We start from the raw sequence: 72,089 nt of genomic DNA, 5'->3' as shown, positions 1-72,089 counted from the left end.
CATATGAAGAACTTTGCACAATGCCTGGCACATCAACAACCTTGATGAATATTAGCTGATGTAGAAAGGAATGACTGGTCCATACGGGCCACCAGCCTGCAAGTCCTATTGCTGATGTGCAGAAGAGAGTCGATTGCAGGTTGGATCTCCGCTGGGCCTTCTCCCTTCAGCCTATCTCAGCACAGTTTATATAACCAGACCAGCAAATTCAGGTTTCTCATCAGCACCTAGCACGAGTTTGTTTCTACATGGATTCCCGACATAGAACACTGTCTGACTGAATAAAGGAAGGAAAACTCATCTGGCTGATTCGTTTGTTGACTGTTTTTATACAAGTAACTCTTGCAAACAAGGGAAAGCAGGAATCTCTATTTGAACTGACTTCTGTATACTACGGCCAGCAGGGATGCTGGCCAAATTTTCTAGGCTGGAAATAAAAAGGAAATATTTTTTTTTATTGTCTGTAGGAACCAATCTACCTTCAGGCCTGTGTATTTCATAAGGGTCACTGCTAGAGTCCATATTTTGTTGATTTGGGGGAGTCTGGGGCACCATTCCAAACCTTTTTCTAAATGTTGTTAGCATTATTGTCCATGTAAATGAAGGTTTATTTTATGGTTTCTGCTAAGACGACCATTTCAGATGGCAACCGTCCCTCGTCATGGGCTGGTCCCCCTTTCATCACTAAAAGACTGATAAGCCACAGGAAGGCAGATGGTCCTGGGTACTAGTGGGCTTACAATTCCCAGCCAAAAAAAAAAAAAACGCGGAATGTTTGCAGTCAGTCTCCCCTGGTGGTCTTGGTCACACTAAGACTAAGAAAGAGTTTTGTGGCTGGGCACGGTGGCTCACGCCTATAATCCCAGCACTTTGGGAGTCCGAGGCGAGCAGATCACAAGGTCAGGAGATCGAGACCATCCTGGCTAACACAGTGAAACCCCGTCTCTACTAAAAATACAAAATATTAGCCGGGTGTGGTGGCAGGCCCCTGTCGTCCCAGTTACTTGGGAGGCTGAGGCAGGAGAATGGCGTGAACCCAGGAGGCGGAGCTTGCAGTGAGCTGAGATCACACCACTGCACTCCAGCCCGGGCAACAGAGTGAGACTCTGTCTCAAAAAAAAAAAAAAAAAGAGAAAGAGTTTTGAAAATTGAAGACAGAGGAGTGAAAAGCAACTATTGTTAACCCTCCCATTAACGGGGCCATGTTACAATGGAGGAGGAAGGGATCGCTTTGCATATAAGACACCTCTGCCCTTTCTTTGGTCAGCTGCTCACCTGGCCACTTTGGGGCTGGGACTAGAAACATCTTGTGGCCAAGGCATGGCAGCAGGAAAAGCCCACCTGCTCAGAGGAAGTAGTATCAGGTCATCCAGGAAACAATGGCACACTCATTTCTATATATGCTGTGCCATGTTTTTGTCTCTTAAAAGGCCACATACCTCCCCACTTTGTAGAGAATTTAGCAGGCAAGATCCTCCTCAAATTCATAGTCGCCGATGACATTTAGCCTGACTCCTGGGCTCGGAGTTCAGCTTGAGTGTTGGGTTTAAGAACATAGAAACAGTTTGTTCTCTTAAGCAGATCAACTATCATTCCCCCACCTTTGGTGCATGTCGTTGGTGCATAAATGATGCTAATTTAATCCCACATACATTGCTTAAGACTTAGCCTCCAACTGCTACGCTGGGTGGGCAGTGTGTGTGTGTGTGTGTGTGTGTGTGTGTGTGTGTGTGTGTGTTGGGAGGTACAGGGATAATAAACAAAACACAGTGACTGTCTGCCTGCCCTTAAAAACTCATCCCTGGAGACCATCCAGCAGATGCTTTTAAGATGCTCAAGCCTGAGACAGCCAACAAATTGACCCCATATTCTCCCTGTCACCCCCAGAGATTCACACTGCTGGGTTCCCTAGAGTGCTTACTGCCATCTTGTGGGAGCACAGGAAGCATGGAGGAAAAAGGACACACAGTTTGGGGGTCAGTTGGAGATGTCGTCCACAGCCTCTGCCTCCCCCTACCACTTTCCTGTGACACCAGGGTAACCGACACATCACCCACAATCCCCACAGGTACAGGAAGCCAGGCAGCCGGAAGGTCAATGCTAATGAAAGATGCTATCTGTAAAACAAGTGCCAAACCAAGCTGGCATAATTAGCTGTATTTATGGTCCTTGAGGTTTGGCAAGTAAGGATGGGGTGGGAGGAGAATTGGGGATGGGGGTGTCTTCTTCCAAAGCCTCTGAATAAAGAGAGCAATTTGGATGGCTTCCAGTTAGCGATAGCAACTTTCCGAGTGGCTATCTAATTAGTGCCTGCCCCAGCTTCTGAAGACGGCTGCACACAGCAAATAAAACAGGGATGCTTGGCTTCCTCTTAGCTCCAGCCCATGGACTTTCAGGATGTTGACAGCTTCAGATTCAGCATTCATTACCACTATTCCAATGCGTGGGGGCGTTTTTCCAAAAAAAAAAGTGTCATTCGCGTCATTGGTGTTTGGAGTGCAGCTTGATAATGTTTGTTGACTTCCCAAATACCCCAGAGTCATGTCAGAGGAGACGTTAGTTCTCTGAGGTTGATAGGGAAAAGAGAAACATGGATGCAACAACAAACATCCTTTTTATCTGGTTTTAAATTTTCCAGCGAGCCAAAGTTTCTTCTGTATGATCTTGAGCAAGTGGATGATCCAAGACTATTCTCAGTTTCCTCACCTGTAAAAGAGGGTTGATAATCAGCACAACCTGAAAGATTGCTGTGCAAGTCTATGACAAGGGTATAGTTTGGTAGATGTTCAGGAAATGGTCTGTGACGATGATGACAATAACAACAATAACAGTGATGATGACAATTATCATGATGGGATGGTGACGATGATGGGGTAGGTGAAAACAACAGTGACAATACTTGCTTCCCCTCAGTGATCTTGTTTCCCAGAACAAGAGGTTATAAAAGAGGGATCATTGGTGGATGAGCTCATGCACTGCTCCTCATTGTATGATGAGGCAAAATAAGGGCAATTGCCATATGGAGAGAGTACTTGACCGTTTTCGAAGTGCCTTCACACATGCTCTCATTTGCAGCATTCCACTCTTCCGTGAGGAAGTTAATATGACCACCCTTAGTTTACAGATGAAAAAAAAAAAGTGAGACTCAGAAAATTAAGGCCCTTGCCCAAGGTTCCATCAGTGGTAAGTAAAATAGCTAGGTCTTAAACTTGAGCCTTGAGACTTCAAATCTGATGTTCTTCCTGTGGCACAAATAGTGCCTCCCGTTAGATGCGTCACAGCTTCAGTAGCCATGGCAGCTCCAGCCCCGCCTGAGCGATGCTAGCATCTCCCCCAGCAGACTGTTGCAGTTGGCCAGCCCACTTCTCCCCGGTAACCATGTGCCGCCAAAAGGCCATGGTCAAAAATACGGACATGTTGGAAGAGATGCAACAGGACTCGGTGGAGTGAGCTACTCAGGAGCTGGAGGAATATAACATAGAGAAGGACATTGCGGCTCACATTAAGAAGGAATTTGACAAAAAGTACAATCCCACCTGGCATTGCATCGTGGGGAGGAACTTCGGTAGTTACCTGACATACGAAATCAAAAACTTCATCTACTTCTACCTGGGCCAAGTGGCCATTCTTCTGTTCAAATCTGGTTAAAAGCATGGCCGGCCGTAGTGGTTCACGCCTATAACTCCAGCAGGCGGGTGGATCACCTGAGGTCAGGAGTTCGAGACCAGCCTGACCAACGTGGTGAAACCCTGTCTGTACTAAAAAATACAAAAATTAGCTGGGCGTGGTGGCACCTGCCTGTAATCCCAGCTACTCGGGAGGCTGAGGCAGGAGAATTGCTTGAACCCAGGAGATGGAGGGTGCAGTGAGCCGAGATGGCACCATTGTACTCCAGCCTGGGCGACAAAGCAAGACTCCGTCCCAAAAATATAAAAATAAATAAATAAATAAGTAAATCTGTTGCAGATGTGGGGGAAAAAAAAAGCAAATAGTGCCTCCCAAGTATTTCAGGGAGAGAAGTTTAGGACATTGGTTAAGGTGGCTCCAGCATATGGACTCTGCAATAAAGAAATTCAAGAGACAGATATTTGAGACAGAAAGAAAGTGGACCTCAATGGCCAATGACCCATAACACTCACTGCTTCTGCTGATGGGAGAGATGGGAAGTTGATAGGAACCCAGTAAAAAGCCAAAATTCCAAAACACACTAAAAGAAGTTATTTTTGTTATCTATGCATAACAAATCCTCCCAAAATTTAGTGGCTCAAAACAACCACCATTTAATCTTCTCTCACATTTCTGGAAATTGGAAAATCACAGGTGGGCTGCTGTCCTCTGGGGCCTATTCTGAGCGGAATCATATGAGCTGGCTCACTTATAGGCGATGCTGCTGATCAGCTGAGATCTCTGCTGGTGCACCTTGGCTCCCCTCCACGTGGCCCTCCATGTGGCTCGGGCTTCTCACAGCTGGACAGCTGCATTCTAAAAGGGAGTGTCTCAAGAGTAAACTTTACAAAAGGAAGTATCTTCATCCATTTTGTGTTACTATAAAGGAATATCTGAGGCTGGGTAGTTTACAAAGAAAAGAGGTTTATTTGGCTTATGGTTCTGCTGGCTGGAAGGTTCAAGACTGGACATCTGGTGAGGGCCTCAGGCTGCTTCCACTCATGGCAAGAGGGGAAGGGAACCAGCATGTGCAGAGTTCACCTGGTGAAAGAGGAAGCAAGAGGAGGGTAAGTGCCAGGCTCTTTATAAGAACCAGTTCTTGTGGGAACTAATAGAGTGAAAATCACCCCAGCTCCACCATGGACTATCAAATTTCAACATGAAACAAACTGTATCCAAACTATAGCAGGGAGGAAAGAGAAGCTGGCAGTTCTCTTAAGACCGAGCCTCAGAAGTCCCAGAACATCACATCTACTAGGTTCTGGTGACTCAAAGCAGTCGCAGACCAACCCACATTCAAAGAAAAGGCATAAACTCCACTTCTCGATGTGAGAAGAGGCATGTTCACACAGGGAGGGGAGAAATTGATGGTGGCTGTCTTTGAAGATGAGGTACTCAGAAGCTGAGTTCTATCACTTTCAAGCAGGAATTATACTGAACTTGGGTTTATGTAGTATTATCTAGAGTAATGAAATAATAATCACTACAACTTTTTTTTTATTTTCTTGAGATGGAGTCTTGCTCTGTCACCCAGCCTGGAGTGCAGTGGCGCAATCTTGGCTCACTGCAAGCTCCTTCTCCCGGGTTCACGCCATTCTCCTGCCTCAGGCTCCCGAGTAGCTGGGACTACAGGTGCCCACCACCACGCCTGGCTAATTTTTTGTATTTTTAGTAGAGGCAAGGTTTCACCATGTTAGCCAGGATGGTCTCGATCTCCTGACCTGGTGATCTGCCCACCTCAGCCTCCCAAAGTGCTGGTAGAGGCAAGGTTTCACCATGTTAGCCAGGATGGTCTCGATCTCCTGACCTGGTGATCTGCCCACCTCAGCCTCCCAAAGTGCTGGGATTACAGGCATGAGCCACCACACCCGGCCTAATCACTACAACTTTTTGAGTCAATGCTACACACCAAGTGCCATCTCAACTCTCACCACAGGTAGGAATTATGGATATTAAGTGACTCATGCAAGCATCACACCCAGACACACATTCAAAAGAAGAAAAGGAGTCATCTCTTGCCTGGATGTCCTTTCTAGAAGATAGACAATGTTTCCTGGCTATGCCCTGCTCTCTCCCCACCACAGATTTCCCCTTAATCCTTCCTCACTAAAGATTGAATTGCATGTCCATTCCTAAGCTAGTTGCCAGCAAGGTTATCATGCATGGTATAAGCAGGTGCTTCCCCACACAATAAATAATATTTTTGCACTTCTCTGAAAGTGACCATCCTAGGGGTTCTGACCATCCCTCTGCACATTCAGCTATTTTGAGGGCCTAAGGGGATGATCCCTCAGCTTAGATAATCACTTGAGTGGCAGTGAAGAAATGGGTGCTGGGGAATCAACCACAAAGATCATTCTGGCTGGAAAGCAGCAAAACCAGAACCAAATGCCCACCTCTTTCCATTCCAAAGACCAAGTTCTTTCCATTACTCTCTAAAAATCCAAGAACAGAAATGTGATGAAAAAGGAAGTTCTAGTTTCCTCCTTTTGCTCTCTATGCTGATGACTTGGATATCCACACCAGGCTGGAATAGGGGGTGTTCCCTGTGCTTTTGCCTCCAAAGCTCTCCTTCACCATGATGAGTAATTGAGAGCAGCAGTCACAGAACATCAGCCCAGGAGGTAGAAGAAATTGCTCTCCTGGCCAGGCGCAATAGCTCACGCCTGTAATCCTAACACTTTTTGAGCTCGAGGCGGATGGATCATGAGGTCAGGAGATCAAGACCATCCTGGCAAACATGGTGAAACCCCATCTCTACTAAAAATACAAAAAGCTGGGTGTGGTGGCACGTACCTATAATCCCAGCTACTAGAGAGGCTGAGGCACGAGAATCATTTGAATCCGGGAGGCGGAGATTGCAGTAAGCCGAGATCGTGCCACTGCACTCCAGCCTGGCAACAGAGTGAGACTCTAGTCTCAAAAAATAATACTAATACTACTACTACTAATAATAATAATTGCTCTCCTGCAGGCCAGGGCTTTGAGCATGCCCAGACTGCACCAAGGCAGGTGATGTCTGATGGACACATGGAACTCTGAATCCCCCTGCCCAGCCACTGGAATCTGGTCCATCCACAGATTTTCATGGAAGTATCTGGGCAATGGTATGTATGTTATATAAGAACCTACCTTCATCAGAACAAACCCAGATCTCCCAATTTGAGCTCTTGTAAGGGAAACCTCAGATTTGAGCAAAGGCAGTGGATAACAAAACAGGCCAACTCTGTGGGCTGTAACATCCAAGCTGACCTCTTCACTAACATATCTGGTACCCTGTACCTCTCCACATGATCTCCCTCTCCAGGAGGATAGTTGGACTTCTTACATGGGCTGCTCAGGGCTCGCAAGAGCACAAAAGCAGAAGCCTCCTGGACTTCACTTCTTCTGCATTCCACTAGCTAAAGCAAGTCGGTAGGCCAGCCCTGATCCAACATGGATGAAATTACACAAGGAAATAAATACAGGGAGGTGTGGTTCATGGCAGCCACCCAAGCAAATAGTAAGAACTCCCAGCTGCTCAAGCTAGCACATTGAATCCAGATTCTCTGGAAAATCCCCCCAAAGAATCAATCAAGGATTAATTCAGAAATGTTACATAAAATTATGTTTTTCCATTCCTGGTCTAACACCTTCTGAGTCTATGCCCACCTATCTCCTCATTTTCTGCTAACAAGAATTTCCAAAAAAAAAAAAAAAAAATCACTAGGTGCGTACAATGCTTGAGTCTAACGTTAAGCATAGCTCTAGAGATAGATTAGATGCAGTGGAGGTGGTCAGGAGGAAACATGGCTTCTTCTTGCAAAGTGGTCATCCCAGAATTTTCAAACAAGGCAAGATTCGTTGACATGGGAGGCTCTGTGAACTGGGGATTGCTTCAGGCATTAAAAGTCTCTCCAAAAATCTAAATTTTAGAACTGAGTCCCACTCTTTTAATGCATGTGCTAGCTGTCACTCAAGAGACCTATAAGGCTATGAATTCAACTTATATTGTAGTTCAGCAAACTGTAGTTTCAAGCAATGCAACTAATTTTCAACTATGCTAGATCTATGTCTAACAGAGATGAGAAATTACATTTAGAGCAGCCATAGAAGTTTACTGGTTCCCTTAAGTGGCCTAGAGTCATGAATACAGAATGCTGAGTTTATTGTTTTCTTCCTTTAAACTCTACAGTATAGTTAGAAGTAGTTAACATATCCCACTGTGCTTATATTAGGAGCACTTCAAAAAGTCCCATCCCCAGGGAAGTGTCACAATTTTACCTAACTGGCAGCTCCCTGAAAAAGCCATATTTTCAAATCTTCTCATTATTTAACCTGAGACAGATTTAGATAACTGGAAAAAGCCATATCCCAGGGAATTTGTCAAAAAAAATTGGTGGAAATTATTTAACATCACAGACCAGTTGGAAGAAATAAGAAGCTGATCAAAAACTTAACGTTTGGGAAATGAGATGTTCATACGGAACTTTGAAAACCTCCAACATATTCCTGGGAATCTGGACTGCCACAAACATGTGTATGGCTGTACACATGCCCAGAAAACACCAAGTAAGGTCTTAATCTCTCACCTCTGGATGACCTGTGACCCTACACAAGCAGGAAGTGAGAGTAAAGCAGAGTTGTAAGCTGACAGAACATTGAAGGTGCACACAGAGCCCCTTGACAAAGGGCAGAAGTCCTATTGGTTCAAGACATTTAAGGGACTCTGTCCAATCATTAGCTTGACACTAGGCTAAACAGGAAGATATTTTAGCAGCCACACATGACAAGGAATATAGACTGTGTACAGTTAGTCCAGAAATGTCACTAAACAAACATACAGGGGAAAAGAAACATCAATAGCCACAAACCCTGGGGAAGTAATCCAATTTCTAGAGTAGCCACATTATATTATTAAAAATGTCCAGTTTTCAACAACAAAAAAATTAAGACACACAAAGAAACAGCAAAGTATGGCTCATACACAGAGAAATAGGCAACCAAACTGTCTTTAAAGAAACCTAAACATTGAACTTACTAGGAATAGCCTTTAAATCTACCTTATAAATTAAATATATTCAAAGAATTAAATAAAATTATGTATGAAGAATTTAAGGAAAGTGTGAGAACAATGTCTTATGAATAGAAAATACCAAAAAAGAGATAGAAATTATAAGATGAACAAAATAGAAATTTTGAAGTTGAAAATTAAAAGAGAAAGGAAGAAATTACTAGAAGAGCCCAGTAACAGATTTGGATTATGCTTTCTGTGGAACAGAAAGTAAAATGAATAACAATAAATAAACAGAGTCTCAGAGACCTATGAGACATAATCAACCATACCAACATATGAATAGTGACTCTCAGCAAGAGAGGAGACAATAAACAGCAGAAACAACTTTGAAGAAATAATGGCAGAAAATGTCCCAAATATAATTTTTTTAACCATGGTAATCTGTGCATTTGGAAGCTCAGTGAACCCAAGGAGGATAAATCCAAAGAGATCCACACCTAGACAAATACAGTCAAAAGAGATAGACAAGGCCAGGTGCAGAGGCTCACACCTATAATCCCAGCACTTTGGGAGGCTAAGGCAGATGGATCACAAGGTCAGGAGATCAAGACCATCCTGGCCGACATGGTGAAACCCCGTCTCTACTAAAAACACAAAAATTAGCCAGATGTGGTGGCATGCACCTATAGTCCCAGCTACTCAGGAAGCTAAGGCAGGAGAATTACTCAAACCTGGGAGGCGGGGGTTGCAGTGAGCCAAGATCATGCCGGTGGACTCCAGCCTGGGCAACAAAGTGAGACTCCATCAAAAAAAAAAAAAAAAAGAGAGAGAGACAAAGAGAGAATCTTGAAAGTAGCAAGAAAGAAGCAACTTATCACATACAAGGGATTAAGGGATTAAAGGATTATCAATAAGATTAACAGCTGATTTCTCATCAGAAATCATGGATGCCAGAAGGTAGTGGGATGGCATATTGAAAATAATGACAAAAAGAACTGTCAACCAATAATTCTATATCCAGCAAAAGTATCCTTTTAAAATGAAGAAGAAATTAAGCCATTTACAGATAAATTAAAACAGAATTTGCTGCTAGAAGACCAAAAAATGTTAAATGAGGTCCTTCAGGCTGAAGTGAGAGGACACTGGACAGGTAATTCAAATCCACAGAAAGAAACAAGTAGAACTGGTAAAAGTAACCATGTAAGTAAATATACAAGATACTATAAATGTGTTTCTTACAAATCTCTGCTCTTACCTGATTTAAAAGTTAACTATATGTAGCAATGTTTTTAAAAACTATGTTAAAGATGTTATAATATATAAGGATGTAATTTATATGACAACAATAACATGAAAGAGAAGGAAGCTAGTATTGGTTGGTGCAAAAGTAATTGCCATTTTTGCCATTACCTTTAATGGGAAAAAAACTCCATTATTTTTATATCAACCTACATAGAACTATATCAGGGCAATGTTTTGTATTCAGTTATGCATTGATTAACAATGGGGAACTTTTTGAGAAATACGTCTTTAGGTGATTTAATCATTGTGCAAACATCGTAGAGTATACTTACACAAACCTACAGAGTGTAGCCTACTACAGCTTAGGCTGTATGATGTAGCCTATTACTCCTAGGCTACAAACCTGTATAGCATGTTACTACACTGAATACTGGACAGTTGTAACACAATGATAAGTATTTGTGTATCCAAATATAGAAAAGTTTCAATAAAAATATAATCCAAAAGATTTTTTTAAAGGTACACCTGTAGAGGGCACTTATAATGAATGGGAGTTTGCAAGACTGAAAGTTTCTCTGGGTGACTTAATGAATGAGTAGTGAGTGAATGTGAAGGCCAAGAACATAACCATATACTACTGTAGACTTTATAAACACTATACATTTAGGCTACACTAAATTTATTTTTTAAATTTCTTTCTTCAATGATAAACTAACCTTAGCTTACTGTAACTTTTTTATTTTATAAATTGTAAATTATTTTAGCTTTTTGACTCTTGTAAACCAAATGCAAACACATTGTACAGATGCATAAAAATTTTTTTATATCCTTATTCTATAAGCTTATTTCTGTTTTTTACATTTTTTTTTTACGTTTTAAACTTTTTTTGCAAAAAATGAAGACAAACACACTCTTAGCCTAAGCCTACAATGGGTCAGGATCATCAATATCACTGTCTTCCACCTCTACATCTTGTCTCACTGGAAGGTCTTCAATAACATACATGGAACTGTCATCTCTTATGATAACAGTGTCTTCTTCAGGAATATCTCCTGAATGATCTGCCTGGGGCTGTTTAGCAGTTAACTTTTTTTAGTAAATAGAAAGAGTACACTCTAAAATAATCATAAAATATATAGTATAGTAATATATAAACTAGTAACATAGTCATTTATTATCATTATGAAACATTACATGCTACACATAATTGTATGTGATATACTTGCATCAATGACTGGCAGCACAGTCATATACCAGCATCACCACAAATATGTAAGTAATGCATTGTGATATGACCTTACAATGGCTATGACCTCACTAGGCAATAGAAATTTTTCAGCCCTATTATAATCTTATGGGACCACATCATATATGAGGTCCATCATCAACCAAAATGTTATGCAGTTCATGACTATATTGTCTAAGTTGGTATTAACCCAAACTAGATTGTTTTAATTTAAGATGGTAATTGTAACATCCAGAGGAACTAATGAGAAAATAACTAAAAAATAAAAGGAATGAAAATGGTGTGCTAGAAAATATTTGCTTGATACAAAAGAAGGCATTAATGGAGAAATAGAGAAACAAAAAAATATAAGACATATAGAAAACAAATAGTAAGATGGGAGATGTAAATCCTAATCATTAGTTACATTAGGCACAGATAGATTAAACACTCCAATCAAAAGGCAGATATTGGCCAAATGACTTTTTAAAAATGATTCAACTCTATGCTGTCTGCAAGAGACGCATTTTAGATTCAAAGACACAAATAAAATTACAAAAACAATTCCACTTGCAATAACACCAGAAAGAATAAAATGCTTAGAAATAAATTAAACAAAAGAACTGCAAGACTTGTACATTGAAAGCTATGAACCATAGTTGAAATGAATTAAAGACCTAAATCAATGGAAAAGCATCTCATGTTCATGGATTGAAATACTTAATATTGTTAAATTGGCAATACTCTCCAAACTCATCGACAGAATCAAAACAATTCCTATTCCAATCCCAGCTGCCTTTTTTGCAGAAATTGACAAGCTGGTCCTACAATTCATATGAAAATACAAGAGATCCCAAATAGCCAAAACAACCTTGATAAAGAAGAATAAAGTTGAGGGACTCAGCTTTCCCAATTTCAATGCTTACTACAAAGCTACAGTAATCAAGACAGACATATAAAAACAGACACATCAATCAATGGAATAGAATTCAGAGTTCAGAAATAAGCATTTATAGTCAATTGAGTTTTGAAAAGGAAGACAAGATAATTCAATTGGGAATATTAGCATTTTCAACATATGGTGCTTAATATTCACATGTAAAAAAATGAATTTGGATTCCACCATACAAAAAAATTAACTCAAAAGTGGTCAAAGGCTTAAATGTAAAATCTAAAACTATGAAACACTTAGAAAAAAATAAGTGTAAAACTTTTATGACCTTGGATTAGGCAATGGTTTACTTATATGCATATCATATCTAAAGCACAGAAAAAAATACGTAAACTCGACTTCATCAAAATTAAAACTTTTGTGCATCAAAGGGCAGCATCAAAAAAATGCAAAGAAAATTTGCAGAATAGGAGAATATATTTCCAAATCATACAGCTGATAAGGAACTTATGTACAGACATATAAAGAACTCTTACTACTCAACAGTGAAAAGACAAATGACCAGATTTCTTAATGAAAAAAGATTTGCATAGATGTTTCTCTAAAGGAGATATACAATTGGCCAATAAGCACATAAAAAGATGCTCAACATCGTAGTCATAAGGGAAATGCAAATCAAAATAAAAAAATACCATGTCACACCCCCAACAGGATGGATATAATTTTTTAAAAGACGATAACAAGGATTGGCACAAATGTGGAGAAGTTAGAAAGCTTATACACTGCTGGTGGGAATGTGAAATGGTGCAGTCACTTTGCCAATCAGTTTAGCAGTTCTTAAAAAGTTAACATAGAGTGACCGTATGACTCAGATTTCCACTCCAGGTATATACCTAAGAGAACTGAAAAGATCTATTCACACAAAAACTTATACACAAATTCTCATACTTTACTCTCATACAGTACTTACAGTAGTTAAGTGGGAACATCTCCAAATGTCCCTCAACATGGATAAGCAAAATGTGATATATCCATATGATGGAATATTATTTGTCCATAAAAAAGAATAAAATACTGATACATACTACAATATAAATGAAACTTGAACACATTATAAGCGAAAGAAGCCAGTCACAAAAGAGCACATATATTATATAATTTCATTTCTATGAAATATCCAGAATACGTAAGTCCATAAAGAGAGAAAGTAGATTAGTGGTTACCAGGGGTTGGAGAGGAGGAATGTCGGGGGTCTCCTTTTAGGTTAATAAAAAATGTCCTAAGATTAGATAGTGGTGATGGTTGCACAACTCTGTGAATATACTAAAAGCCACTGAATTATACACTTTAAAATAGTGGATTTGGTGGTATGTGAGTTTTATCTCAACAAGCTGTTATTAAAAAAAAAAAAAAAAGTAAACTAAAATGGAGGAAACTTCCTTAATTCGTAGTGTATTTGCCAAAGACCTAAAACAAACATTATATGAAATGGTACAACTGTAAACATATTATAATTAAAGTCAGAAATAAAATAAGTGTTCCTGCTACACCTTTTTTATTCTTTATTTTATTTTGTTTTACTTTAAGTTATGGAATACATGTGCAGAACATGCAGGTTTGTTACATAGGCATACATGTGCCATGGTGGTTTGCTGCTACACCTTTTTATGCAGCATTGTACTAAAGACCCCAGTTCGCAACATAAAGCAAGAAAATGTCATGTAAGGAATTTTTTTAAAAAGAAATCATTGTTGGTTTATCTGAAGATCATTTGTATGGAAAATCTCAGATATTCTGTAGACAATTATGACTAGCAAGGTAAGATAGTTAGCTTCATTTCTGGATACAAGCTCAATCATGTTCCTATAAGCCCACAATAATCAATTAGAATATGTAACTGAGAGAAAGTTCCCAATCATAAAAGCAAGAAAAACTGTAAGTTACTTGGAAATAAATCCAATGAAAGATATGAAAGACCTTTATAGAGAAAATTATGAAAAGTTACCGAAGGACATAGAAGACCTGAAAAAAAATGGAGAAATATAACACATTCATGCATGGGAAGACTCAATATTATACAGATGTCAGTTCTCCCCCAAATTAATCTATAAATTCATTGCAATTCCAATCCAAATCCCAATGGAGCTTTTCATAGAGCTTGACAAACTGATTCTAACATTAATCTGAAGTACTTGAGAACAAAGAAGAGTCAAGACAAAAGAATAAGGAGAAAGAACTTTCCCAGCTAGACATAAAGATGAACTATAAAGCCGTGTGAGATTAAAATAATGAAGGCGGTATGCAGAATAGACAAATCTATCAGTGGAACAGACTAGAGAGCTCTGTGTATTTATGAGGACTTGGTGTATGTTGGAGGTGGCTTTATGTATCATCAAGAAAAGAATGATTATTCAATAAACAGTGTCAGACAATTAGCTACCTCTATGAGGGACATTTTTTATTTCAATCTTTTTGGGGTACAGGTGGGGTTTTGGTTACATAGATAAGTTCTTTAGTGGCAATTTCTGAGGTTTTGATGCACCCATCAGCCAAGCAGTGTACCCAATATGTAGTCTTCTATCCCTCACCCTGCTCCCACCCTACCCCCTCAAAGCTCCAAAGCTCATTATATCACTCTTATGCCTTTGCATCCTCATAGCTTAGCTCCCACTTACAAGTGAGAACATACGATGTTTGGTTTTCCATTCCTGAGTTACATCACTTGGAATAATGGCCTCCGGCCTCATCCAAGTTGTTGTAAAACACATTGTTTCATTCCTTTTTATGGCTGAGTAGTATTCCATGGCATATATACACCACATCTTCTTTATCCACTCATTGGCTAATGTGCACTTAGGTTGGTTCCAAATCTTTGCAATTGCGAATTGTGCTGCTATAAACATGGGTGTGCATTTGTCTTTTTTCATATAATGACTTCTTTTCCTTTGAGTAGATACCTAGTAGGGGATTGCTGGATCAAACAGTAATTCTACTTTTAGCTCTTTACGGAATCTCTATGAGGGACATTTTTAACTAGATCTCCACCTCATACCACACATAAAAATAAATTCCAGATAAATCAAACAAAACTTTAAAACTATTATAAGGAAATGTAGCTGAGTATCTTTCTGGTATGGAGTTAGGGAAAGATTTCCTAAACAAATAGCAAGATACTCATTATAATGGAAAACCCTGTCCATTTTACTACATCAAATACTAAAATTTCTGTATGCTAAAACCATTATAAAACAAAGTAAAAGTACAATATATTTGAAAAAGATAGTTGCAACAGTATAGAAATAGTACTCAGAATACACAGTACAGTACTTCTATAACTCAAAAATAAAATGACAAATGGCTGGGTGCAGTGGCTCACACCTGTAATCCCAGCACTTTGGGAAGCCACAGCAGGTAGAACACCTGAGGTCAGGAGTTCGAGACTAGCCTGGCCAACATGGTGAAACCTTGTCTCTACTAAAAATACTAAAATTAGCCAGTCATGGTGGCAGGAACCTGTAATCCCAGCTACTTAGGCAGCTGAGGCAGGCAAGAGAATCGCTTGAACCTGGGAGTTGGAGGTTGCAGTGAGGCGAGATCGTGCCACTGCACTCCAGCCTGGGTGACAGAGTGAGACTCTGTCCGAGAGAAGGAAGGAAGGAAGGAAGGAAGGAAGGAAGGAAGGAAGGAAGGAAGGAAGGAAGGAAGGAAGGAAGGAAGGAAGGAAGGAAGGAAGCAGGAGGGAGGGAGGGAGGGAGGGAGGGAGGGAAGGAAGGAAGGAAGGAAGGAAGGAAGGAAGGAAGGAAGGAAGGAAGGAGAAGAAGGAAGGGGAAGGAAGGAAGGAAGGAAGGAAGGAAGGAAGGAAGGAAGGAAGGAAGGAAGGAAAGAAGGAAGAAAAGAAAAGAAAGAGAAAGAAAGGTGACAGCCCAATTTTTTAAAACTATGTAAAAGAAAACACAAAAGATGTATAAAAGAAAACCCTAATGATTGACAAATATATGTTAAAAACGAAACTTAAATACTAAGTTGGGAAATAAAATTTTTTAATTGAATTATCTTTCACACAGATCACATTGGCCAAAAAAAAAAAAAAAAAAAAATCATTCCCACCATCCTTGTCCAGTCAGACTCACACATGCTGTTGAGGCTATAATTGGGAAAATCACCCTGGAAAATAGTTTTGTAATAACTATCGAAGTTTAGCATGCAACTATTCTATGATCTAGCATGTCTACTGTTGGGTCTATATATAGACCTAGAAAATTCTATGTGTAGCAGTGACCGTAACTGAAAAGAAAAGGCAATGACCTAAATGTTCTTCCACATGGAAATAGTTTTTAATGTGTTATATTCATATAATGGAATATTATACAGCTATTAAAATGAATGAACTAGATCTGTGAGTATCAACATAGATCAAACTCACACAGAGTATTGGGATAATAAGGCAAATTGCAGATGGTTGATAACATAGTGAATCATTTATGTAACATGTTCAGTCACACAAAAGCCACTACATATTGTCTGTAAGTACAAATACATATGGCAAAAATGGGAAAACATAAACAGAAAGCATGAAAACAAATTAATGATTATGATTGCCTCTGAGGGATGAAGAAGGAGAACTGGGACTAGAAAAGGGACTGAAGAACTTCAGCTTCATTAGTAATTTTTAAATTTTCGTATTTTATGAAAGGATGTGGGACACATATTAATATCCATGAATTCACAATAGTAGGTAAAGAGGAATCTCTTTCCTTCCTTCCTTCCTTCCTTCCTTCCTTCCTTCCTTCTTTCCTTCCTTTCCTCCCTCCCTCCTTCCCTCCCTCCTTTCCTTCTTTCCTTCCTTCCTTTCTTCCATCTTGTCTTTCTAATAAGACATAAATAATAATGGCCTCTGCTTCCTGGAATTGGGGATGGAACATGAAAATGTAAAACAAATCAATTTTTTCTTAACTCATACTCATATATATCTTGGAATAAGGATTATAAGAATCCAGGAGGCCTTCAGTGAGGAGGTGATACTTTAATGGAGTTTTGACGGGTGAATAGAAGTTCCCCTCTGTACAGGATCAAGGAGAAAGATGGAAGAAAGACATTCTAGACAAGGAGACAAGCATGTGAAAAACATCAGGAACCTAAAACAGCATGCGTATTCAGGAATGATAAGTAAATAGGCAAGGAGGGGTGCGGGGAGCTGGAGAAATAGCCAAGGACAGATCATGGAGACACTGGGGAGACAGGCTAAGGATCTCAAATTTCATCCTGTGAGCACTGGGGACTCAGGACTAGGAGCATCCTGCAAGGTAGAACCCTTCTGACCTCTGCCTGTTGTGCACCAGAGTTTAGAACAAATTCCATACCACTTTGAATAGGTAAAGGTGGGTGTGCCATTCCAGTGGAGATATCCTCCCTATTGCCACTTTCTAAAGTGCCATTTTGAGAGCAACTTTATTCATGGGGGATACAACAGACCACTTGGCACCGAGTGACCGGATACAAGCGACTAGCATCCTGCAGGAGTTTCCTGGGAATACCAGCTGTCCAATACTTGGAGACTTCAGTGCCCAGGGGATATTGTAGCCTCTTCACCAAGGAAGAGAAAGTCTTCAGTCCTATGGGGAGCTGAGCTTCAGTACAGCTCCTTCACTGGAAAGAGTGGGACAGAGAGAACTCAGTCTTCGCTAGTTTACTGTCCAGCCAGCCCAGAGTCTGCTGCTGTGGTCAGTTCAGGCCATTCTTCTCATCATACTACAAACACCAAAGGCCATAGTTAGGCTTGTATTTTTAAAGCCTAGCATCGAGTAACAGATGAATTGGAAGAAGATGGCAGGGCCACATTATGACTTCATGGGCCTTTTGGCACTGTGCCTTCATGGGCTCCTTCCTCCATAAAAACACTAGAAATTATATTTTATCATGTGTTGATATAAAGGTAAATCTATTTTTTTACAGTACTATACTATTTATTGAAAATTTTTATGCATATATAAAAAATATGCTGTTACATGTATAATAGAGACACAAAAATCATTTTAAATCTGTGGTATCTGCTGTAAAGGTGAAAATGTTAGTATTACATGTTAAAACATTTTTATTGACCTAAAAGTATAGTTTAGTTTTTCTTCTGATTTTAAAATATCTTCATAGGTTCCCCTAAAAGTATCATGGGCCATAGGTACTGTGCCTACTGTGCCTATTGGATAAGTCAGCAGCCCTGAGGACAAGACACAGCGAGACCACGCAGGAGGCATCACAACAGTCACAGGGGTCCATGCTGATGCAGTCGCCATGACGATGGAGAGGCTGGTGAGAAAGCTATTTGATGAGCTAGACTGAAGTGAATACAGATATTCTTCATGGAAAGGTAAGGATGGAGGGTGGAGGGGAAGAAGCAGAGACCCAGCAACCAGAGAAGTACCTCTGCCTCCCACATCTCATACACTATAAATGAAGACAGACAGAAGGAAGCTAATTGGAGCCATTTGCAGCCTAAATGGAACTGCTTCCTCATCCCTCCAATAGGACAGACCCACCTGGGAAACGAAGCATCCAGAGCAGCCAGTGTTTAAGGGCTTACTCGTTCAAGCACATCACTGCTAAATGAGCTCCCGGGAGAGCCTCTCATGCCATAGTGGAGACACTGGCATTCCGGAGTTCCAGAGCAGGGTCAGGGACCTGGCCCTCAGCTAAGATGCTCCGTCTGCTTCATCCTTCTGTGGGCAGGCTGCTCAGCTGGCATTGATGCCCCATGCAGAGTCCTTGCCACAACAAGAGCAGGCCACAATGTTGCCCAGACTGCTAGCTGTTGTCAGCGTGTTGCTTCTCCATGAGCTGAGTCAGCAGCTTGGGAAAAAGAGAAATGGATCCCAATTAAGGTCTGCCTCAAGCTGTGGCAGGATGTCAGCAGGTTCCTCCAGCTACCTCTACACACACACACACACACACACACACACACACCTTTCTCCTATTTTTTCTTATAAAGCTGGGTCAGCATTCACTGCCTCAAATTCTGTCACAAAACCTAAGGCTCAGCTCCCTGCAAAGCAAAAAGAAAGCAGGAATGTGAAGCTTTCTGTGCCCTCATTCTACATATGAACTTATTAATACCTTCCACAAATGTCTTGATATAGATCCCTGAAATCTCTCCCTTGCATTTCCCCAGCAGAGGTCAGGTACTTTGCCAAGGGGACTCTTGGGTACCTACCTATTGTTCCTAGGCCAAGTTTGAGCAATCCTAGTTGTTCCCAAACTTTAGTGTGCATCAGAATCACCTGGAAAGCCTGTTAAAATGCAGACTGCTGGGCCCCAGCCTCAGGGTTTCTGGTCCAGCACGTCTGGGTGTCCCAAGGACCTGCATTCCTAGCATGTTCCCAGTTGATGCTGATACGGCACCTTGGGGACCACACTTTGAGAACCACTGCCTTTACCCATTTCTAACCTTTTGCTTTTCTGCTTTTGACCTTCCGGCCTGTCCTCCAAATCCTTACCTTTCCACTGTTTCTTACGTGTCTCCTAACTTGACTTTTAACCTTGTCCTTCCACCCAAGCCCTTGGCTCCTCTGAGCTCCAGTGCAGTCATGCTACCTGTGGCCTCCATGACTAATGACTCCCCTATCCAGCTCTGCCCCAGGAAGAAGGCACCAGCTGTGGCTTTCATGGGGCCTTTTACTTTTCAATAACCCCTCTACATGATTCACCTTACATGTTGGAGAGGATTCTCTGTCCACACTAAGTGTTTGTCAGAGAATAACCAACGAGCTTTCTCTTGTGTTGAACAAGGAGATCCTGGGGTTAGAAATGCCCCCTACATCTCACTTCGGCCCCGGGGGAAGCCCTGTCTCACATATCAGGAAACTGAGCTGCACATCAGTTAGTGACTAGTCCAGAAAGAGTCCTGCTGGTTCCACGACAGAGATGAATGTCCCAGCCGGGTCTTCTGATGCCAGGTTCCCTGCTCTTCCCACTTGCAATCAACTTCTATATCTGTTGGGAATGCTTTCAGCTGCAAGTGACAATCCCCAGCTAACAGTGGCTGAAACCCACCAAGATGCATTTTTCTCATTCATGGTCATGTATTTTCTCGGAAGTCTAGAGGCGAGATGTTTTAGGTCTAGATCAGTGGTACACTGATTATCAGGGCACAGATGGCCTTTGCAATTCTCTGACCTTTATCTCAGGATCACAAGATTGCAGCCACAGTTCAGGGATAGGATTCTCCCTATGGCCATGTTAAAGCCAGTACATAGGGGCTTGCAAGACGCAGATGTTCCCCTGACTTGTTCCTCTCTTTCCTCTCTTATGAAGGAGGAAGCTCCCTCCCCAGCTGATTTCCCCTTACACCCATTAGCCAGAACTAGACAGGCAGGGAAGTTCTGCTATCAAAGAGAAAAGATGGTGATAGCTTTGTGGCAAGCAACCAAGACAGTGTACCACGGCATCCTCCTGAAATAAGTGTCCCACAGGATTCTGGGAGCTTCTGGACGGCCAACACATTCAAGCCTATTGAACTATAAAACCACTCATCTGTGCCCTAGTCCTCTTTCTATTCTCAGTGTCTGACACACCAAATCTGTGCATTCAACACACATCAATTCATTCCCATGTGCCTGCTATGTATCAAACACTACAGCAGGCATTGGACCAGCATGGCATAGTAGAAAGAGCAGGGGCTTTAGAATCAGACTGGATTGTCTTCAAACTTCACCATTTTCAAGCTGTGTGACCTCAGGCAAGCCGCTTCACCTCTCTGTGCCTCACTTTTGTCATTGCAGAATGGTAATGAAGACTTAACACACATCAGGCACAGGACACATAGTCATTCAGTGGATGAGAGCTAATGATAATGACCTAAGAAGGGTGGCACATGGCACACTGGCCATACCCTCAATTAACACACTACCAAGTCTCAGGACTCACAACCCAGCGAAAGAGACGGACAGCGAAACACATAATCACAGCATAATGGGACAGGAGTGGAGATGGCACTAAAACAACACAGAGGAGGGGGCAGCCAATGCATCTACGCACTCACCACAGCTTTCCCACACAGCACCTTAGCAAGCAGGTCCGATCTATCTCACCACTGGGGAGGGACAAAGGGATGAGTCACCATCATGCAGAGTTCCAATTCCTTTGGAAGGCCACCACAAAAAAACAGAACGGGGCCAGGTGTGGTGGCTCACGCCTGTAATCCCAAGACTTTGGGAGGCCTGGGTGGGAGGATGGCTTGAGGCCAGGAATTTTAGACCAGCCTGGGCAACATTGTGAGACCTCCTCTTTATTAAAAAAAATAAAAATAGGCCGGGCGCGGTGGCTCAAGCCTGTAATCCCAGCACTTTGGGAGGCCGAGACGGGTGGATCACGAGGTCAGGAGATCGGGACCATCCTGGCTAACACGGTGAAACCCCGTCTCTACTAAAAATACAAAAAACTAGCCGGGCAAGGTGGTGGGCGCCTGTAGTCCCAGCTACTCGGGAGGCTGAGGCAGGAGAATGGTGTAAACCCGGGAGGCGGAGCTTGCAGTGAGCTGAGATCCGGCCACTGCACTCCAGCCTGGAGGACAGAGCGAGACTCCGTCTCAAACAAAAAAAAAAATAAAATAAAATAAATAAAAATAATAAAAATAAAATAAGCTGGGGATGATGGTGTGCACTTCTAGTCCCAGCTACTTGGGAGGCTGAGGCAGGAGGATCACTTTAGCCTGGGACGTTGAGGATGCAGTGAGCAAGATCATGCCACTCCATTTTTCAGTTGAAGAAACAGAGGCACAGGGAGGTAATACATTTGAACCCCAGGCCCCAGCTCTGGAGCCTGTGTTCTCACCATTACGTTACACTGCCTCCCTGAGATGGGTTTCAAGGCATCTTCCCTGCTCAAGGACTCTGTCTGGAAGATGCCATTTGTTTACATGGGGGATAGCCAGGTGAGGCTGGATTTGAATATATTCCCACCATGAAGCAGCTGGCAAGGCCTCATCACACCTCCACTCCCTGCCTAGCCCAGATAGGAGGGGGATGCTCCATTCTGTACCTCCAAGGGGATGTGGGCAGAATGGCATGGGCCTAAGTGATGCCAGTGGTACCTCACCTCTTGGCAGTATTGCTTCTTCATTGTCGTTGAAGTCCTGCATTCCCAGGCCATGCTGCAGGATCCTTCATCCCTTTCCTGGCCCCTCTTCTATGCCAATTTCTGGCCTGGGTACCAGATACAGGAATACATGTACCAGACTCAACCTCAGCCCCTGAAGGGCTCAAGATCTAGGAAAGAACACAAAAGACTAATGTTTGCAAGGCTGTCTGCAGAAGCGTAGAGGAAGACATCTCACCCAGCCTTGGAGAAATGATGGTTAGGGGAGTCTACAGTGAGATACTGCAAGATATTGCATGCTGGCTCATGAACAGAGCCCAGCCAGGTGAAGCATTTGGGAGAGGTGATAATAATAACAGCAAACACTTACTGTGGCAGGCGCCTGTCTAAACACTTCACTGAATTAATTCACCAGGACTCAGAAACAACCCAGTAAGGTAGGTGATACGATTTGGCTGTGTCCTCACCCAAATCTCCCATAATTCCCATGTGCTGGGGGAGGAACCCAGTGAGAGACAATTGAATCATGGAGGCAGTTTCCCCCATACTGTTCTCACGGCAGTGACTAACTCTCACAAGATCTGAGAGTTTTGTAAGGGGAAACCCCTTTCACTTGTCTCTCATTCTCTTGCCTGCTGCCATGTAAGATGTGTCTTTCTCCTTCCACCATGATTGTGAGGCCTCCCCAGTCATGTGGAACTGTAAGTCCATTAAACATTTTCTTTATAAATTACCCAGTCTTGGGTGTATCTTTATCAGCAGTGTGAAAATGGACTAATACAGTAGGTATGCCTATCATCTTCATTTTACAGATAGGAAACTGAGGCACAGAGAAGTTAAAGAGCTTGTTCAATATCATTGAAATAGTAGATGGTGAAGCCAGCATCTGGTTCTGGCCTCTGGGCTCTCAACCTCCACACCATGCTGGAGAGTGTTCCCTGCTGAACAGCAGCTCCTACAAAGGCCTGAGCAACTGGCAGAAGGGTCCACCCAGGGCAGCCAACAGTGGTGAGGCTGGAGAGACCAGCAGTCGACTTTTGTTCACTGACACAGCTCTGGAGTGGGCTGACAGCAGTCCAACCATGCACCATGCGGGAAAGCCGGTCAGTTCTCTCCACTCCCCTGGCTGATTGACAGCAGACCCATAGACTCAATCCCCAAAGACCTAACCCTGATTCCAGCCCCAGCCTTAACTCCAGCTCAGTTTCTGCAAAACCTTCCCCAGTTAATTACATGCGTGGAGACCATACAACCAACCAGGCAGTTTTCCACACTCCCTCCTCACTCTCTGCTCTCACCCTTGCCTGGTCTGGTACCCATAATGCATTTTCACAACTTATGTATGCCCTTTTTGGGATCTTTTAATATCTCTCCTCAAACCACACCTGGCTAATTTGCTAAGCACTGAACCAAAATCCAGAACTGCCCAGCAGATAAATTAAGGAACAACTGTTTCCCTTTCAGGAAGACTGACCACAAAAGTCACCAAACAGCAAATTCTTTTTCAATGCCAGTGCAATACAGAAAGATTCTATTTTTAAATCAATCCACAAATGTTTGTCCTATTGATTTTGTTGATTTGTTTATATACACCCTGTCTCATTCCACTAAAAACAAAAAAGGCTTGGGCAATTTTCAAAATACATGTAACCAAATATAATAAATAGATGTAGAGTCAGGACAAAGAAAAGCAAAGGTAGGAAATAAAATAATGCAAGGAGTTTTATTCAGCTTCAAAATATCCTGCACGGTTTGTTTTGGTTGGGTAGCTTGCTGGGTTTGAGCTTCCTGGTGGCCAAGGCAAGGACAGGTGCATTCATTAAACAGATTCCTAGGGCTCCACCATCAGCGGGGGGCCTGCCATTCACCCACCCCTGATGACACAGTTGCTTATCTTTGAACATAGATGGGCAATGGTCCCCAAGGCCCAGACAAGCCACCTTCTCGACCAGCGATGTCCCCTCCCCTGGGCTCCTAGAAGTTCTTACTCTTAAGATAAGAAGGGGTGGGCTATCCTCTTTTGAAGCCTCCTAGGTTCCAGGCATTTTGCCAAGTACTGTATGTGTCTTAACTTACCTAATGCCCCCCCTGCGAGGTTCAAATCTCCAGCTCCAACATCTACTTGGAACCCAGGTTCTTCCAAAAATTATTGGTTACTTAGATGTCTCAAAGTCACATGGAACTCACTGTGTCTAAGTTGACCCCTCACAGTCTCCCCATCCACTCATCCAATCTCTTTCCTGTGTTTTGGGGCTCAGCGAATGGCACCACCATCCGGTGGCTCAGGCCAGACCTGATGAGTCATCCTTATATCTGTCATGCCCATAAAACACCCATAAAACACCTACTACCAAGTGCTGCCAGCCTTACCTCCTAAACAGTTCCTGAAGCCCTCACTTCTCTCGACTGCATCTGCACCTCCCTCCCTTGATCAGCCACCTCCTCTTGTGTGAGCCCCTCCAAGAACTTCTCACCCTGGCTCCTCACATTAACTCTGGTTCCTCTAATACACCCTTCACTCTGCAGCCAGAATAATCTTGTCAAGACACAAAACACATCTGACCTCAGCAATCCTGATTAAAACCCCTCACTGGCTTCCCCTTACTCTTAAGATGTAGACCACAGCCCTCAGAGTGGAGAACAAATTGGCCCCTGTCCATCTCTCCGATTGTACTGCAAATCACAGCCCTATTGGCTCTTCTCCAGGCTCACTGGCCACCTCCTCCTTCACTGTGCCTGGGACACTTCTTCATGCCATTCTGCTCATGCATCAGCTCTTCCTAGCCATCACCTCCTTTGGGGAGCCTTCCCTGACTCCCATCACTAGTCAAATCCTGCTTAAGCTTTCCTCGTGCCCAACACCTTCCCTTTGAGGCCCTCATCCCACCTGGGAGGATGGGAGACCCACAGGCTGGCCTCAGTGTCTGCACTTACACCCTTTCCATAATAAGCAGTTGATTAGCCCTTGATAATATTTGTTGAATGTTGTTGAATGAATAGATTAGAGGCTTGTCATAGACCAAATGATGGCAGCTAAAGATATCAGGACCTAATCCCTGGAACCTGTAAATGCGACCGTATTTGGAAAAGGGTCTTAGCAGATGTGATTAGGTGAAGGATCTTGAGATGGGCAGATTATCCTGGATTATTCGGTAGGCCTTAAATGCCATCACATGTATCCTTATAAGAGAGAGGCAGAGGGAGACTTGAGACACAGAAGCGAAGGTGATGTGAGGACAGGGCAGAGAGAGATTGGAAGACACTGGCCTTGAAGACTGGAGTGACAAAGCCACAAGACTAGAAGTGCCACAGCCACCTGAAGCCAGAAGATGCAAGAAGCAGATTCTCCCCTCGAGCTTCTGGAAGGAGCACAGCCCTGCACATACCTTGATTTCAGCCTATTAGTAGCCAATTTGGACTTCCGGCCTCCAGAACTGCGGAAGAATAAATGTGTGTTGTTTTAAGTCACTAAGTTTGCAGTAATGTGTTACAGCAGTCAAAAATGAGGCTCATAGATGATGAAACCCAAGCTCAGAGAAGCTAAGTTATTTGCTCAAAGTCACATGGCTAGTCCAGTCCTGCCCTCCCCTCAATCTTCTCCAGGAAGCTATTTAGAGAAAGCTGACTTTTCCAAAATGAAAACCCCAGTGGGGCTGAGGTTACTTGGGAACAATGAGAGCTCACAGCCCCCAGACCAGGTATGGGGAAACTGGTCCCTCTCAGCACACATGGAGCCAGCCAGGGTCCTGGCCTCTTCTCCGTCTCTTGTTCTGAGGATGCAGATCCCAGCTTATCCCCTCACCTCAAACTCCAGGAGAGGACCCTTCTCAGGACTTGATTATTCCCAGCACAGTCCCTCAAGAAGCTGGGCAATGCAGCCAGGAATTACCCAAAAGCTCTGGCTTAATCACTCCTGAGCCACGAAGACCGCTTGCTAATGTCTCCCTTCAGAAAGTTCCAGGCCCCTGCCTCTTTGTTTCCTCCTTCCCTTGCTCCTTTCCTTCTTGCCACTCCTGGCATCATACAGAGAGTGAAGCCAGTATGGATTTCACCTTGGTAGCCGTCTTGCTAGGGGAAGCTAAGACAAGAACAGTGCTACAATGAGCTGAGCACAACACGCCCCAGGCACATGCTAGGTGCTCTCACATGGCACACCTCAACAGGCTCAACAGCCAGGCAAGATAAGTGGTACCCATCTTGCTGTTGGGGAAACTGTGGCTTAAAGAGACCAAGAGCTCAAAGTTACCCAGCTAGGAAGTGGCCAAGTTGGGATTCAACCAGGTCTGCCTGACTGCAGATCTAGTGCTTTTCCCACCCACCCCACGATCCCCAGTCCCAGTCCAGGAGAAACTGCTTCTGCCTTAATAGAGAAGACACCCAGGGGCCCGCTTTCTCAGCCTGTCTCCACCAAGTCTTCTGCCCTGAGTTTCCATTTATCCATCCAAAAAATGAAGCAACCACCCAACCTAGCCCAAGTCCACTCAAGGCAAACTCATGCAAATCAAATGCAATAATAGATGAGGAGCTGTTTTGAAAGTAAAAGTTCCGTGCCTGGGATTATTATTGTAAATACTGTATACTCAACTCTTGATTTCCCACACTAATGGGAGGGAGCAGTGGCGCAGATAATTAAAAATGCATTTATATTTGGCTCTGGAATGTGTTTTTGTTGTCATATTCGGAGATGACTGGGTCTGATGTTCTGGGAATTCAGTGTGACTTCATAATCCTTCTGAAAAAAAAAAAAAAGAGGAAAAGAATAACAAATGCTTGTCCCGAGAGCAACCAGAAAACCATCCCGTGCTCAGTCTCAGCTGGTCTCCCTGTCTCTGCTAAGAATGGGAAGTGTCACCTCCAAGGTAGACACAAAGGCACCCAGCCTGGCAGAGCTTTGAAATAAACGACTATTGTTACTTTAAACCAGTGGATTTTCAGATGGTTTGTTATGCAGCAGCATTTAACTACTACACCCCCAATTCCACATTCCCAGGAGGTCTGTGTCCTCTCCAAGATTTCTATGAATTCCTGGTCACTTTAGAGTCCAACTTCTTTTAGTCCTTCCATCTGTCCCCCCACTCCTTTCCTCCCACACTCTTCCTTTCCCAGACCTGAAACCATCTCTTACCCCTGATACTTCCTAAATAACTTACAAGGTTTTTGTGAGTGTAACAGACTACTGAGAATCTGGAGGCGATGGAGGAGTGTTCCTATCACAGAATCTCAGATGACTTTCAGTTGGATGCTAAAAATCTCTGTTCTTAAAAAAATATTTGTTCCCCTTCACCAACAACTTTCTTCCTTAGCTTTGGTCTCCTGCCAGTTTGCCTCCTCTCTCCCTCTATCTGTTTCTCCTCTCTTCTCTGTTCTTCCACACCTCCAATTTCCCATGCGTATCATCGGCTAGCAGTTTAGCTATCTGCCATTTCCAGACACTTCATGCTCTCTGAGTCTTATCTTCCACTCCCAGAAGATTGTCAAAGTATTTTCCAAAACAAAGATAGTTTCCCCTAAGGGGATTCTGATGCCAGATATTCAACTAATAGTTGCACTTTCTAATCCTGCTGCATAAGTGAGGGAGGATACTTCCAGTTGTCCATTGAATATTCATTCTTTTCTTCCTTCTTACCTTCGGTTTGTTCATTTTATTCAGGGGAGTTAATTTTCCTGCCTCCTTTGCAGACCAGAGTGGACATGAGACATGGTTATGGTCCTTGAGGTGTAAAGAGAAGTCTGCTGGGGACTGATGAGAATGTCCAACTTTTCCTGAGACAAGTGCCACCCCGTCCTCTTGCTTTTTCCTGTCTAGGACACAGACCCAATGTCTGGCAGTGCAGCAGCCATCTTGCCACCATGAAGACGAAAGCCACATGCTCAGGACAGCAGAGCAGAAAGACAGAACGGGTCTGCACTCTTGACTTCCTTCAGCTGCACCTGGACTGCTTAATTCTGGACGCCACGTTCAGGGCAAAAAATAAACTCCTGTATGTTGGGTTTTCATCTCTTGCATCTGAATGCAATCCTATGCAATCCTCCCTGATTCAATAAGTAATTACATTTTGATTTCAAAAACCCTTCCTTTCACCACTGCTGCTTCAGGTAAACGGATGGTGCCGTCAACCACTGACTATAGGTTAAACAAAGCTGCTAATGATGTCAATTAAAAGTGCTCAAGTAATATCACCTGCAACGATTGAGTGTTGTCTCTAAGTGGAAAAGAACAGCTGGGAACCCCACGCTCATCTCAGAATAGCACTAACCTGAGCCCTCCTGAGGGCAGAGATGGTGCCCTTGTTCGTTCAGTCTCCCTGTGACATGCCGGGCCCTGAGGGGACTCAGAGCTCGTGAGTGGAAAGGGAATGAGCCACAGAGTGGACTCGGAGCTTCCTGAGCAATCTTTTTGGTATGGGGTGGCCCTGCGGAGGTGGGTTTCTTTAGACGCTAGGCAGACAGGCAAACCCCATGGAAAGCGACTTGGCAGGACTTTAGACCTCACACCTGGCTGTTATCCCAGCTCAGCCATCTGAGTAGGCAAATAACCTTGGGTGGGGACAATATTTACCCTACAAACTTCAGCCTTCTCGACTGCAAACTGATGACATTAATCACACCGTCTTACACAGTCATGAGCATTACCCGAGATGACCCGTGCAGGGCATTTACTACCTGCTCACAGTAAGTGCTCAGAAAACGCCCGCTTTACTACCATTACCTGCAAGGAGGTCATTTCAGTGCTGGATTCGGGAAGGAGACATAGACTAAATGGGTAACAGTCACTCAGCAGAGGAGGCCCCATCTGGGCTCTGCAGGGAGGTCAGCCAGCAGCAGTCATAGGGCTGAGTGACTCCCTACTTGCAGCAAGAGCAACTTGCTGACTCTCGGGTGCTCCTGTCCCCTGGTCAGACCCTCCTCATCACCCCGATGTGTCAGGATTCATCTATCTGTCCACCTTTCTCATCAGCCTGGGAGTCACTCTCTGTACCTCCAGGGTCCAGCACATAGTAGGTAACAATGAGTGTTTATTGAAGGAGGAAGGGACAGCTAGCCAGAGGCAGTGGATCTGGAAGTGGCGGGCCAATCTGAGCTCCCTTCAGGCTCCCTAAAAAGAGGACCTAATTCTAAGGGACTCTGGAAGTTGCTGAGGTCTTCCACAAGAGTGGAAAGGGATCACGGCAGTGGGGACAGAGGCAGAGAGACTCAGGATGGGGACAGCAACCAATCCCAGCCATGTAGCTGGGTTCTCAGCCAGAGAAGACTGAGATCTGCAGGACAGACTCTGAACAGGAAAGTGAGCATCTGATTCTCCCCAGGGGTGGAGAGAGAGCATGAGATTTGGTGCCTGTAGCCTGGACCTGCCTCTGGTGTCCCCTTGCTGTGGAGTTGGGGCAGCACAGCCCCTCTCCAGGCCTCAGTTTCTCTGTGTGTAGAACCAACAATTGAGTTGGGTGACCTAGGAAGGCTCACCCAGCTCTGACCACCTGGAATCTGGGAATGGGCTGCTCTTCTAGGGCTGGATAGAGGCTCTTGCCAGAGTCCTTAGCCCCAGGCCTATCGCGTGCTGCACCGAGGACCCCTGAGGGGAACTCTGACCTTATTAGGCACCTGCTCACCAACGCCCCAGGACTCCATCCCAAGAAGACATCAGAAAAAAAAAATCAGAAATGAGAGGAAGAAAACATGAATAAACACAGTACCTGCAACTTCCTGCTCTAAGAAACTATGGATCTAGAGGGGCCTTTGCTCCCTCCCTCCTTCATTCTCTCATTCATTCAGTCAGTCAGACAGGCAATAGCTCATCAGACCTCGAGTGGGTCCTGTTGGTTCCGGGCCCTATGCTGGGCACTGGAGACAGTGCCACGAGGAAGATCCTGCAGAAGCCCACAGTCTAAAAGTGAAAACAGACCACGGGACCGACAATTCGGATCTGGAGCAGTAGGGGGTGCAATTGGTGGCAGGAGGCAGGCTCTAGTGATAAGGAATGAGAGGAGATGCACCGGCCAAGCCAGAGCCTTCAGCACAAAAGCATCCTGGGAAGCCCCCTTAGTCCCACGTAAATGGGAACAGCTGATCACCCTCTTTGGAGGGGGTGCTCCACACCTCCAAGCCTGTAACAGAGGAGATGATGGGGCAGAGGAGGACCCTTCAAGAGAGGGAAACTCACAAGGGGCGGTGGAAGAAGGCAGATGGAGTCATTTCTTCCCTCTACCTCCTGGGCTCTGCCTCTAGGTGAGGTCTCCCTGTGCCCTGACCAGGTCTGTGAGCTCCACCTTCTGCGTCTTGAGGTCAAGAAGGCCCTATAGCAGGCAGCAAGTGGCAGTGGAGTTTTTCAGCATCTTTCCACATCCACTGACAGCCCAGTGGGCAGAGTGTGTGCTGGCTCCCCCATCCACTGCTGCCTTTCCTGGCATCAGTCCCCAGGGCCAGACGGGGTCTCTGGACCCAGAACCCCGCTGGTCACTGCCCAGGCTTGGAACAGCAACCCTGGTCAGGGCTGCTCCTCACTGGTGCCAAGCCCTGCTTCACAACCCCAGATCCTTTGCCCGCCTTGGGGGAAAGCAACCCACATTGGCCCCCACTTCTGCCGGGCTCCTGCTGCACTTTGATATATTGGCCTAATATTCCCGGAATTATATTTTGCTCGGTGTTCTTTTTCTTAAACGGCCCCTGGGAGGCCCCATGACTTTGCTCTGAGCATGTGGTGCTACTGTCATTAAGTCACCCCTGAAGAATCCTGCACAGCCATGATGACACCCGAACCGGGGCCTAGGAGGATGCAGAGACAGGCACCCAGCAGCTGAGAAGGCGTTGGGCTGGCGACCTTGGAAGTTTCACCCATCCAGGGAGCTGGGAGCGCATTAGCACGTTCATCCTCACCCTGTTTCCGGAGTGGCCAGCTTTCACACCTGGCTCAGCTGAGGAGGCAGCGGGAGACCTCCCTGCTGAGGGGCCCAGCTCTACTCACCCTCCTCTTGACTTGGTTTCCCTCTTCCTGTTTCCAGGGTCTCTGGTTTTTGGAATTCTTCATATGTCCTTTTTACCCTTCTCCTCCTCTGCTCCAGAGAGCTCAGGGAAGCACTGGCCCTGGAATTAGTGGGAATGGGGTCCATGCCAGGCCCCGTACTCAGTGCCCTGCAGCCATGAGCAGGTCCCCCAGGCTTTCAGCATTTCACTTTGCTCTTCTTTAAAATGAGGGTGCAATTTTCTGCCTTGCCCATTTCTTAGGCATTAAATATTTAATGAGCAGCTACTATGTGCTAGGCAGTATGCCATGCTCCCTTGCCATAATGCTATTGTAAAAGTTAATTAATAATAGCAGCACAACAACCACCAACCTATGATGTACCAGACCCCTTGCTAAGCAAGCATTTCCCCTCCTTCACTTTCTGCTTCACCTTCCTTGTCACCTTCCTCGTCACCATTCTCATCACCAACCTAGCCCACATGTACCAGCTGTGTGCCATGTGCACTACTCTAAGTTAATTATGGATATTAACCCTTTTAATCCATGTAACAATGCTGCGAAGGATATACTGCCAGGATCCTTATATTGCCGGTGAGAAAGCTCAGTCTCAAAGAGGTAATACGACCCACCCCAGGTCACACGGCCTCTCAGTAGCGAGGCAGGATTTTGAATCCAGGTCTGACTCCCAAATCCATGCTCTTAACCACTATATTCAACTGCTTCCAACATCAAATAGCATATGTGAAGGTGCACGGAGCATTATGCTAAGGTGAATGTCACAATTCTCAGTCAAGGCAGCAGCAATGCCAGAAGACTGAGACACACCTCTGCCTCCCTCACAGCACTCAGAGTGGTGTCTTGAGGCCATTCATACCCAGATTCAACCCTGACTCTGCTACTAATCTGCTGTGCTGACTGGGCAAGTTCCTTCACCTCCTGGAGCTTCAGTTTTCCCATCTGTAAAATGGGGTTAATGATACCAGCTTCTCCAGGTTGCTATAAAGGTGGCATGAAATATAAATCTGTGTATGAGCCTAGCACACTGGCTGGTATGCAGACTCTCGATGAGAGTGGCTTCTTTTCCAACCCTTTCACAGTCCAGACCCCTTTGTCCCAAGGTAACCACAGTGTGGTGCCATTCACACCCTAGCATTCCCTGTGGGATCAGGCTGAGGCTGAGTTTTACCTGAAGCCAAGAGCTTTGCTGGCTCCTTTCCCTGCCCTGTGCTGCTTTCTTTGCTCCCTTACAGTGAGCACCCTCCCTCAGTAAGTCACATGCCCCAAAGCCCTGTATTCAGAACCCTGACCTAAGGCCAGCTGCACAAGAAGAAGGCATTTCAGTTGGCAGCAGGAAGGGGAAAGACGCAGGGGGTGGGCAAATGAGCTTGGCAGCCTCTTGGCCTTGCCACCACCGAAAAGGATTGAGGAGGCTGGGCATGGTGGCTCACGCCTGCGATCCCAGCACTTTTGGAGGCCGAGGCAGGCGAATCAGCTGAGGTGAGGAGTTCAAGACCAACCTGGCCAACATGGCAAAGCCCTGTCTGTAGTAAAAATACAAAAATTAGCCAGGCGTACTAGTGCATGCCTGTAATCTCAGCTACTTGGGAGGTTGAGGCAGGAGAATCACTTGAACCCGGGAGGCAGAGATTGCAGTAAGCTGAGATCGCACCACTGCACTCCAGCCTGGGTGACAAGAGCAAAACTCTGTCAAGAAAGAAAAGAAAAGAAAGAAGGAAGGAAGGAAGGAGAAAGAAAGAAAGAAAGAAAGAAAGAAAGAAAGAAAGAAAGAAAGAAAGAAAGAAAGAAAGAAAGAAAGAAAGAAGGAAAGAGAGAGAGTGAAGGAAGGAAGGAAGGAAGGAAGGAAGGAAGGAAGGAAGGAAGGAAGGAAAGAAAGAAAGAGAGAGAGAGAGAGAGAGAAGGAAGGAAGGAAGGAAAGAAAGAAAGAAAGAAAGAAAGAAAGAAAGAAAGAAAGAAAGAAAGAAAGAAAGAAAGAAAGAAAAGAAAAGAAAAGAAAAGAAAGAAGAAAGAAAGAGAGAGAAAGAAAGGAAGGAAGGAAGGAAGGAAGGAAGGACGGAAGGAAGAAAGAAAGAAAGAAAGAGAAAGAAAGAAAGGAAGGAAGGAAGGAAGGAAGGAAGGAAGGAAGGAAGGAAGGAAGGAAGGAAGGAAGGAAGGAAGGAAGGAAGGAAGAGAGAAAGAAAGAAAGAAAGAAAGAAAGAAAGAAAGAAAGAAAGAAAGGAAAGAAAGAAAGAAAGAAAGAAAGAAAGAAAGAAAGAAAGAAAGAAAGAAAGAAAGAAAGAAAGAAAGAAAGAAAGAACGAAAGAAAGAAAAGAAAGAAAGAAAGAAAGAGAAAGAAAAGAAAAGAAAGAGAAGGCTTGAGGAGCCCAGACCAGGACTCTGGGGTGGGAAAACGTGGTTCTGAGGCAGGAAAACCACAAGAGCCTATGGGTAGTCAACCTGTCAGCTCCCCTGTGGGACACCTGCCAATTCCCATGCCTGGGCTGCCACAGAGTGTGCAGAGGTGCTGGCTCAGCTGACCCCACCCACCAGTGGAGAAAATGTTCACACTGTGGAGTATCCCTGCAGGAGGTGCCTCGGCTCTGGGGCCCTGGCAGGAGGCCCCAAGCTGGTCAGAGAGGCCTCCTCCAAAAGAAAGGGTGGACAAGTAGTAAAGATGAAGATGGCATCCCGTGTGTGACAGCTGGGTTGAGGCTGCCCAACACTTCCCTACCTGGTCACACTCCACACTGCGACCTTGGTTAAGGTACCTGACCCTTCTCCATTCCCTGCCACAGAACTCAGGGGAGCACTGGAGCCAGAACCAGTGGGAGTGGGGTCCACACCAGGCCCTGCATTCTGTGCCATGCAGAGGAGGTCGAGCCCCCAGCCTTTCAGCATCTGGAGTTGCTCCTCTTCCCTCTCTTTATTTGTTCATTGAACAAATATTTTTCCAGCACTGACCATGTGCCAGGCTCTGTACTAGGTCTTCACACCCAGATACAGGAAGCAAGTAACAGTAATAACAGCGACAATGAGACCCAGCCTCCTCCAGATGATAGCATGAATGGTGATCAAGATCTAGACCTGCATGTGAGTCCCCCTGCTACTTTCCTAGCTGTATGATCTTCGGCACATTGCTTCACTTCCCCGTGCCTCAATTTCCTCCTTGTAAAATGGAAGAGATAGACTGTGTCTGATGGAGAAGAAATGGGATCACCCAGTCCAGGCTTTCAGCACAGCACCTGGTCCATGGTGAGGTCTCATTACATGGCGGCCATTTCTCTTACAGTCCCACAAAGCAGGGGCTTCAGACAGAGCTTGAAGAGGTGAGAAGGGATCTGGAGTGACTCCTCCTCTTGCTCTTTTCCATCCTCCCTATTGTGGCCCTAACTCAGGCCTTGTCATCCCTTACAAGGAATTTCCCCCCAGCCTCCCTGCCTCTGGCCTCATCCCATCCAATTTGTCTGCAACACGGCCACCAGGTTGATCAACACCAAATTGCAGGTTGCCTTGGGATCACGTCACTCCCTGGGCCTCCTCCTACATGCACAATAAAGTCCACACTGCTCAGCGGGCCCTCAAGATCCTCAAGGGCTGAGGCCAGCATTGGTGCTACCTCCTGCCGCTTCTCACCTCCCACCAGCCTTTCCCACGCCTGCCACCTAAGGTCTACTTCACTGCCCAGGGCCTCTGGAAAGACGACACCCAATGGTTATCTGAGCGGGCTAGAGGCCAGCTCACATGGGCATGGAGGCCCATACCTCGAGTTTCTGGGACCTGGAGAAATTGGGGTTACAGCAGGATAAGGGGCTTCATATGGAAAGGGGTAACTCTGGAGGCTCCAGGCGAGAATCCTTCCTGGCCTCTTCCAGTTTCTGGTGGTGGCCGGCAGCCTTGTCATTGCTTGGCTGGTAGCTGCATCACTCCAATCCCTACCTCTGTCATCACCTGACCTTCCCTGTGTCTCCGTGCCTGTGTCTTCAGTTGGGGTTCTCATAAAGACACCAGTCATTGGATTTATGACCCACCCTAATCCAGCATGATTCAGTATTAACTTGATAACATCTGCAAAGACATTATTTCCAAGTAAGTCATATTTGAAGTTCCAGGTTCACATGGATTTGGGGGAGACACTATTCAGCCACATACAATGGTATTATTCCCCCATTTTCTAGAAGAGGAAACTGAGACACAGAAAGTGACTTGCTCGAGGTCATGTGGCTTCGTAAGTGGCAGGTCCAGGATCCGTGCTCCTGTCTGCCTGACATCAAGACCTGCCCTACTCACCCCACCGCCCGAGAACTCCGAGGACCTCAGTCATCACTGTCACTTATTGATGTGCCATTTGACATCCATTCTTCCATTTAACCCTCAAAACAGTCTTCTGGGACTGGAGACATCATGCTTGTTTCGTAGACATCAGCTTAGAAAGGCTAAGTGGCTTGCCCAAGACCACACAGCAAATTAGGGAAACAGCCAGGATTAGAACTGAAGTCAACCTGACTTCAGAATCAAGGGCTTACCCACTACGGCCTTGAAACACTTTGATTTGTCTCTTTGCTTTGTGACCATTTAAATCTGGAGGAATCACACATCACAATCCCTGCCACTCAAAGGCCGTTTTCCAGAGTCAGAGATCCTCCCCACCTAGTCCATGTTGAAGGGGCTGTTCCATCCCTAGGGGCCTGGGAGGGGGATGTGGATCGGAGAAGCCACCTCCCCCATCCACATTTACACACACTCACACTCACACACCCACACTCACACACACTCACACTCCTCTGCCAGCCAGCCATCTCCCAGAGCCAATTAACAAGGCTGGGTGGTCTCAAGGGAGCCCCACAGGGTGATAGACTTATTGATCGGCTAGAGTTGCGGAGTGTCAGGCAGGAGAGAGGAGTCATTTAGGCAGTGTTCTCTCTTTCTGAGTGCGGCAGGGACTCCGGGGGTGGAGAGTAAGTTGTATTTACTGTGACGATAATTGAAAGGCAGCAGCAGCCACCCCACATTGTCCCCGACAATACCTAATTGGTGGACCAAAAACTGCAGGAGAGCTGGGGCTGGGGCTGGGGCTGGGGGTGGGGAGAGGGAGAAAGAAAGTTAATATAGCCCAGAATCAATAGTGAAAGCTTTCACAGTGTCAGGCACAATAAATGGAGCTGAACGACTGGAAGCTGCAGAAAATTAGCCTCGAGGCTGACTCGGTTTGAAAGCTAAAAGCTGGTAAATGCAGAGACAGACGGGAGTTCCCGGCCGCCCCTTCTGTTGTCATGTTTTCTGGTGGCAACTGGAGGCCTGGTGCCAGCTCAGGGTGCACAGGCCTGGGGGAGGATGCATCTGATGGACTCTTATTTGGCCACCTGACAAAGGACTCAAGACATGGAAAGGCTGTGGTCACCCAAGACCTTGGCCCAATCGTGTCAGCTCACAGAGCTTTGGTTTGCTCATCTGCAGAGTGTGCACCTAGTATGGGAGTGCAGTGTCGTGTGGTGGAAATAACATGAGAAGACCAGGGTTTGAACCCCAGTTGTGCCATGTCCTCATGGTGGGACACCGGTTAGGTGGGACTTAACCCCACTAGAAAAGGAGAATTGTGATACCTCGCTGTGGAAGGCTGAGAATGGACTCCTAAAAGATATTCACATCTCAATGCCTGGAACTTGTGAATGCTACCTTATAGGGCAAAATAAAAATGGATCTTTGCAGATGTGATGAAATTAAGGATACTGAGATAGGCAGATTATCCTGGAGCATCTGGGTGGACCTTAAATGCAATCACCACTGTCCTTTATAAGAGAGTGGCAGAGAGAGATTTTAGAAAGACACACAGAGGAGGAGGTGACATGAAGATGGAGCAGAGGGTAATCTGAAGATGCTATCCTTGAAGATTGGAGTGATGCAGCCACAAGCCAAGGAATGCTAGCAGCCTCCAACACTGGAAGAGATTCTCCCCTAGAGCCCCTGGAAGAAGAACAGCCTAGCTGACACCTTGCTTTCTGCCCAGTGATCCTGATTTTGAACTTCCAGCCTCAGTAACTGTGAGAGAATAAATGTCTATTGTTAAAGATGCCAAGTTGTGGTCACTTGTTATAGCAGCCTCAGGAACTGATGCACCAGCTTTGCAGAGCTGGGAAGATGAGAAATGTGCATTAAAACAGCTGGCACATGGCAGACTTCAGAGCCGAGAGGTCACAACTCTCAAGCAATCAGCAGCTGCCAAGCTAGAGCCCAGGGCCCCGTTTTAAGGCCAAGTCTTCAGTTTCTACATGAAGCATCTGAAATTTCTCCAACAAGATTAATTGAGAAAATTATTATAATCTTTTGAGACAATAATAATTGGTCTCAGTCACCCAGGAGCTCACTGCAGCCTTGTCCTCGTGGGCTAAAGTGATTCTCCCACATTAGCCTCACAAGTAGCTGGGACTACAGATGCACACCACCACACTCAGCTAATTTTTTTATTTTTTCATTTGTGAAAACAAGGTCTCACTATGTTACCCAGGCTGGTCTCGAACTCCTGGCTTCAAGCCATCCTCTCACCTTGGCCTCCCAAAGTGCTGGGATCACAGGTGTGAGTCACTGCATCTGACGGAGAAAATTACATATTGTCTGTTTTCTTTTGCTAGAATGCAAGCCCCAAGAGGACAGGTGTCTTTATTTCGTTCACCCATATACTCAAATGCCTAGGACAGTGCCTGGCACTTAGCAAATGTTCAATAAACACTTGCTGAATGATAATAACAGAACAACACCCAAAAAAATACTCACCTAATACAAAGCAGATGCTCACAGGCTGGCAGCTGTAGTGATATTAACAAAAGGCTTTGTCTTTCCTCTCTGGGCCTCAGTTTCCTGATTTGGGGAATGATGTTGCTTAGAATAGCATAGCTCTGGAGGATTGGCCATGTGGGGAATACTCAGCGAGGGAAAGAAGAGTGCTTTGAAGATTATAAAATGTTGTCCAGAGTCCTTACCCAGCCTTCCTGCCCTCTCATGAGACTCCAACCACTCATAGCCTACTAAACCCCCTGAGATCCAGACAGTGTCCTTTGATTGCCTTCGGGGGTCAAGAATTCCCTACAATTATGTACAAAATGTTCTGTAAATATATACTCCTGCACTTCCCTTGTTAAACGCTCAATTTTTAGATTCTCAAAGAGGGCCTGTGACCTTTAAAAGATCTGTAACCCCTGGAACAATCTATCTCCTCCATCTCCAGCTATCGGGAGCCCCAGAGGCCAGCTAGGAGAGCAGCCTCCAGATTTGCATTATCACTGGCTGTGCACCAAGGCAAGACCCTCTGGGGCACATGGCACAAACACCTTACCTCTGTGAGCACAGGGTGAGAGGGCAAGAAAAGAAAGCAGTGAGGCCTGGGGAAGCAGTGAGGAATGAGGGGCTTCAGAGCACCAGAGGTCAAGGGAGAAGCCTCAGGAGTGCTGCAGATGACCTACACCTCCTCCCAAATGAGTGCCGACGGTGTACGTCTCACCTCAATTCTGCAGTAGCTTGAAGGTGGCCGTTGTGGGAATATTTATACCATGGAAACTGGGAAATGCTACAAATCAGTTTACCTTTTTATTTTCCTGGAAAACTGGCTGTTAAACATTTTACCATCACACCACTGGAAAAACCCCCCTTGGAGACAAGCCACCTATTCCAGAGCTTTGCAAGGAACTTCCCCACCATACCAGCAACCCCATGCAGGAAACCCGTGTCCAACATGCATTCATGAATATTTATTTACCAGAACTCAGCTGAGGCAGCTCCAACGCCTGCTGGATCTAGAACGGGGAGGATGGCCCATCTCACCCCAGCTTGTCTTTCCTGCGGGGCCTCAGTCCCAGCTCCACTGGCAGCAAAGGGTTAGTGGGGCCGTTTGGGCACCAGGGAACTCAGCTGGGGCTGATCTGCCCAGCATGCAGAGATGGCTCCACCAGAGACAGGCCAGCTTCGGGGTCCAGCCTCTCTCCATCCCTCTCCTGAGCCAGCATTCACTTCGCTTGACTCCCTCAAGCAAGAATCCTAACCTGGGAAGTCAGGCAGCCTGAGGCCCAGGAGGTCTTGCACTTTCCAGGTGGTGGGATCACACTTTCCACCTCCCAGCCTCCATCTCCTCCTCTGTACCCTGGCAATGAAGGGCAAGGACTGTGAGAATTAAACATGACAAAGTCAGAGAAAGCCCCAAGCCAAAACTCCCATTCGAGGTGCATCTTCCACATACCAGGAACTTGACAGATGGCATCATAATTCACCCTCCTGAAAATACCTCTGTTGTCCCTCCTTTCCAGTTGAGGGAACCGAGGCTCAGAATGAGTAAATTCCATGCTCAAACCACACTAGGAGCTGGAGGTGACTTGGAAATTAGTCCATTTCCAAGGCCTTTGCCTTCACTGGCTCGCAGCAGTGCACATGGCACATCTCCTTGAGATTCCAGCATTGCACCCTCCTCCCACTTGCCATAGAGACCACACACCTGCCCCCCAGTTCAGCGGCTCCAGCCATGTCCCTCCTTCTCCAGTAAACAACACGAGTCCTGGGTTAATTGCTGGCTTAAGAGCAGGGGAGGGAGGCCAATGTGCGCAGCAGTGCAGACAGTCCAGGCAGGAGCAGTAAACTCCGCAGGTGCATTGCTGCAAGCTCCACGTCTGCCCTCTGCCTCGCTAATTGGCACTTCCTTGTTAGAGTCATTTCATCGAGATGGAAAAATACATACATGTGTGGATGCAGTGGGAATCTGCTAGGAAGGCTGGAATATCAAATTAAGGTGGCTGACTCCTTTGGAGAGTTGCAAAAATGCAAGACAGGGATGGACAGGACAAGGGTGAGAAGGGATGCGGCCAGAGAATTTGGTCTGGTTCAGTGCTGCCCCTCCAGTGGCAGACAGATCTGAATGAGAAACTCTCCAGGAATTCACGGGAATCGCTTGAACCCGGGAAGTGGAGGTTGCAATGAGCTGAGATCGTGCCACTGTACTCCAGCCTGGGCAACAGAGTGAGACCTTGTCTCAAAAAAAAAAAAAAAAAAAAGGAGGTATTTGTTATGAAGCAAGAGCCTGCAGCATCCACAGGTCATCAGCTGGAGGAGATGCAAGCCAGTCACACAAAAAATGTATCTTTCTCACATCCTCTCTCGCACCCCACACACACTGTCCTTCAGGGGCTTCCAGGAGCCAGCATCAGCCCCTGACTGTTCCTGACCACAAACACCCGGTGGCAGGTTCTGTCTGTCATCTTGGAGAGCAGAAACAATTTGACTCTGGTCACCAAAGCAACTCAGCATCCAGACCCCAAGAGGGAGAAGAAGAAGGAGTGAGCATCTTCCATTCACCCACTCACCCATCCAACTCAATAAGCACTGAGCGTTCTCTCCTGGGGCTTTGGCACATGCTGTTTCCACTTGCTGGAATGCTTTTCCCTTTGGGTGCCCACATGGAAGATTCTTCTTACCATTCAGGTCCTAGCTCAAATGCTACCTCTTCAAAGAGACCTTTCCTGACCATCTATTTAGAGCACTTCTTCTCCAGCCCTGGGTTTAACAGCCTTCTTAGCACTTGCTTCTCTCAAAATCATCTTGTGCCTTTGTTTTAGTCCTTGATTACTGATGAATCCTCCCTCTCCCAATAGAAAGCGAGCATCACCCTTACTGCTGCGTTCCCAGTGCCTAGGGTGCTGCAGGGTGCAGGTATGGGTGAGTGAGTGGGTGGGCCAGGGAGTGGCACTTGCTGTGTACCTGCCATCTGCTGGGCCCCGTGCTAGGGACCCCCAGAGGAATGAGAGTGGTTCAGTTCCTGTCTGCCACCTCCCCAGCAGTTCACAGGCCTGCTGCCACAGGACAGGTGGGCTCCTTGTTTTAAGTGTGGTCACAAAGGCACCAGGGAAGCCTGTGATTTCAGAGAAGGCTTTCCGTAGCCAAAAGCATTTAAGCTGAGCATTGAAGGGGGAATAAGAATTCCTCAGGCAGCCATGGGTCAAAGGGGATTCCAAGAAGAGGAATTCGCACGGCCCAGGCCCTGATGGAGAATGTTTGGGGAAACTACAAGTTGCTTGGAGGATCTTGAGCTCAGGAGAGAGTGACGCACCCAAGTTGTCTGTTAAGATCTCTTGGGCAGCAGTGGTGTAAATGGATGGGAAGGAGAGATTTGGTGTGATGCAAGGTGAGAGGAGAAAGAGGACGCTGTTGCAGGAGGCGGATGGAAAAAGGAAAAAAGGAAAGGGCAGATACGGTAGATATCAGGGTGTGGAAGGGAAAGGATTTGGATGGAATAAATGGAGAAGCTCAGGATGGCATCCAGGGTGCTCTGCTGGGTCACTGGAAGGATTCCTGGGGTTCTCACTGAGCGAGGAAGCCAGAAGCAGGAGCCAGTGGGAGGAGGAATTGTTCTGGATCTACTGAATTTGAAATGCCAGAGGGACCTCCTCCTCTCCCCAGCCCACCCTGTCCTGCCAGTGCAGCCCACCTGCAGCAACAACAGAATCTGCTGGCTTAGGGGGTGTGTGGCAGGGGTAAGGCAGGGGCAAGGCAGGGATGAGGCAGGGGCGAGGCAGGGGCAAGGCACGGATGAGGCAGGGGCGAGGCAGGGGCGAGGCAGGGGTTTGGCGGGGGCGAGGCAGGGGTGAGGCGGGGGGGGAGGCAGGGGGGAGGCGGGGGGTGAGGCAGGGGTGTGGCAGGGGTGTGGCAGGGGCGAGGCAGGGGCTTCTGGTTGGGTGTGGACAGCAGCCCCTTGATTCCTCCCCTGAAATGGAGGGAACCTGGCCACTGGTCCAGCTTCTCATCTTCCAGGTTAGGAAACAGGTCTAGAGAGAGGAAGGAACTTTCTCACCAGTCGGGAAAAACTATGTTTGCTGCACTCAGAAACAGTCCCAAATTATCAGCAAATGGATTCAAGCCATAATACTTACTTCTCATTTATTTAATATGACCAGATAGATCCTTTGCGGTCTGTTCCCAGACTGCCCCAGTCACTGGGGCAAGGGAGAACGAAGTCCCTGGAGAGTCGCCCACAGGCAAGCATAACGCCCGGGTCACTTCCCAACTCGTTGGCTGGAAGCAGTCCACCACTCCACTCGATCCCAAGGGAACCAGAGAAGCTGTCTTCCATGTGTCCAGAAGGAGGGGGATTGGGAACGTTTGAGGACTGCACTGATGAGCCTGCAGCCCAGGTCTCTAACAGAGCTGACTCAGTGCTGGGCAGCGTGCTGTGTGTTTCACAGACACCACCCATGTGATCCTCACCACAACCCTGCAAACACAGCACCATGACTGCACCCATCTGCCAGTCCATGGTCTCATGACTCAGAGCGGGGATGTCCTGGCCAAGACCAAGAGATGGAGCTGGGGTTCAAACCCAGGGCTTCCACTTTTGGAGGACCAGCAAAAGAGTCTGGATGACCCAGAGGAGGAATCCCAGACTCAGCCTTACTCCACAACCCTAACATGCTGCCAGTTTCCTCTGAGACCCGCTGTATTTTTCCTGAACACGGCAGCCAGCTCCACCCTCAGATCTCCAGGGAGTGATGGTGAGAGTGAATTTGATTTTAAAATCTGTCAAGTCATGCGTGTGGTGAGGAGAAAAGTCCCGTACACTTTCCGGGTGTTTTCATTGGAAAAGAAAGGTGCAAAGTCCAAAGTCAAGCTGCCTTCGTAAGTGGGACGAGGCCAGCCGGCTGGAAAAATGACAGCTCCACACCAGCCTTCCGTGTTAATTGCATCCCAGCCACTACCCCCAGCTGGAGAAACATGGATGCAATTAGCATGCAGCCCACGACTCTCCGGGGCCTGTTCCATCAACACATTTGTCCGATGGCATTAACACCACCCCACTGCCATCATTCTCACACAGCTGGGCCCTCATGCTCTTAAAAAGACAAACTTGGGATACTTTCTGTGCATAATCCTAGTTACCTGCCCAGACGTCTTAACTTCTCTTTTGCTCACCTTGTAGCCCCGGCAGCATGCCAGGCATGTAGTAAATGCTTAATTAATATCTGCAGATGAATGAATGATGTTCCAAATCTTCTAGTTTTATGATTCACCTGCCCTTTAATATTCAAATAAAGTAGCTCCAGGCACCGGCAGATGACTTCTTTTGCTCTCGCTCCTCATCTGGGAAAGGCTCGGGAAAGGCTCAGTTTTACGCACCTCCTCTCACATGGACTTTCTCTCCTCTGTGCCTCTTAATCCCAAACCTGGGACATAGTGGCCTCCTTGCCTTGGTTCCTCCCAGCTTCCACCAGGACAAGGCACATGTGTGTGTCCAAAATTTGCTGAAGATTTGGGTAGTGCTGATGAAGAAAAATGACATTGCCTGGAAATGGAAAAGCAGACATCTCTGCTCTGAAGTTCCTTCTTCCAAGTCCCATGGATGGAAGGAACCTGGCCCTTATGAGCTCCCCAACTCCAGCCCTCTAGCCTCCCACCAGCTCCTCAGCCTCCCCCTCCTCCCCTCTCTTGCTCCTGGCCTCCAACCCCTAGCAGTCATCTGCTCCTGTTTCTCATAAAGGCAGCTGGCTTTCACCCACTTCCCGGAGCTCCCCCAGGCCTGCTGTGACAGCCCAAACCTCACTCAGGCTCTGCCAAACAATCCAATCTTCACCGTTACCAGCCCAGAATCCCAGGAGCAGCTCGGAAATTACCTGGACAGAGAATTTCTGGGCTTGGCTCTTGGCCTATATGTGGGCTCTGTAGGTGGAGGCCTTGGTGCAAAGATGTATTCTCCCCTAGACACCAGTTGTGCCACCTCTGCCTCCTTGGGAAGCAGGACTGGCTACGGTCTGGTTCGGGGAGTGTAAATGGCAATACATTTAATCCTCACAATAACCATTTGAGGTGATGCCATGATTCTTGCCATTTGCCAGATGAGGAGACTGAATCCCAGAGAAGTAGGTGACTTCTCCGAGATCATCAAGTTACCAGGTGGTGGAACCGGGATTCAAACACAGCTCTGTGTGAGTCTGAGGTCCATGCAGTGCCTGCCCATCACACAACCCACACCATGCCCTGTCATTCCATCCAAAATCCACATCTGCTTAATAACAAGGAACATGCAGAGGGCAAATAGGCCTTCTCACCCAGGACTGAAGGGGCAGGGGGAACTTTTGGCTCTGGAATGGGAGAGAGGGGCAAAGCCAGAGGAAGAACCACCTTTGTGGGACACATGTGGTGTAACAGGCACCAGCTGGGCACACTGCACACAGTGTCCCATTCATCCTTGTGACCACCTTTTACTACCATGTTACAGATGGGGAACTGAGGTCCACAGAAGGTCATGCAGCTTGTAAATGGCCAAGCTGGGACTGAAACAAAAGTCTGTTGGCCTCCAAGGCCCACACTCCACCCCTCCATCTCAGCACAGTCTTCCAGGGCAACTGTCTCAAGGCTAGGCTGGATGGGGAGAGGAGTCCAATCCCTGTTGTGGCAAATTCAGCCAATGGACTCTCATGACAGCCCTATTCTCACACAGTGCTCCATGCAGACAGGTGGGGCCCAGACACTGCCAAGCAACTGGTCCACCCCACCTGCGTTCACTGCTTCCTGCAGCCAACAATGTGGAATTATTGCCCACCTGGCAAATCCACCCTTTGGGCCACTTCCCATCCCTCTGTCCCAAGACACAGCCCCAGCATCCAGCTCCATGGGCTGCCACATCTGGTTGGGAAGTAAAATGCTTGGTTTCATCTACATGGCATAGGCTTTGCAGTCAGACCAAGGTCAAGTCCTGATTCCACAATAACAACCCAAGATAGCCTATGAGTGACTGCTAAATAGAGAACCAAGAGGCAAGGTTATGGAGGCTAATGAAATCATAGAAGTAGCTGGGCACAGTGGCTCATGCCTGTAATCCCAGCACTTTGGGAAGCTGAGGCAGGTGGATCACTTGAGGTCAGGAGTTTGAGACCAGCCTGGTTAACGTGTCAAAACTCTGTCTCTACTAAAAATACAAATGTTAACCAGGCATATTGGTGTGCACCTGTAATCCCAGCTACTTGGGAGACTGAAGCAGGAGAATCGCTTGAACCTAGGAGGCAGAGGTTGCAGTGAGCCAGGATTGCGCCACTGCACTTCAGCATGGGTGACAGAGTGAGGCTCTGAAAAAGAAAAAGAAAGAAAGAGAGAAAGAGAAAGAAAGAGAGAAAGGAAGGAAGGGAGAAAGGAAGGAAGGAAGGAAAGAAGGAAGGAAGGAAGGAAGGAAGGAAGGAAGGAAGGAAGGAAGGAAGGAAGGAAGGAAGGAAAGGGAAGGGGAAGGGGAAGGGGAAGGGAAGGGAAGGGAAGAAAGAAAAAGAAAAAGAAAGAAAGAAAGAAAGAAAAAAGAAAGAAAGAAAGAGAAGAAAGAAAGAAAGGAAAAGAGAAAAGAAAAGAAAAGAAAGAAAGAAGAAAGAAAGAAATCAGAGTTTGGGGAGTACATACACACAGACACACACAATGAGAGAGAGAAAGAAAGAGAGAAATGCCATCTGGTGCAGTCTTCTGTCTCCACTCTGGTAATATCCCCATTTTACAGACAAGGCAACCGAGGCTCAGAGCTTTGCCTAACATATGGCAAAGAGGGGACTAGAACTTGGCTACTCCATCAGTGGAATTCACACTGGGTCCCATGGAGCCTCAGACTTCACAGAGATGCTGCAGGGAGGGGAGGCAAAGTCAATCGGGCAGTCTTCATCGCCAGAACAGCTCTCCTTTGGTCTGCACCTGTCGGGGCTCCGTGTCAAGTTTTATTTGAAGAAATGGTTTGCTACTTAAGGAAAAATCTGAAAGCCAAGGCACCACTGCTCCAGGGAGAGGCCGCGGCAGCCTTTGAGGAATGAGAAGGTCAGGATGACAGTGGTTAAGCCTCAGGAAATCAACTACCCAAAAAGCGTGCGCCTTATTTCATCTATAGAGTGCCTTCGCCTCCCCAAGGAACTTGTGCCTATTTTCTCTCCTCTGTCTTCTATGCAGCCCTCCCTCCTCACTGGCTCTCTGCTGCAGGCCTTGCCCCTTAAGACTTAGGGAATAGAGAAGCCGTCAGATGCAAACCCACCATCAAGTCTTCCTCCTGCCCCACTGCAATTGGCCCCTCCTCTTACAGGGAGAAAGTCCCCCCCAACTCACTGAAGGCCAGTCTCTCCACCTGGACCCTGGGTCCCTCTAGGAACCCCCTCCATGCCTATTTCACTTACCTCCCACATCTTCAGTCTGCCCCTTCCCGGACCCTTCCCATTAGCTTTCAGAAATGTTCTGCTCTCTCTTGTTTGTCAGGACACCTTCCCTTGAGCCCTCATGGCTCCCAGACCTGCCTCTCTGCCTCCTCCCATCAGCTGCTTAGCCCCAACCCCAACAGGCAGCTCGCACCAAGGCCCCCACCCACCAACCTCACGTCACCAAATCCAACAGGCACCTGTCAGCCCGCCCATCGGGAGCTCCCAACAGCATTTGGCCAGTGGAGGTTCCCTTCGTCTCGCGACGTGCTTTCCTGGCATCTGCACCCCCCTTCCCTGGCCTTTCCTTCTCAGTCTCCTCAGCTGTCCCTGCCCCTCCACACAGCTCCTAAGGAGTGGCCTTCGGGACTGGGCCTAAACCATTTTCTCCCAGAGTGATTTCCTCCATGCCCACGGCCTGAAATGCTACCTGCTCACTGATGACTCCGAAATCTCACCTGTGCATGAGGCACTGACAAAATCACACGCTTGGTGTCTTTAATCTGCTTCCTGGGCCCATCGGGATGTCCCAGGGGCATCTCAAACTGGCTGTAACCAGAACTGCTGATCTTGTCCTGGGATCTTCTTGGCCATCCCTTAGACTCCCCACCTCCAGCTTCTCCCACCCCAGCACTCTGTTCAGAAACCCACACCCGCTGCAGGCTGCCTGACCCCTCTGCTGGCCCTGCCATCCCTGTCTCCAAAAGCATCCTGGAACCATCCACTGAATCGCTGCCGCCCCTACATAGCCGGACCCACCAGCATCGATGGCTCGGAACTGCACAGGCCCCAGCTGTGCCCTCTGCTTCCCCTCCAGCTCTCCCTCCAGTGTCTCTCCACAGGGCAGTCAGAGGAGCATGATGAAAATGAAATCTGGTTCGGGGGGCTGCTCCTTCCCACTTCAGCAGCTCCCCGACCCCATAGTATGGCTCTGAGGCTCTGCCGATGGGCTCTGCGTCCGTGTCCCTGGGCTCACCCCTCGCTCTTGCCGTCAACACATGGCACCCCCTTCAGCCAGGCATCCTCTTGCTGCAGGGCCTTTGCACGTGCAAATCCCCCTTCCTGCCCCAGCTCCAGTGCCACTGACTCACTGTCCCTTATTCTCAGGGGTAGGGAAGTCTCAGCTCTAGATGAAGTCAGTTGACCCCATCTTTCAATTTCTCCAAGGCCTTCCTCTCTTTAAATCAATCTGAGCAAAGTCTCCTTCCTCCCTGGACTGAGGGCATCATGATGCGGTCGAGAGCTCCATCCACTTCCTCGACATGACACCCCACACTTAGCACTGTGACCAGCACTGAGCACATAATGGGTACCCAATAAATCCTCACTGGGTGAATAAATGAGTTAGAACAACCCTCAGAGCTCTCTAGGAGCTGCCTTGGGGCACAGTCAAGTGAGGAAGCTGGGCAAGAATTCTCTCCATTCTGCAGATGGGGATACTGGGGCTCAGAGAGGAGCGGCGACTTGCCCTCAGGGACACAGCCAGGATATGGTGAGCCATGACACCGAGCCAGGTCCAACCCGCAAGCCCTGGGGCTCAACCTTTATATATCCCGGTGACCTCCCTCCCACCTGACTTTGACAACCAGCTCCAATTAGAGTAGCATTATAAGTGGTGATAGATCCACAATTGGTTATAGATTTAACTAAGCAAACCATGTCCCAAACCATCTATTGTGTAATTGGCCGCATAAGACCCATTTTTCTTTGCCGTTCAGTTACAACTTAATTTGCCAGGTCAGCAGTTCTGCCTAAAGTCACAGGCAGCAGCCTGCTTATGAATATCAACTGATTCTCCCAGCACTGCTCCATGAAATGGAACTCATCAGCACTTACCCAGGGATGAGTGTGATGGAGGGGGACACTGAGGCACGGAGAGGGGAAGTGACTCACTCTCCAGGCCACGCAATCAGTAGGTGCTGGAGCCGGAACTGGAATTCAGTTCATGTGTCTCTGGCCTCACACCCAACACCTACCCTACTGCTTTGCACTACACATGACTGCTTGGTTTGGTTTTGATTTTGTTGTTTCTGTTTTTGTTTTTTTAATATAAGGCTTCTCTGAAACTAACCGCTTCCCTACATCTCAGGTCCAGAAAATAAGCATCACTTTATATCCAACCAGATTGTAGCACTTAGTCGCCATGTTTTGGAGTTGTTTATCCTCGTCCGCTCTCTCTATCCTGCACTCCTGGCCTCTGATCGGGAGCTCCTGGTGGGGGCAGGGACTGTATTTATCTTGGTATCGAAGGTGCCCTGCACAAGCTTAATCCCCATGGGTGCTTCCTGGATGGAGTTGTTACTTTCAGAGCAGTCACCTTGTATATTATTAACAGTGATAGCGATGAAATATTTATGAATGAATGATATGATGTTTGAAATTTACTTTAACTTAATAAGGGTCAAGAGGAGAGGATGGGGGCGTGGACGGGGCAGAACTAAAGAGGGGTTGGTGGCGAGTGGGGCTGGGGACTGGATACATGGGGTTCCTTAGACACCCTGTTCGTTCTCATGGAAGTTCAAAATTCTCCATAGTCAAAATATTTTTAATTAAATATCCTTTCCAAAATAATACTAATCATGGCAAGGGAAGTAGCTAAAAGTGGAAGTAAACATGATTTGTTGATCACTGCTCACGTGCCAGGCTCTGTGCTGAGATTCACACGTGTCATCTGATTCCATCCTCATGTTACCACTATAAATATTTTGTCTGTGTTGCACCCAGGAAGCAGTAGGTCAGACAGAGATCTAGAGATTCAAACCCAGACCTGTCAGGGACCAACGTCCACAGTCTCTACCCCCAAGCCACATTGCACATGGCCTCGGGGCTGTCAGCGGTGGAGACATCTGGGCCTGCATTTTGGGAAGGGGCCTCTGAGCCAGCGCCTTTCCTCTGGGGGCCTGTACCTTTACCCTTTAAAGAGAGTGATGCTGATTTTTTGAGTCATCCAGGAATCACTTGGAGCTAAAATCTCACAGGCCAGGAGGGCTGTCGAGTTGGGCAAAACTGCCTTGGGTCAAAACAAGCAGCAGTCATGACTGCCTGGGCCTCTTGGTGCCAGGTGCCACGGCTCTTCCTCTTTAATAATTCTGAAGTTCCTTCCACCACAGGTGCCCCTGCTTCCACCCAGGTTCAGGCCTCAGCATTGCTCACCCAGATCACCCTCTCCCCTGGTCCACCTACCTCCCACCTGGCCACAGTCTGTTCTAACCTCCCCACAGTCAACGGAGACTCAGTTTAGTACCCAAAAGTGACATACCCTATCCCTTCCCAAGCCCTGGGAGATGAAGCCCAAATTCCTTAGCGTGGCCCTGGACAATCTACCTGCTCCCTATCCTCTTGCCCTTCACCTTCCAACCTCATTTATCTTACTTGCCCACCTCTTACCACCCCCTGCCATGCATTCTCCTCCCCACCCCAGTCAGACTGGACAATCTGCAGGCAAACAAAAGCCCCACATTCTCATATCTGGATGGCTTTGCTTGTCTTGTTACTCCATGTAGCTGGGACAACACTTCCCTCCTTAGCTTTTACCTCTCCCAGTCTGACAAACTTCTAGTCAGCCTCTAAGACTCAGCTCAGGTGTCACCTTCTCCAGGCAGCCTTCCCTGATGCCCCAAGCTGGGGACAGGGGTATGTTCCTACAGCCTACTATGCTAGACTCCAGCTCTGGGTTATACACACCTGCTGGGTTATACACACCTGCTGCTCTGTCTCCCACTTCAGCCAGGGCACTTCTCCAAGGCAGGGACCCATCTCTGTGCCCCCAGAGCCTAGCACTGAACCTATGACACTGTAGCTGCTAAACAGAGCCAGGCTGTACAATGGCAACCTGGCCATGTAGTCTTTCTGAGCCTCAGTGTTCTCATCTGCAAAACAGGATTCATGGCACCTACTGCATAAGGATGTTTGTTCACTCAGCAGATATTTATTGAGCTCCTATAATGTGCCAGGCTCTAGGCCACAGGTTGATAGTTGAGAGCAAAGCGGGACAAATTCTCATGAGCTGATATTCCAGCAGGGAAAGACAGACAAGAAATAAGACAAACAAATACAATGTATAGCAGTGGTCCCAACTTTTTTGACACCGGAGACCAATTTCATGGAAGACAATTTTTTTCATGGACTAGGGGGTGGTAGGTGGGGAGGGAGGGTTTCGGAATGATTTGAGCACCTTACATTTCTTGTGCACTTTATTTCTATTATTATTACATTGTAATATATAATGAAATCATTACACAACTCACCATAATGTAGAATCAGTGGGGACTCCTGAGCTTGTTTTCCTGCAACTAGATGGTCCCATCTGCGGGTGATGGGAGACAGTGACAGGTCATCAGGCATTAGATTCTCGTAAGGAGCGCACAGCTTGGATCTCTCATAGACACAGTTCATAGTGCGGTCCATGCTCCTATGGGAATATAACACCACTGGTGATCTGACAGGAGGAGCGGCTCAGGCAGTAATGCCCACCCGCCGCCCACCTCCCACTGTGCAGCGCCATTCCTAACAGGCCGCGGACCAGTATCAGGGACTAGGGACCTGTGATGTATATAGGATGTCACCTGGTAATGATGAAAATGAATCAGGAAAACAGCACTAGAGATTTGGGGGAGCCTGGAGACAAAGTAGCACTTTTTTTTTTTCTTTGAGATGGAGTTTCATTCTTGTTGCCCAGGCTGGAGTGCAGTGGCACAATCACAGCTCACTGCAACCTCTGCCTCCCAGGTTCAAGTGATTCTCCTGCCTCAGCCTCCTGAGTAGCTGGGATTACAGGCATGTGCCACCACGCCAGGCTAATTTTGTATTTTTAGTAGAGACAGGGTTTTTCCATGTTGGCCAAGCTGGTCTTGAACTCCCAACCTCAGGTGATCAGCCCACCTCGACCCCCCAAAGTGCTGGGATTACAGGCGTGAGCCACCACGCCCAGCCCAAAGTAGCACTTTTAAATGCTTTGGTCAGAATTCGCTTCCCTGTGAAGGTGACACTTAACGGGCGTCCCGGAGCAGGTGCGGGAATGGACTGTGTGGGTGTCCTGGAGAAATCTAGGCAGCAGGAAGGAAGTGCAAAGGCCCAGAGGTGGAGCCTTGCCAGGGGCAGGGTGGGAGGTGGGGAAAGGAGGGTGGGGAGGAGAAGCAGGCCGTGGTAACCATGGTGATGAGTCCTGTACTCTGAGTTCAATGGGAACTCATTCTGAGCAGCGAGTGACACAATCCGATGGCTGGGCTGGCAGGGAGCAGGCGTGTGAGCACTCAGCCTGGTGCCCGGCACACAGAGGTCGCTGCAGAAGCGTAGCTGTGGCTGCTCTCATAGCAGCAAGCGGCATTCTCGGCCTTGTCCTGATTACTAAGGCATGAATAGTAGCTGCTTCTGATGGCCATTTCCGGAAACGTTCTGCACACGGGAGCTTCTCTTGAAAGAGCCCTCGGCCCTCAGAGGGGGCTTCTTTGAAGGACAACCGTGGTTGTGATGTGCGAACCCTGCCGCGCCTCTTTAGAGCAACACCAAAGTCTCTTTACCTAGTGCAAAGGCTCTGTGAGATGACTGGGGAGCCCTGCCTGGGAGCTATTTACAAGCTGGCTAGGGACAAGAGAGTTGAAAGAACAGCTGTATGGAGCAGAAGACTACACCACCAGGATGAATTCGGGGTAATCGTGAGCCCCAGCGTGTGTAATGCAGGACGGGGTCAGTGGACCCCAGCGGGGAGGTGCCTACTGGGGCTGAGATCATCGAGGGCGAATGTGACTTCACCTCTGCCTAGAAGGACTGGGGTGGGGGAGGGACAGCCTGGGCTCGCCAACCCACCTGTGCATGCAGGCAGTGGAAACTTCTGCCAAGAACACCGCTTGTGCCTGACCCTTCTGACCCAGGATGGAGAGCAAGGACTGGGAAGACCTTCTCCTGGAGGAGGATCAGGAGGGGGAGAAAAGGGAAGACAGGAAGGAGGAGGGGGAGAATGGAGGGACTGCTTATACAGCAAAAGGTATCCGGAGGTGTCTGGCAGTCCAATGGAGGAGACAGCCCTTGTGCTGGGGAGCTCCCAATCTGATGGCGGAGGCACGCCACCACCTACCTCTTTGCCCTCTGCCTTCCTTCCTGGATGTATCCCAGAAGACTTACAGAGGGGGGTGAACCATCCAGAATGAAATATCTTCTTTCAGAAATTGAGGCCAAGAAGTGAAGCAAAAGCAGAAGGTAGCGACAGGCTGCTGACTTCTACAGAAGTTTCTCCTAAGGGGATGAGCGGGGTTTGTTTTTAAATTCAAGGAGAACCACAGGAGCAGAAATAAAACGAACCTCAGCTAAACCCAGAGAAAGATTGGCCGGACTGCCGCAGCGGAGCTTTGTCTTCACACGGTTTGGGCATTTTTTCTAATTATAAAATTAAAATGTGCACTTTCCAGAGTCCAAAAAAATATAGCTGATAAGACAGGGGAAGAGTACCGTAACATTCGTTTGTTACCTTTCTTTCTCCTTTTTAGTCTATGCATTTTAACGTGGTGGAGTCACACTGCATACCTCCTTTCGCTTATTCATTGAAGAGCCATTTGAGTCTCTCTTACATGCCAGGTACTATTCGGGGGATGGAGGATACTGCGGTGAACAAAACAAGCCCCCCCGCCCTCATGGAGCTGAAAGTCTACTGGGGGAGACAGGCAAGACACAAATAATTCCATACATAAAGTATGTTCAGCAAATGAGAACTGCTATAAAAAAAATAAAACAGGAAAATGACAGAAAGTCACTGAAAGGCTTGGGGCAAATTAGTCAAGGTGGTCAGGGAAAGTCTCTTCTGAGAAAAACCTTTTATTATTATTATTATTATTATTATTATTACTTTTTTTTTTGAGATAGAGTTTCGCTCTTGTTGCCCAGGCTGGAGTGCAATGGCATGACCTCAGCTCACCGCAACCTCTGCCTCCCAGGCTCAAGCAATTCTGCTTCAGCCTCCTGAGTAGCTGGGATTACAGGTGCCCGCCACCACACCCGGCTAATTTTGTATTTTTAGTAGAGATGGGGTTTCTCCATGTTGGTCAGGCTGGTCTTGAACTCCCAACCGGAGCCCAATCATGGAAGAACCAGCCATGAAAAGATCCAGGGGAGAGGCACTCCAGGTAGAGGGCATGGCGGGGGCAAAATCCCAGGGACTGAGATGTGCTTGGCATCTTCAAGGAGCAGAAAGAATGCCAGTGTAGCTGGAGACATGTCCCTGTGCTATTATTAAGCACTCAGGAAGAACTTTTTAGACATCCAGGGGCTGTGAGCCTAGACTGGGTGATCAGGGGTTTTGTTCCTGGGAAGACACGAATATCCCCGCAGCCTGCATTTATCCCAGAATTGGAGCGTGAGGAGAGAATTTAGAACCCGTCTGCTCTCCAGTTTCCCTTACTGGAGGAAGGAGAAATTGGGCATTTCCCACTAAAAAGCCCTCGGCCCTCACAGGGGGCTCATTTGAAAGGCAACCGTTGTTGCAATGCGTGAACCCTGCAGCGCCTCTTTAGAAGGACACCAAAGTCTCTTTACCTAGTGCAAAGGCTCTGCGAGATGACTGGGGAGCCCTGCCTAGGAGCTATTTACAGGCTGGCTGGGGACAAGAGAGTTGAAACAACGACCGTACTGAGCAAGATGAATTCAGGAGGATGATGTTGCTTGAGAGCTGCCAAATGCCAATTCTGCCAGATGCCATTTAGTGCTGTGAAAATCTTAATTCATTTCAACCTCACGGCAGTCCCATGAAGGAGATAATGTTATTCTCCCATTTTTATCATCAGGAAACAGAGACTTAGAGCTGTGAAATACCTCGTCCCAGGGCCGGGCACGGTAGCTCACGCCTGTAATCCCAGCACTTTGGGAGACCAAGGCAGGCAAGTCACTTGAGGTCAGGAGTTCGAGACCAGCCTGGCCAACATGGCAAAACCCCATCTCTTCTAAAAATACAAAAATTAGCCGGGCATGGTGGCAGGCATCTGCAATCCCAGCTACTCGGGAGGCTAAGGCAGGAGCATTGCTTGAACCTGGAAGGCAGAGGTTGCAGTGAGCCAAGATGGTGCCACTGCACTCCAGCCTGGGCAACAAGGTGAGACTCCATCTCAAAAAAAAAAAAAAGAGGAAAAGAAGCCAGAACAAAGACAGCAGACATGCCCCAGTGAACCCTGCACTGCCTGTTTGGAGGCTCTGATCCTACATCAGGACAAGCCCTGGGAGGATAAAATTAACTTCTACTGGCCAAGACCAAGTGGTGTTAGCTCAGCACAACCTCACCAAACCTCACCTCTGAACATGTAGTTGTAAGGCCGACAGGGGACCCTGCTCGGAGAGGAACCGTGCAGATGGCCTGGATGAGAAAAGTCAGGCACTGCACCCAACCACACCACCAGCCCAGCAACCCTATCCGGCCTCCATGCAGAGCAGGAAACAGTGAAACACCACAGGGAAAAGAATGAGACAGACCTGGAGTTTAGTAAACAAACACACGGAACAGGTGGATTGGTGGATGGACGAATGAGTGGATTCCAAGTAGAGAGTTCAGCATGATGACAGATGTGATAGCTATCAGAGATCTATCAGAAAGAGGGGAGTAAATTACATATTATATATGTATGACTATGCTTATGTGTCAGATAGATTGACAGGTGTTTGAGATACACAGATTATATGTTTCAGGTAGACGAAAAAATTCAAGGGTGGACTGGAGCCCTCATTCACATCAGCCGGTGAGTCAATCCCGTGCATCTCTTCCTGACTCTGATTTGCAACATTACATGGGTTGCCTGAAATCGGCCTTGGTGGGAACGTTTACACCAGAGAAATGGGCAGACGCTACAATCAGGGCTATATTTTTTTCCAAGGGCTGATTTAGCAGCGCATGCTGATTAGATATGATGTAACAGGTTGGTAATTGGATATATCTCAGATAGATTGTATATACAATGTACATATATGAGACAGATTATATATGCAAGGTATATATTTCTTTAATAAATTGACAAATATATATATACCTAGATATAATTTGCATTTGACCGAACCTTATGAAATTGCTGTTCTTCTACTGTTTTGCTCTACCAAAAAAAGGCACTTTCATAGGATTATACCTAGAATACAAGTTATAAATGTGTGTGTCCCTGTGTGTATAATCTTTAGAAAGCACCGGGACTGAGAGTCAGAGAGGAGACAGGGACACCTGGGCTGCAGGAACTACTCCACCACTTACTAGCTGTGTGGTCCTGAGCAAATGGCTAGCCTTCTCTGAACCTCGGTTTCCTTGCTGGGAACGTGAGGGCACTGACAGCCTCACCTCCAGGGTTGCTGAGGGGACCACAGGAGGGCACAGCCCAGGGCAGAGCCCCCGGCAGGGCTTCCTGGGAGCCTCTCAGGCCTGCACCAACCCCAACAGCACATTCCCACTGTGGGTCGGCCCTGGGCATCTGTGTGACCTCACTGGATCTCCAGAGGTCTCCACCTGCAGAAATGGACTCTCCCTAGAGGAAGCGTCTCCTTTCCTGGTCCACGACCCTCCCCATGTCCCCCAGTCAGAGTGAGGATGTGCCGGCTGACAGATTCCCAGCCCTGGTGCCATGCTGCGTCTGGCTGGGGGAATGACACCCCTCGGCCATCAATCAACAGAGCCATAACCAGCACCGGTCTCTAGGAGAATCCATCATCAGTTTCCTGTTCACCCAGCCCCTCCAGTCCATCCAGCAAACTCCCTAAGGGGAAGGCCCAAAGGGAACCTTTCCAGTGGGACGGAGGCAGAGCCAGGTGCTGGATGGGGCTCTGGTTCTAAGTGTGCTGAGTGTCCATGGGCAGGGCCACTTCCTTTCTGGGCCTCAGTTTCTCTTCTGTATGTTTAGCCTGAAAACATTTTTTTAGACAGGTTCTCACTCTATTGCCCCAGCTGGAGTGCAGTGGCATGATCAGGGCTCACTGCAGCCTGGAGCTCAAACAATCCTCTCGCCTCAGCCACCCGAGTAGCTAGGATTACAGGCATGCACCACCCACCCAGCTAAGCTTTTTTGAGTTTTAATGGAGACAAGGTCTCACTATGTTGCCCAGGCTGCTCTCAAATTCCTCAGCTCAAGCAATCCTCCTGTCTTGGTCTTCCAAAGTGCTGGGATTACAGGGATGAGCCACCACGCCTGGTCCTAAAAATATTTTTACATCAACTGAATAAAAACAAAAAAAAAACCTTCCAGCTGAAGAAAGCTGCTTGTAGGTGGATCCAGCTCTGGAGAGAAGAGATTACAACCCTGCCCTTTACAGAAATCAGTTCTTGGAAATCTTACCTTAGTAGCTGGTGTTAAGGAACAAATACAGGTTCAAACTCTAGCTCTGTGACCCACTAGCTGTGTGACTTTGGGCAAGTTACTCAACATCTCTGAACCTCAGTCTCCTCATCAGTAAAATGAGGATACTAACACCTGCCCCACAGAGTTCTCATGTGGATTAAAAGCCATAATCATTAAAAATGATGACATCAGGCCGGGTGTGATGGCTCACACCTGTAATTCCAGCACTTTGGAAGGCCGAGGCGGGCGGAGCACTTGAGCTCAGGAGTTTGAGACCAGCCTGACCAACATGGTAAAACCATGATCTGCCTGGGATGCTGCTAAGTTTACTAAAAATACAAAAATTAGCTGGACGTGGTGGCATGCATCTATAGTGCTGGCTACTCAGGAGGCTGAGGCAGGAGATTCACTTGAACCCAGGAGGTGGAGGTTCTAATGAGCTGAGATTGTACAACTACACTCCAACCTGGAAGACAGAGAGACTCTGTCTCAAAAAAAAAAAAAAAAAAAAAGACATCTGCCATTTTTAGAGCACTGGCTACATGCCAGTTTCTGTGCCGTGAACTTTATGTACCAGCTCATTTCTTACTACAAGGATACTGTGAAGCAGGTCCTATTATTCTGCCCATTTTACAGAGGAGAAAACTGAGGCTTAGGAAGATGAAGTGACTTGCCCAAGGCACACAGCTGGCAAATGGCAAATCGGGATTTGAATTCAGGTCATCTGGCTCACCCAGAGTAGGTGCATGTTCTCACCCACTACACCACAGCAATAACACTTGTAAGATCTCTGATGCATAGGAGGGGCTCTATCCAAGTCAGTTACTGGGGTAACCATTGTTAAATTTTCATCCTTTATTCACTAGGCTAACAGAACCTTCTGGACTGAGCTATTTCCTCCAGGATTCAGCCTCAGGGCTTTTGGACCAAGGCTGTGAAAGGGAAAGAGTCTATCCGAGTCTTTTGAAAGCCTTGATTGGAACTGGTTTTGCTGCTGCTGCCCTCTAGCAACAGGCTTTCCCTGAGCCTAGTAGAGCTTAGCATCCCTTCACTATGTTGGGGACATTTGGGGCTGTGCAGAGATCTGGGGCAGGATGCCAAGGGGAGGCAGCAACAGGTAAGCTTGGTGTGCAGAGCCTCAGCTTGGCCTCCTGAGCATCCACCAGAGAGGAGAGCTAGGGCGAGGGCCTCTTGAGCCCATTTCACCTCAGACCCTACAGGAAACTAGTTTGCAGTTGCAGGGAGAAATCTAAAGCATGAGGCTGGGAGCAGTGGCTCACACCTGTAATCCCAGCACTTTGGGAGGTCAAGGCGGGCAGATCACTTCAAGTCAGGAGTTCCAGACCAACCTGGCCAACATGGTGAAACCCCATCTCTACTAAAAATATAACAATTAGCCAGGCATAATGGTGCATGCCTGTAATCCCAGCTACTCAGGAGGCAGAGGCAAGGGAATCACTTGAACCTGGGAGGCAGAGGTTGCAGTGAGCCAAGATAGTGCCACTGCACTCCAGTCTGGGCGACAGAACAAGACCCCATCTCAAAAAAACAAACAAACAAACAAAAAAAGAAGTCTGAGCTTCAGCCATGAGAGAGACTAGGAATCAAATTCCGGCTGTCCACTGGCCAGGAAGCCAGCTGTGTGACCTCAGACAGGAGAGCTCACCTCTCAGAGCCTAACTTCATCATCAGTAAAATGGAGATGTTAATGGCAAACTTGCAAAGTTGCAACGCACAAAAATGCCTGGCTCATAGCAGATGCTCAATAAACGGTAGCTGTCACCATTGATTATTTTAGTTTGGCAAACCACTGTTTCTGAGCCAATTGCAGTCAGCCCACTTGAAACCCAGTAGCTGTTGGCCGAAGTCTGTCTGGCTGGTTTCAATATACCCAGGGGCTTGGGTTCAACCAATGGCTTTTTGGGGAGTTGGTTGAGTTTCGCTGCTGGTTATCTGCAAAGTATCTGGCTGCTCAAACCCAGCCCAGCTGGCCAGCTCCTCAAAGAACCATTTCTGGACTGAACCGTGCAGGCTGTGTCAGGAGAGCTGGCTGTTTCTTGCACATCTGCAGAGCAGCCAGCTGTAGAATGGAATTTAAGCCTTTCCTTTTCAAAAACAAGAGTCTGGCTTGAAAATAAAGCCTGGCTTAGCCCCAGAGGCAACCAGTGTGGCACTCAACCTGTATTTACAGGGGAAGGGGAGGTGCTGACAGCTTGGGACTCTGCTCCAAGCCTGTCTCTTTAAAAAAAAAAAGCCACTGAGCAGCTGCCTGGCTGTAGAACATTCCACTTGGGGTGATCTGCCTGGAACACTGCTAAATTCCAAACCAATATTGAAATCAGCCTTCGTAGGTAGGCAGGGCATCCTGGGCTCATGGAAAAGAGCCAGGGAAGGGCCAGTTTTTTGTTCTAAGCAGAACCCAACCCCACTGGATGAGCCCCAATTTCCAGTCACCAGCTGAATGCAAGGATGCTGCAACATGATTTGGAGAGGAGCTGAAGAAGGGAGCCAGTGTGCTGGGACTCTGGCAGAGGGAGCAAGGAGGCACACTGATGTGGCTGAGAGAGGGATGAAGCAGGAGGCTTGGGAAGCAGTGCGAGTTTTCTTTCCACCTCTGCTATGTGATCTTGATTACTCTGCTTGCCCTCTCTGGGCCTCTTCTGCCTAAATGAGATATGACCATGAGCTGTATGAGCACCATGGCTGGGCATTGTTCAATGCTGCCTCTAAAGCACCTGGCTCAATGCTTGGCACATAGTAGGCCCCCTATAATAATTACTGAGTGAAAATGCCTCTCCCTCCAGCCCTTCTCCATGTAATTTTCCCAAAGGCAAGCCTTTGATTAGAGAAGCATTCTGTGTTAGTACAGACTGTTCTCAGTGCAAGAAACAGTGTCAGTATGTATCTGATTTTTAAAAGCATTGATCTTCAGCCCATTCCGATCCTAATGAGGCAGAGAAGAGTAGAGAAGCCTTCATTCTCGCATTCCTCTCTGGAATTGCTCTCCCACCCCTGTCACCGCGGGCCAACAGCTACTGAAGGCAGACAGTACCTCGGGCCCCAAGGCCAGGACTGTAAACCCAAACGCCTACAGGACTGATGAGGTATTGGGAGAGCATGGGGCCCGGTGAAGTCTGGGGCAAGCTGGATTGTATCTGCCCCATCCACAGGGGCACCTCCTATCAGCTCCTACCAATCATTACTGCAGGAACTGCAAGCCTGATACAGATACAGCCAGCCCTTATAATATTTCTAAGATATAAATATAGATTTGTATGTTAAATCACTTAATTTTAAGAGTTGACAACTAACTCAACATTTAAAAAGAAAAATTACTGGGTGAGGCAAACACATTTTGCAGGCAGGATTCAGCCCAGCCTCTGAGGTCTACTGGCTAGTAGATAGGAACCTATTCGAAGAGGGAAGACAGCTCTTGCCCTAAGGGACGTGTCAGTCTGATGATGGGGACCCAGCTCTGCCCTTGGGAATCCTTCAGTTGAGATGGGAGAGGCAAAGAGAGACAAGAATTCCAGATACTTCCAGATTGATCCACAAAAATGTGCAGATGAATATCACACAGACTAAGGCCACAGCCACTGGGGACCACAGGGTAGAGGACCCACCTGGATCAGCTTGGGTTGAATCGGGGAGAAGCCTCTGACACTCCCCTACAGGGTCTTGAAGAAAAGAAAGGATGTGGATGGTGAGGGTGGGTGGCCCAGGTGAGGTGAACAAGGGAAAATCCAGGCAGAGCAAGGTGCTAGGTGGGTAGCAGGTGCACCCGGTCGCTGAATGGAGAGGTGCAGTCTTAGAATGTCTGGGCTGGAAGAGTTGCTGGCGTGGCCTGGTCTCATGGTCCCAATACAAGATGCGAAAATAGAGGTTCAAGAAGGGGAGAAACTTGCCCAAGATGAGGCAGGGCACTGAGAGCATGGACAGGATGGAAATGAAGTCACAGGAGATGAGGCTGGGTGGGAAGGGGCCAGGGAGCCCACCTGAGGGATTGCAGTTTACCACATGGCAGTTTACATGGGGGAAAAGCTTCTGGCTGATGACCCCACCTGCCCTGCTTCCTGGTCTGTGAACTGGAGCCAGGTGGAAGGCACCATCTCCAGCCCACGGCTGCCCTTTGAATTAACCTTTAGACTGCACAGATGAATGGCTCCATCTATCTTCCACCCAACAGGCTCCAGAGGTCTGGCAGGGGGTGGTGAGTGTGGCCCAGAAAGGGCAGAGGTCCTGGTAAGAACAGAAAGGACATCCTGGAGACAGAAGGCCTTGCCTGCCAGGACTTAGGGGCCCATGAGGGGTGGACGGAAAGCTGCATTGAGCGATTTCAGTGGTGAGCCAGGAGCTTCATGGGCATGGCCCCCCTGACTCCTCTCATCAACCGTGCAAGGCCAGGACTGTCATGACCCATCCCACAGATGAGGAAGCAGAGACTTGCCCATGGTCACCCAGCCAGAAATGGCAGCTCTGAGCTTAGGATCTTTCGAACAGACCAGCCAGGTGATGCCACACCCCGGTGTGGAGCCACTCCGTGACCCTTGCCTCTTTCTCCTGCTCCTGACCCTCCAGATGTTTCCTCACACGGGGTCTTTGCACTTGATGTTCACCCCTTCTGGAGCACTCTTCCAGCATCCTTCATACAGCTGGAGACATTCAAGAATCTCCAACGGTCAGGGGAAGAGGAGACAGAACTCAACCCCAAGGGAACTCTGGGAGCTGGGTCTCAAGGGCCTCCCTGTGCCAGGCCAAGCATCTTGGACAATTGGGAGCTGGCAGAGGACTTTTACCCTCTGTGCTAATTCAAATACTCTTTATTACAGCCTTTAAAATTTCCTAAATTGAGGTATAAAATGCATCAAGGGTACTGAACTTAAGTGACCAGCTCAACTTCTGACATATCCATATCCATGTCCTTTCAACCCATATCAAGGCAGAGATCATGTCCCGGTCCCCAGAAGATCTCTTTGTGTTCCTTTCCAGGCAAAGTTACCTTCCTCTAAAGATAACGCGATTCTGACTTCTCTCGCCATCCATTAGGGATGCCTCTTGTTGACTTTCGTCTGCATGAAACCACAGAGCATGTGGCCTATGGCAGATGGCATTTTCCACAGCTGGCTTCAACAGTATCTCCCATTCCCCATACTTTTGTTGCAATGTAGTGTTGATACTCCTCCCATAGAGAACTGAGTTCTGTGTCCCCTCCCCTTTAATCCGTGTGGACATTTAGCCCCTCATCTAATAGAGCATAGTGGGTGGAATGCTATGTGAGTTGAACAGGTGATTAAAAAAAAATGCCACATACTTTGCCATGCTCTCAGGGCACAGTTGCTCTTGGAATTGGCCACCATTCTATAAGGAAGCTCAAGCAGCCTGTGGACGGACTCATAAAAGAGAAATCCGTTGCCCTGACTGAGCCCCCAGCCCACAGCCAGAGCAGCCCGATAGCCATGGGAGTGGGTTCTGCAGCCCCGGTTGAGCTACCCACAAATGCCAACTGAGCAGAAACAGGCCACCCCACAACATCCTGCCTAAATTGCCTCTTTTGAGTGAATAAATTATCATTTTGTTTTATGCCACTAACTCTGAGGTGGCTCATAAAAAAGATTTTAAGCAGGAGAGTGATTTTGAGTAAGAGTTTTGCCCTTGTATATAATAAAAGACACAACATAAATTGGCTTGAGGGAAAAGAAAGGAAAGAAGAAGGAGGGAGGGAAGGAGGGAAAGAAGGAAGTAAGGAAAGAAGGAGGGAGGGAAGGAGGAAGGAAGAAAGAATGGAAAGAGTGAGGGAAAGGAGGAGGGAGGGAGAGAAAGAAGGAGAAAAAGAAGGAGAGAAGGAGGGAAGGGAAGAAGGGAAGGGAGGAAAGAGGGAAGGATGGAGAGAGGAGGGGATATATTGGTTCTCATAACTAAAAAGTTCAAAGAGGGTTTGTACTGGTTTCCTAGAACTGCTATAAAAAACAACTATGGACTAGGGGCATAAAGAACAGATAGTTATTGTCTCACAGTTCTGGAGGGTAGCAGGCCAAGGTCAAGGTGTCAACAGTGTTGGTTCCCTCTGAGGGCTGTGAGGGAGGGATCTGTCCCAGGCCTCTCTCCTTGGCTTGTAGTCAGCCATCATCTGTCTTCACATCCTCTTCCCTGTATGCATGTCTGTGCGTCCAAATGTCCCCTTTTTATAAGGACACATGTCATATTGAATCAGGGGCCCGCCCATTCCAATATGACCTCATCTTAATTAATTACAACTGCAAATGACCCTGTATCTAAATAAAGTCACATTCTGAGATTCTGGGGGTTAGGACTTCAACATAGGAAGTTGGAGGGGGTAGGACACAATTTATCTCCTAACAAGGCTAATCCAGTCATGGCTAGGTCCAGCCATCGTCAATGTCACCAGCATCTCTACACCTCCCAAGCTTTGTTTTCCTGTTTGGTCTCATTCTCAGGCTCCATGTGGTGACAAGATATTCCAGGCCTGCATCCTCCCGGGCTCATGTGCCTGGGAGAAGAGCGCTGCCTCTCTCAACAGCCGTTTTGAACACACTGCTCTGGCCAGCTTGGGGCCGGGGCCTGCCAGTGATGGGGACAGGGCAGGAGAGTGGGGATGGCTCTGTGCCAAGCTCTCCAAGCCTGCCACAATCTCGCAGGAACAGATCCACCATCCCCAGGTCGCTTGTGTCACGTTCCCATTCCGAGAACAGCATGCTCAACACCAGCCCTGAGATTAAGAGGAAAAATAATATTTAAAGGCACTTATTAAAGACACTCAGAAGGCCCTTCGAATGTCAAACAGCTGTGAGCAAACCCTAATTTGATGATCTACGTGTTAATGAATCCCAGACATGCAGATTAAATGCTCTTTAAATTGCACGTGGTTTTAAAATGCATTTCTCTCCAGCATGTCTGGTTCAGAACAAGGTTAGTGAAACACCTGTGAGGCAGGTCCGGCGATCTGGGGATGGAGCAGGAGCTGGCAATGTCCCCAGCTCGGCCCTCAGGGAGCCTGCGAGCTGGATAAAGAAAAAACCCACTAAGAAGCGCGTCGGCAGCAGTGTGGACTGGAGCACGCGGTTGACAGCAGCTTGCCGCGTGCGGGTCTTTCACTTAGCAAATATTTACAGAGCTTCTACTAGGTGCAGGCCCTCCCCTGGGCATTGGGGATGCAGCAGTGAAGATGGAAGCCGCTGCCTTGCCCTTACCTCCAGGTGAAGGGGACAGACAATAATGAGAGAGGCAGATTGCTAATCAAGGGGATTCAGAGTAGAATAAGTGCTGTTAAGAAAAGAAACAACCTTAGGATGAGGAGCAGGTTGGCAGCAGGAAGACTGGGGAAAGGAGGTGGTTTGAGAAAAGGGGTGAACCATCATGAGGCTGGGGGACAGCACAGGCAAGAGCCCCGGCACCGACCAGGCCTGGCCCGGTCAAGGCACCAAAGCTGGCCTAGAGGGACTGGGGAGGTGGAATATGGCAGACACAGGGCAAGCCGAGGTCTCCACGGCAGGTGATATGCATCTTCTGAACAGCAACTAGGATACACCTGAAAACACAGTACATGGAGACCAAGGTGAGAAACAGAATTGCAGCGTTAACTCAGCCAAGGCTGGGACGTTAAACATACATGTTGGCTGGGCACAGTGGCTCATGCTTGTAATCCCAGCACTTTGGGAGACCGAGGTGGGTAGATTGCTTGAGCTCAGGAGTTCAAGACCAGCCTGGGCAACATGGCGAAACCCTGTCTCTACAAAAAAATTATAAAACTTAGCTGGGCATGGTGGCACATGCCTGTAGTCCCAGCTACTTGTGAGGCTGAGGTGGGAGGATTGCTTGAGCCTGGGAGATCGAGGCTGCAGTGAGCTGTGATCATGCCACTGCACTCCATTTGAGAAAGTGAGACCCTGTCTCAAAAAAATAAATAAAAATAAAATACATGTAATATACCAGAATGAGGCATGGCCAGGTTACCGGGTGCTGGCCACAAGCTGGGGGCTGAGTCCACTCTGGAAAAAGTCCTCAAGTTGTATTTGTGGGACCTGTACACCTTTCTGTTGGTATGTTATTCTTCAATAAAATGTGTACCAAAATGATGGCACAATGAAATGTTTGAGATGCTGGATATGCTAATGACCCTGATCGGATCACTGTGCATTATAAATATTGAAACGTCACTTTGGACCCCATGAATATGTGCCATTATTTTATGTCAACCATTAAAACATACAATTAAAAAGACAAAAACTAAAAGAAAAAAGACCAAAAAAAAGTATGTACATGAGAAATAGCAGCGTGCCTTTGGCAAGAACGTGGACCCACAAAAGGATAAATCTTAAAGACATTCAAATGGTTGTCTAGGAGGGATGGGAATCAGGGATGAGGAGGAGAAAATCTTCTAAAACTCTTCCTGGAGTCCCCAGACACCATAGCAAGTGACTCTGTGTGTAACTCACTCACTGGTTCTGCATTCTCAACAACCCCGTGATCCATTCAAATGAAGAGGTAGGCCCTGGTAGGACCCCTGTTTGACAGATGCAGGGGACGTGGTGGCGCATGCCTGCAGTCCCAGCTATTCAGGAGACCAAGAGGGAGGATCCCTTGAGTCCAGGAGTTCGAGACCAGTCTGGGCAACATAGTGAGACATCCCCTACAACACTGTCCCCATGTCATAAATAAATAAATAAATAAATAAATAAATAAATAAATAAATAAATAGCTGATGAGTTCTTTGTGCCACTGATAACGAATGAACAGGTGAGCGAATGCCAGCGAGAGGCCCCAGGTGCCTGGGAGTGGCTGTGAGGCACAGGTGGGGAAGAGGTGACAGAGGCTTAAAGGCCAGTTCTGTGTGCTCTCTCATTCCTCCCCTTAAGCCCCCCCACCGACACCCGCAGCCCATCTCTGGTCACAGTGGGAGCTGGCCCTCCTACCACTTCCACAACCTGCACCTGCTAGGGTGGCAACATGATGGATGAGGGGTTCCACGACCCCAGCCGCTGGCATGAGGAAGGAAAGGAGAGGAAAACTTCCCCGCCGTCCCTTCCTCTATTTTTATTTCTCTCTGAACCTTGAAAGACAAGGGTTCCGGCAAGTCACTCCTGCTGGCTAATAGAGCCTAGAAGTGTCTTGTGTCACCCATCAACATCCTTGAGTCAAGTCCTGCCCTGCTGCTCAGACTGACCACCACTTCTTCTGGCCCAGGTCTGGAGGGCAGATGTCTCAAGACCTCAGAGACAGGGACTGAGCTGTTTGTCCCGCCTCGATGCCACTGGTAGGGCAGAGTGGACAGGGGTCAGCTCCTTGTGGGTTGCCAGGTCAGTGAGCCCAGCCACCTGCCGCCCACCTGCTCTGGGGACAGAGGAATCAGGAGCGTGTGCGGCTGAGATCAGACTTGCCCACTCATTCATCAGGCCCTGCTTCTTTCCTTCCCACACACCCTGTAAGCCGTGGTTCTCTTACGTAGAAATTAGTCGACTTGTTTTTCATCTTCCTACTGCAGGTAAGCTCCATGAGGGCAGGATCCAGAGCCTGCCCTGTCACAGGGGGTCCCCAGGTCACTCATCCCCACACGCCTCGTGGCAGAAACTCCATCAATATTTGCTGAACAAGAGAGGGCTTCCGTGAAGGAGGCCGGGGTTATTCTCATTTACAGATGAGGGGACCAAAGCTCAAGGGAAGAGCATTTGAACCCAGGACCTGGGAACTGCATGCCTTGTATTGTTCTCCATGCAGGCTGCCTCTTGGGAACCCTGCTTTAGAAGGGATGGTGCAATCTAAACTGGTGCATGCAAATGAGATGCAAATGAAAATGCAAATATCACTGGCTGGCTTACACAATGTCCTGGCCTCTGGGAGGATTCTCTGAGTGACGCTGTCGGAAGCTCTGCTGCACACTGGTCCCTCCAGGTGGCAGCTGGAGTGGGAATAGAACACCCAGAAGAGGCCGGGGGAGCAGTTACAACACTGGTCCTGACCCCAGCCACTCCAGCGTCTAAGGTCTTTGGAGGGGCACTCACCGTCCCGTGGGTTCAGGCCCTACCCTCCCCATTCTGCAGAGAAACCAAGGCACACAGTTGAGAACTGGAATGGAATGGAGCTGAAACAAGGACCCCACCATGATGAGGAGGATGGGAGTTCTCAACCCCTGTACCCGGCTTTATGCACAAAATCTCATTCGGTCCTGAGGCACCCTCTGCAAGACGGATCTGCATGCTTCATTCTGCAGATGAGAAAACTGAGGCTCAGCAAGGTCAGCTAACTGGCCTAAGGCTACAGAGCTGGCAAGTGTGGCTGGCATCAAGGCCCATTTAAACTTCTGCACAGTTCCGCCTCACTCATCCCTGTATTTCATCGTCCTTCTCACCCACACCCATGTTGTTCCAAGGAGTGCCTCTCTGCTCCTGCTGTGCTCCAAGACCCCCCCATCCTTCCAGCCTAGAGGAAGCCCTCCTCCTCCAGGGAGCCCTCCCTCATGTCTTCCTCTCTGGGAAGCCCTGCAGCAGAGAGAGGCTGTGCCCGCAAATGTGTGGTTTCACTTCCTCTGTATTTCTTGCATGAGTCACCGGGCATGGTGGCTCGTGTCTGTCACATCTCCCATTTCTTCAGCCCCCACCCTAGTCAAGCCATCCTCATTTCTCCCCCGGAAGACCCCTACCACGTCTCCTCATTCCATCTCAGCCACACAGGCTCCTTCCTCTGTTTCCAACACACCAAGCTATTGCTGCCCCAGGATGTTTGCACCAACCGTTCCCTCTACCTGAAGCCCAAAGCCTCTGGTCTCTGTTTAGCAGTGTCATAATTTGAGGTCTCAGCTCATAGTGCACCCGTGAGAGTAGCCGCCACCCCGTGGCTCCTTATCTCATCCCTCTGTTCATGTCTCCTGCAATCCACAATGACCTGTTTGTTTCTTTCTTTGTCTCCTTTCCTTAAGGTGTGAGCCTCAAGGGCAGGGACCTTGTCTTTCTCGTTTGCTGCATATTCCCCGCACAGAGGAGGCACTCAATAAATATTTGTTGAATAAATGAATAAATCAACTAGTCAGTTGAACAATCAATCACGAAGGAGGGTTTTAATGTTTTGAAGAGGCTCTGGGTCCAGAGTCACCATGAACAGGCAGAATCAAAATCCCAGAGAGGTGACAGAGCCACCCTGGCCTCATTCAGTCAATCATATGGTCAGTCAACAAACATTCACTGGGCTGGATCATCCAGCTGGCACAAAGATGCACCAAGGAATATGACAGGTGTCCACCCTGCCCCCTGAGCTCAGTGTCCAATAGAGATGTTGAATGGCAGCCGACAAAACCACTACTTCAACCCAGGCCCCACACTTGGGCCAGGCCTCTCCACCACCTCTGCCCTGAGTCCAGCCTTGGCAAGACTCTGAGACCTGGGTCTAGGGAAGTCATTCATTCACTCAACTTCTGCTCACTAGGAAGCAGTAATGTGATTAGCAGTGTGGACCTGGGTTCCAATCCTGTCTCTGCCACCTACTAAGAGCATGATTTCCTGCAATGTGTCTAGGCCTCTGCACCTCAGTTTACCCATCTGCAAAAGGGGACAGTAAAGGCATCTCCCCCATGGAGTTTCTCCAAGGAGAAGGGGTCAAGAGGGACCTACTGTGGTGCTGAGCACATACGTGAACGCTGGTCACCATTACTGAGCTGCCCAAAAGGTGCCAAACTGGGGCCCGGGGGTACAGAGTAGATCCAGACACTACTGCAGGACACTCCCAGACCACAAGGCCACATGACAAGTGTAACAGGACAGAGTTGTGGGGAGCCTCAGGGAGCCACAGGGCCTGGAACCCACCCTGGCGGCCAGAACAAGTTCCCAAACCTAATAAGGTGGGTCAAATCACCCTGCCCACAATCCCATCTTGTTTTTGTTACTTAAAAAAAAAAATTTTTTCTGGCTATATGCAGTGGCTCACACCTGTAATCTCAGTGCTTTGGAGAGCAGAGGCAGGAGGATTGCTTGAGGCCAAGAGTTGGAGACCAGCCTGGGCAACATAGCGAGACTCCGTTTCTACCAAAAATTTTAAAAATTAGCTGAGCGTGGTGGCATAAGCCTATAGCCCCAGCTACTCAGGAGGCTAAGGTGTGAGGATCACTCAAGTCCAGGAGTTGGAGGCTGCAGTGAGCCATGATTGTGCCACTGCACTCCAACCTGGGCAACAGAACAAGATCCGTCTCTTAAAAAAGAAAAAAATGGAAAGCTGAAGCCAGGATAAGGGTGTCATTGGCTCAGCCCCTCCCTGCCCATGTCCCCTCATTGGCTCTGAGGCCTCTCCAGGTGGGCAGCAGCTGAGGCCTGGGGTCTCCTCTAGGAGCTGGAGGGGTCTCCTGGGTAGAGGGAAGGAGAGAAGAGAGAAGCCTCTGCTTAAATCCAGGATATCTCGTCCTACCAGCGGAGCACATGGGGTTTCGCATCGCAGCCCAGCTGGCTCAGGAGGGACTCTGTCCTCCGGGGCAGGGCTACCCGGGCCCAGCGGGGGCTGTCAAGAGGGAACCTCACAGAGCCCTTTCTGCTCATGGAAGGAGCCTGCAGGTCCCACAGACAGGACAGAGGCCTAGAACCCAAGGGAGGTAAGACTGGCAGAGACAAGCCTGGCACTGAAGTCCCCTCACCCCCACGGACACACTACATAAGAGGGAAAAAAACAGCACCAACCTCTGGATGAAGGGGCTGGGGGGGAGTGCCATCCGGCCAACCCGACCCCCAGCTCTGTCTCGCCTAGGGCAGCCCCCAGCCTAACCAGGCACCCAGCTCCCTGGGACAGCTTCGCCCAGGCCTTGACTCTGCTGCCCCCTAGTGGCCACCTGTGTTGTTCTCCAGCGCCAGGTCCCTGACTGAGCCCACAGCTAGTCCAGGGCCTGAGCCCTGGAGGACGACGAAAATATGCAGGAATGAGGGAGCAGGAAGCTGAGGTGAGAGGCCACAGAAACAGGCTTGGCCACTTCCCCTAACTCCTCCCCACAAACACAAACGTGAAAGAGACGCTGGGGAGAAAGTACAAGCCAGTCAGTGTGGGGTCAGGAGAACACCTCTGGGGGTCTTTAGACTCAGACTGAGGCTCCAGTCCCGGCTTAGGTGGACATAAAAGGCAAGAAATTATCCTCGGCTGTCCTTCCACGCCATGGTGTGGTCTGTTTCCCTCCTGTGAATCTGGCCTACCCTTGGTTTTGTTTGACCAGTAGAACGCAGCCGGAGTGGCGCTGTGTGAGTTCTCTACCCACAGCAAGCCCAGGTACAGTGGATCACGCCTGTAATCCCAGCACTTTGGGAGGCCAAGACAGGCAGATCACTTGAGCCCAGGAGTTTGAGATCCGCCTAGGCAACATAGTGAGACCCTATCTCTATAAAATTTCTATACAAAACAGCAGGGTATGGCGGTGCACACCTGTAGTCCCAGCTACTCAGGAGGCTGAGGTGGGAGGATCACTTGAGCCCAGGAAGTTGAGGCTGTAAGTGAGCTGTGTACGCCCTGCTGTACTCCAGCCTGGGTGACAGAGCAAGATCCTATCTCAAAACAAGAAAAGATCCACATAATAAGCACACAGCAAAAAAAAAAAAAAAAAAAAAAAGGTCATGTTCACCAGGTCATCACTGTCACCACCACTGCCATCATCAACACTGTCATCGCCACCATCACCACCATAATCATCATCACCGTCATCACCAACTTTATACTTTGTGACCACAGAAAACTGGCTGATGAGCCTCTCTGGGCCCAGGAAAATGGCGCCTTCCAAAGTGGGCGGGACCCTCAGCAGTGGAGAAGAAATGCAGAAAGCTTTCTTCACTGTCTCTTCAGCCCTCCTCCACGAGGACCAGCACAGACAGTGAGTTTCCACCCCATCTTCACTTCTGGGCAAAACTCCCTGAACATGTGGAAGACAGAGTCAGTTTTTTAGCATCTGGGGCTTCCTTCCCCACATTTGAGCTCACCAGAGCCCACGGGCCTCAGAAAGGTGTCCCTGATCCCCACTTGTCTTCCTGAGAAGGCCCGGACAAGGACAAAGACACATTCGAAGAGCCCACATTCTCCAGTTATTGGTCTTTCACAAGTATTTCCTGAACCCCCACCCCCTGGGCCATACACTACACCTACACCTACACCTACACCTACACAAACAAGATAAGAACAAGCTTCGGAATCAGACAGGCCTAGACCCAGGCAGATCCCTTTAATTCCTAGGCACATAAAGGTGGACAAGTCATTTAGCCTGTCTGTGCTCCAAATAACAGAGAGATGACTGAGCACGGGAAGACCTTCCAAAGCTCGTCCCAGACCTTCTCTGCACGCTCACCCCAGGGTACCGGTATCCAAGGCAGGGTCTGGTGTGGACTGAATAGCGGGGCTGCTCTCAGGCCTTCATGGACTCAGGTGTCCTGCCCTCCAGCTCCATGGCTAGTGGGCTGAGCATGATGTTCTCACATACAGAGGGGACTCCCCAATTCTCTGGACCTTGCTTTTCTCTCTGTTCCCAGCTCTGAACCACTTCCAGGCTCCAGAGAAGGGATGAGGTGTCAGTCAACAGCCACTGGGTTATGGACCTGGCTAGATCCCTTGCCATGGCCTGGCTTTTCTTTATTACTGATGCCTTTGCCAGATGGTCACCTGCACAGGCCATTTGAAATACACAGGAACCTGTCATCACGGACAACTTGAGGCCAGGAGTTTGAGATCAGCCTGGCCAACATGGTGAAACCCCATCTCTACTAAAAATACAAAAATTAGTAGGGCATGGTAGCACATGCCTGTAATCCCAGCTACTCAGGAGGTTCAAGAATCACTTGAACCTGGGAGGCAGAGGCTGCAGTGAGCTGAGATCACGCCACTGCAATCTGGGCTGGGAGACAGAGTGAGGCTCCATCAAAACAAAAACAACAAAACCTCTCAGGGTTCGTAATGACAGCTGCTACCACTTCTCAAATGCCTAGGGGACCCAGGCAGAACTCTGGGACCTTTCCATATGTACCTTTAGCAAACATTTATTGAGCACCTCTATAGGCCAGGTGTTTTTCTGGGGACTTGGGAGACCGTAATGACAAACACAAAGCTCCCTGACAGTGCAGAGCTGATTTTTGTATCAGGGAAAGAAAGAAAATTAAATCATAATAAATAAGTAAACTATGTAATAGGTGATAAGGGCAATAGAAAAAGAAAAACCAAATGGGGAAAAGGGATTGATCCTGCTGAGAGAATCTCAGTTTTCATCAAGTGCTCAGAGTGGACCCCACTGAGAGGTGATTTTGAGCAAAGATCTAAAGGAGGTAAGGAGATGAGCCAAGCAGGCATGTGAGGAAGGTTTAGGCTGTGGAAAGACCCTGGGACAGGAAGAGGCTGTCCCATTCCAGAACAGCAAAAAGGCCAGAGTGGCCGGAACAAAGTGGTAGCAGCAGGAGACGGGGCCCAGAAAAACTTTGGCTTTACTCTGGGGCTTGTTGCAGAGTGCTGAGAAGAGGGACAACAGGATCTGACACAGTTTTCAATGCTCTCTCTGAAGCTGGCATGGTGGCTCATGCCTATAATCCCAGCACTGCGGGAGGCCAAGAT

At 47.7% G+C, this 72,089-nt stretch overlaps 2 long non-coding RNA genes and 1 pseudogene across 2 annotated transcripts; 1 reads left to right on the top strand and 2 right to left on the bottom strand.

Annotated features, from left to right (window-relative positions):
- The first annotated feature begins 3,349 nt into the window (after positions 1-3,349).
- On the top strand, positions 3,350-3,648 carry LOC139364151 (dynein light chain 1, cytoplasmic-like; annotated as a pseudogene).
- Positions 3,649-3,961: 313 nt separating this feature from the next.
- Positions 3,962-22,866, bottom strand: LOC139364152 (uncharacterized). The gene is made up of 3 exons (XR_011625447.1): positions 22,108-22,866; positions 18,555-18,864; positions 3,962-4,707 (listed from the first exon to the last, which is right to left on the bottom strand). It is a non-coding gene; the product is annotated as an uncharacterized lncRNA (long non-coding RNA).
- A 3,574-nt stretch (positions 22,867-26,440) lies between these two features.
- Positions 26,441-43,183, bottom strand: LOC105483131 (uncharacterized). The gene is made up of 3 exons (XR_011609443.1): positions 41,965-43,183; positions 39,094-39,191; positions 26,441-26,839 (listed from the first exon to the last, which is right to left on the bottom strand). It is a non-coding gene; the product is annotated as an uncharacterized lncRNA (long non-coding RNA).
- Positions 43,184-72,089: the final 28,906 nt, after the last annotated feature.

This window comes from Macaca nemestrina, chromosome 1 (assembly GCF_043159975.1).
Source record: "Macaca nemestrina isolate mMacNem1 chromosome 1, mMacNem.hap1, whole genome shotgun sequence".
NCBI lineage: Eukaryota > Metazoa > Chordata > Mammalia > Primates > Cercopithecidae > Macaca > Macaca nemestrina.
Note: the sequence above shows the minus strand (reverse complement) of the source record. Positions and strands in the feature narration are given on the sequence as shown.